Source organism: Syngnathus scovelli, unplaced genomic scaffold, assembly GCF_024217435.2.
Source record: "Syngnathus scovelli strain Florida unplaced genomic scaffold, RoL_Ssco_1.2 HiC_scaffold_28, whole genome shotgun sequence".
Lineage (NCBI taxonomy): Eukaryota > Metazoa > Chordata > Actinopteri > Syngnathiformes > Syngnathidae > Syngnathus > Syngnathus scovelli.
In genome coordinates this window covers 207,948-280,036 of record NW_026061370.1, presented here as the reverse complement: position 1 = coordinate 280,036, position 72,089 = coordinate 207,948, and the positions used below count along the sequence as shown (strand labels likewise).

Here is a 72,089-nt window from a genome sequence, read left to right as displayed (position 1 = left end):
AGCTAGATCTATGTTTACGATGTTGTAAGTTACGGTACCGATTGAAGTTGAGTCCGAAGCCAGTGGAAAACAGCACTGCGTTTGTGCTCTCCAGGTACAAATGTTGTGATCTCTGACTGACGACCGGGCGAGACTCGAGTAAGAGATGTCCAAACGAGCTCCGGCAGGGCGGGCCGAGGCGGAGTGAACGGGCACCCTTCAGGCCGCCAATGACGAGCTGAGAGCCAAACTGATGGACGTCCAGTTAGAACTTCAGCAGGAGAAGAACAAGGTGAAAACCTCAACAGACAGACACTGCCTGCCTCCAGTGGCAGAGTTTACTTGTTTGAGAAGGAGTGGCTTATTCAAAACTAAGATTTATTTAATCTGTGTGTTCCCAGGCAAAATTGGATGTGATGCAATTCCAAATTTCACCACATGATGGTGCCCAATTTTGACTTCATAGGACATATTAAACACTTAGCTTGTTATTATGTTCAAGGTAATCATATTTGTTTATTATTCTAATGGCCTTTTCAAAACTATTCTGGATTACTACTTTGGATCTATTCTACATTACTCGGCAACAACATACTCTGTAACAGATTAGGCAGTATAATCACATATGTTAACTTGAGAGTGCCCACACTCAATCTACTTATCGTGATGTGTTAAATCAATTACTGTTAGACATTATTTGTCTGATAATCTACCAAATCTTTGAATTGAAGAATTTGTGATTTAATTAACGGCTTGCTATTATGTTCAGGGTAATCAGACTTGTATATAATTCTAATGGCCTTCTTTTGAAAACTATTCTGAATTACAACTTTGGATCTTATATTACTTTGCAACAATATACTCGGTGACAGATTAGGCAGTATAATCACATATGTTAACTTCAGTGCCCACACTGTATTTATTTATGGTTATTTGTTAAATCAAGTACTGTTAGACATGAAATAGGAAGTGTTTAAGATAAATGTTATGGTTACTCACAATTGTAGATTGCTCCTGGTCAATGATACGAGCCTCTTCTTGCAGTGGAAAACTTGCAGCCAACAAACACCGTGGAACCTAAAGGAATGAAATTAAACATTAACACTTCGCCTCGACCAATATTCACACGTACAACGCAACGCGGCTACACTTCTGCTAGGGTTAGCGCCTCAGCTACACGTTGCTATTACCGTGAACGCTAGCTACATCGACAACTTTAGTCAAACTACACAAACGTAAATCTCCTTAAACACAATGAGTGTTACTTACCGTGTACGCTCTAGACGGTCCAGTTGCAAGCAGAAAATAAAGATATTTCTGTTGATAATCGTCGTTGCTCAGTGGCTCACGGCCATCGCGCCAACAGATTTGAATTTTGGCGGACGTTCCGCCAATTACGTCATATCCGCGGCACATGACTGCGACGTAATACCCGCTTATCTGAAACGGCAGTTAAAAGTAGAGTTACATCAAGTTTTCTTGGAACCTAAACGAATGAAAGAAAACTATCATTTGGCCACAACCAACATTCACAGATACAACACAATGTGACGTGCGGGGTTGAGGTTAAAGGTTGAGTGAAGGGCCCTCGTTTTAAACTACTTTTTTGAAAAGGAGTGGGAACAAGTAAGACATATTTAATTTATTTAATGGGAAGTAGTAAGACTTATTAAATTTATTTAATCTACTTTTCTTCCCAGGCAAAATTTTATGTGCTGCAATTCCAAATTTCCAAAGTGAATGAAGGAATGAAGTCCTTTAAATTATGATTTTGTATAAATACTAGGCATAAACACAAAATCTACGGCACAAAATGGGCAGACTTTACTTGTTTGAAAAGGACTGGTTACAAGACATACTTTTATAATTTATTTAATGGGAAGAAGACTTATTTAGTTTAATTGATCTATTTTTGTTCCCTGGCAAAATTCGATTTGCTGCAATTCCAAATTTCCAAAGTGAATGAAGGAAAGAAGTCGTTTAAATTATGATTTTTTATAAATACTAGGCATAGACACAAAATCTACGGCACAAAATGGGCAGACTTTACTTGTTTGAAGAGGACTGGTTACAAGACAAACTTTTCTGATGTATTTAATGGGAAGAAGACTTATTTAGTTTATTTAATCTATTTTTGTTCCCTGGCAAAATTGGATTTGCTGAAATTGTATTTTGCCAAATCTTGACTTGAGACCTGATAGGAAGTATTAAACGCTTAGTTAAATCAATACAAATTGGTAATAAGAGCGAGTAATGTTGGTTGAACCGATGAATGAAGGTTGAAAGCAATTTAAATTATGACTTTGTATAAATACTAGATATTAACAGAACATCTACTGCGCAAAATGGGCAGAGTTTACTTGTTTGAGAAGGAGTGGCTTATTCAAAACTAAGATTTATTTAATCTGTTTGTTCCCAGGCAAAATTGGATGTGATGCAATTCCAAATTTCACCACATGATGGTGCCCAATTTTGACTTCATAGGACATATTAAACACTTAGCTTGTTACTATGTTCAAGGTAATCAGATTTGTTTATTATTCTAATGGCCTTTTCAAAACTATTCTGGATTACTACTTTGGATCTATTCTACATTACTTGGCAACAACATACTCTGTAACAGATTAGGCAGTATAATCACATATGTTAACTTGAGAGTGCCCACACTCAATCTACTTATCGTGATGTGTTAAATCAATTACTGTTAGACATTATTTGTCTGATAATCTACCAAATCTTTGAGTTGAAGAATTTGTGATTTAATTAATAGCTTGTTATTATGTTCAGGGTAATCAGACTTGTATATAATTCTAATGGCCTTCTTTTGAAAACTATTCTGAATTACAACTTTGGATCTTTTATTACTTTGCAACAATATACTCGGTGACGGATTAGGCAGTATAATCACATATGTTAACTTCAGTGCCCACACTGTATTTATTTATGGTTATTTGTTAAATCAAGTACTGTTAGACATGAAATAGGAAGTGTTTAACATGAATGTTATGGCTACTCACCATTGTAGCTCGCTCCTGGTCAATGATACTTGTAGCTCGCTCCTGGTCAATGATACGAGCCTCTTCTTGCAGTGGAAAACTTACAGCCAACAAACACCGTGGAACCTAAAGGAAGGAAATTGAACATTAACATTTAGCCTCAACCAACATTCACAGATGTAACGCAACGCAAACTACACAAACGTAAATATTTTTAAACACAATGAGTTGTACTTACCGTAGAGTTGTAGACCAGGGGTGTCAAAGTCAAATGGACGGAGGGCCCAATAAAAAATTTAGCTACAAGCCGAGGGCCGGACTGATCGAATGTTCATTGAATTTTTTTTTTTAAATGACGCATGTAGTCTAGTGAACCTAATTGAACCTACTGAAAACCTAACAAATATATTCCAATATGATCAGATAAATAAAGCAATATTTTCTTATGGCTTTGTCAATAATCTTTAATTTTCAACAGACAGAAAAGACAAATTTCCTTTATATAAAAATCCCCATAACATGAACATTAAATGAAAGAAACCTGTATTATTCAAGGCACCACCAGTAACCTATATTTTCTATTTTAGCAAAAGTGAGCTAAATTTACTTCAAAGAAAAAAATAATAGCAATTTTCTATTATCCACTCAACTGAAATATTTTAAAAATATAATTGGATTGAAATACAATAAAATAAAGTGCAGAAATCTGTTAATCAAAAACAACACTTTCCTCAAGGATAAGTAACATGCAGTGAAAAAAATATTAAACTTTAACTTTTAAACTTGAACTGAGTAAAAACACAAACTTTAATCAGACAGTTTTTGATGAAATCCCCCTCCTTAAATGGCCGGGCTAATTTAGCGATCTCTTCTGCCAAAATAAAACTGGCCTTGACAGCAGCCTAGCCTTGTGTTTTGGCTTTTTAGAACAGAGCCTGTCGAGATTTGAGGCCTCGTTTTAATTCCTCGGCCTTCTGTAGCCTTTGTTCCATGTCTATATTCTTGTTTTTGTCCGCGTGTTCCGTTTCATAATGTCTCAGATAATACTCTTTCAGTACCGCCACACTTTCTCCACACAGAAGACACACAGATTTTCCAGCTACCTCCGCGAACATATACTCCGACTCCCACCTTGTTTGAAACCCCCGGTTCTCAGTGTCCACCTTCCTTTTTGCCATTTATGATGGGTATCTGAGGGTTAATTTTACAGTTATGCTGACGACTGCTTTGCTAATAAACACTGAAATCAAGCAGCCTACTGCTCGGTGCTTCAGCGTTGCATTGTGGGAAAATATAGTATTGGTGCGTGTGAAAGATCTGCGGGCTGCCGGCTTGCTGCGGTCTGCGGGCCGGTTCTAATAATAAATCAAGATCATCCCAGGGGCCGTACAAAACCTTCTCGCGGGCCGGATGTGGCCCGCGGGCCTTGACTCTGACATATGTGCTCTAGACGGTCCACTTGCAAGCAGAAAATAAAGATATTTCTGTTGATAGTCGTCGTGTTTGTATCCGTTGTCTCGCTCAAGGCCATTGCGCCCACAGATTTGAATTTTGGTGACAGTTCAGCCTATTGACGTCATTTCCGCGGTGTAATACCCGCATATCTGAAACGGCAAAGTTAAGAGTAGAGTTAAATAAAGTTTTTAATCAACGCAATCATTTACAACCGTTGACCAGTCGAAATAATCGTCGAAATTCGACGTTCCCCCCAAACGCCACACTCACTCGCTTTTCAGGGCAACAAAAGTACTTCTTTTTAAAAACGATGAGTTGTACTTACCGTGTACACTCTGGACGGTCCAGTTGCAAGCAGAAAATAAAAATATTTCTCTCGTTAGTCGTATGTTACCATCCGCTGTGTCTTTGTCAACATTTTCCTACTTCCTGTTGCGAGCCACGCCCACGGATTTAAATTCTGGCGGAAGAGCCCGCCCATTGGCGTCGTTTTCGCGTATAGCAAATCCGATTGGTTGGGAAGGGGGCGCGGTTATGCAGCCGAGGGGTCCTGTGATCGGTGGGATTTAAAGTAGGCGTCGACGTCACATCCGCGTCACGTGACCACGACGTGGCAGACGTCATATAGCAACCGCTGTTTTGTTTAGTAGACTTACAGTTGTTATGCATTGACATAATGGCGCACACTCCAAATGGATTTGAATAAATTAAATAATTCTTCTGCCCACTCCCTTTTAAACAAGTTAACTCTCCCCGCGGATTTGAATTCCGGCGGAAGTTTCGCCCATCGACGTCACGTCTGTCACGTGACCACAACGTGGCAGATGTCATATAGCAACCGCTGTTTTGTTTTCAAAGTCAAAGTCAAAGTCAGCTTTATTGTCAATTTCTCCACATGCCAAAGACACATAAAGAAACCGAAATTTCGTTCCCCCCTATCCCACGGTGACAAGACATGAAGAACAATGAACAGACAAACAAGTAAACAAGTATAACAAAAGCGTGCTGAATAAATAATGAATAAATAACACAACAATAAATAAATAAGTAAGAGGAGCAGAAAAAAAAGGAGCAAGTGCGCGTACAGCAGACATTCCATTTAGTAGATTTACAGTTGTTATGCATTGGCATAATGGTGTGCACTCAAAATAGATTTAAATAAATTAAATATTTCTTCTGCCCACTCCCTTTTAAACAAGTTAACTCTGCCCACGGATTCTAATTTCGGAGGAAGGTCCGTCCATTGATGTCTTGTCTGCGTCACTTGACCACGACGTAGCGACGTCATATAGTAACCGCTGTTTTGATCAGTAGACTTAGTTATTATGCGTTGACATAATGGCGCACTGGTTAGCATGTCCACCTCTTAAGCATGATGTTGCGGGTTCGACGCCTGATCAATGTTAGCCATGGAGTGAGCTGAAGTGCATGGCGCTGAAGATTTGAATCTTTGAAATGCGCTGAGGTCTGACATATCAGGCAGAATGGTTTGCCATCACGTTCAACAAAAAATAGAAACTTTCCCACTCTGATAAAAACGTCCTGTGTTCATCTACATATTTCCGTTTTGCTGTGCATCTTTTCCCTGCCATTTCGAGAGCCCAATTGACACTAATAGTTTACTGGAATGTGTTTGCCCATCCTACTTTGTGAAATTTCACCACATGCGCTTTTGACCAAAATACCAAATTGAACTCAAGTGAAGCCAACACGCACAACCCCCCCCCCACACACACACACACACACAAACAAAGCGGGAAAAAACGAAGACGTGCGTGTTAGGGTTTTCCAGGTTATCTTTATCGTAGGATTATGTTGGAATGTAGACTGTAATGATTAAATCAATCTTGTCTTGCCCTCACAATGTAATGATTAAATCAATCACGTCTTGCCCTCACAATGCAGAGTAAGATGAAGTGGTTGCTTCCTCTGCTTGATTGACCAGCTGCAGGGGAAGCAATCAAAGTTGTTCTGTTTCCCACAACAGTGTAAAACACCCCCTGCTCTGATCTTATCAGAGCCCGGGGGTTCACCAAACCTGTCCACTCACCCCCACTCTGTTCCTCCTAATAAATATGCCCTTGCAGGGAGGAGATTTTTAGACTTCATTCGATAATCGCTGTTCAGACAGCGACGAATGGACTCTCCACCTGCAGGTGTCTAAAAGAACTTGCTTGTCTTCTGTTTGGTTCTTGCAAAATAAGTTGGAGTGAGCAAATCTCTAACATTTTGGTGCCGTGACCCGGGATCCTCATACCCACCATCTGACCGGCGAAGGAGGACGTGCTGCATTGTCGACAAGCCAGCGTCCATTAGGAGGACCTGGAAAAGAAAGTCCTGGGAAGAGAATTCTTCGCTGGGCCAGCATCTTAGGTCTGCCTTCGTCTGACAGAGGTGGATTGACGGGATCCGGCGGTGCAATGAACCAGGGGACAAGTAAGTTAAAGCGCTAAAGATACGGCTTTGGTTTGTCCGAGCTATGAGATTCGGCTTTGGTTTGTCCGAGCTATGAGATTCGGCTTTGGTTTGTCCGAGCTATGAGATTCGGCTTTGGTTTGTCCGAGCTATGAGATTCGGCTTTGGTTTATCCGAGCTATGAGATACGGCTTTGGTTTGTCCGAGCCATGAGGCCTAAAAAAGCGCTGGAGTTAGTGTGATTGAGTGTGTGACTGGTAGGATAAATTGACTAAGAAGCAGTTCTAGCGTTGATCCATGGCAAAAAAACAGGCTAGTAATTTGTTGAAAGGTCAATTTAAACCTGCATTGAGGATCCTCAAAGCAATAGTTAAAGAAATAAATAAGTAATAATAGTAATAATAATAATAATAATATTTTTGAGACAAAGAGATTGTATAACCTAAAACTACTAGAATTAATATGGGAAATAAAAACGGTAAATCTCTTGCTCTGCTCTTCTTTAAAACGAGAAGTTCATTGCAAGTAGATTTCTTAATTGTATGCAATATATGCCGAAGTGGAAGAGAAAGTATGGAGTAGAAAGGAAGTTGAGAGTTCAAGTGGTAAAGAAATGCAACTTGCTTCTAGAAGATAAATAAATAAAATTAGAATGTGCTGTCCTCGTGTGCATGGGAGGGACCAGCTCATGATCGACCACAGGAAATGGCCAGCCTGTGACGAATCATTGGTGCTGGGAACTACCTTTTGCGTGCGAGAGCTGTGCATGTGTGTGCGTATGTTAAAATGATGAACATTGGCTAAAGTTTTAGTATAAAAAAAAAAAAAAAAAAAAAAAAAATTTTTGCTAGACTGTGGTCTATCCAATTTGCACCGCAGAACAGAAATGATTTTGAAAGATAAAAATGAGAGGAAAAAGAGAGAAATCTGTTTGCAAGCAGAAACTAATCCACATTAGTGCATGTTAAGTGTCGAGCCCACATGAGAAATTCGAAGAAAAAAAAAAAAAAAAAAAAAAAAAATGACAGAACATGCTTTCAGGAATTGGAAGAAGCTAAATTGTGAATTTAAGATTTTGCAACGCTACATTTAATAGGAATAATTGATTGGTTGTGTTATAAGATTATGCAAAATTCTAATTGCAAGCTAAATCTGAGAGATTGAGTTCTTCAAATTTAAAAACAAAGAAAAAATTCAGATTAATTTGCCAATTGTTTGTTTTAGTTAAGTTTTTTTGAATTGGTGGATTGTTCTACCAGGAAACCTGAGTTGAAAATGATATATGAATGTTGTGTGGTGAGCTTGGATGAATTGGGACCAATGTGATAGGAAGACTCCTTTTTGGAGACTGTGTGAGATACATATGATGAGCATTGATGAATGATTGCCTGAATGAAAGGTTGAATGGTTGAAGTCGTTGGCGACTACTATGGAAAATTAGTAGAGCGACTTTGATGAAAGAATGATTTTGAGCAGGTTGAATGTTAGAAAGAAACACGTAACTTTTGGATTGATAATTAACTAGAAAAAAAATGGAGAACCAGTAACACATGTAGAAGATGTGTGAACTGAGAAATTAAGAAGCGTTTTGGAAAGAAAGTCAAACTAAATGATGATGAAATCATATGTAGTACTACAAAACTTTACTACATATGGATTCTCTAAATCATACAATTGAGTAAAATAAAACATACGTTTTGATTTGTATTCAAATTTCTAAGATTCTTGTGATAAACAATGAGAAAACGATTGAAAAGTAACTAAAGAAACTACAACAAAGTGAAAATGTCTAATCATTTGCTAGCTGAGTCGCTCCCCATTCGGGGAGGCCATCCATTTACTTGCTAAGCTAGTTGTCAAAACAGGGGCAAGATTAGAGAAGGGCATCTATAAATGACCTACCCTACCAAAGAACCTATGCAAATGGGCTGCAATATTGAGCCATGGTGCGCGTCACATGGCTCAAGAGGAGGGATAGTGGGGCAGGTCAGTCAGCTTTATACAACATATGGATTTGATTCATATTCAAAATATTTTCAAAACAAAACAAACATTTTTTTTTGTAGAGCTTGTTTCAAAAAAAAAACAAAACAAAACAAAAAACAAACAAAAAAAAAAACAAAAAAAACAAAAAAAACTCCTGTTTGCCAGTTAAATGGGCACTACAATTGACTACGAGAGTTGCAAGCAACAGATGAAGAGCAGTCCTGGGCAGATTATCTAATCAGGACGCTCAAACTGAAAGATGTGTCCAATGCAAATTTACTGCCGCCTGATCTCTCCCCCTCACAGGTGGACAACCCTCAGGTTCACTGTGAGAGCTCACACACAGGAGGCGTGCTATGCGTGTTCGAAACTCCCCCCTTCCTCCACGCAAGTTCGCTTGGAGGCCAGAGCAATGAATGTCACTGAAGCGAAACGTATGGCATCCATGGGAGGAGTTGGATATCAACGCCGAGCAGTCACAATCAGTGATGCCGACCCATCCCACTCTGGACTTGCAGACGGTGCCTATGATGAACACTTCTGGGCAAATCTCAATGTGACTGTTAAAGGACGAACAATACCACAAGTGGCCTACACAGAGAGACCAGCTGGAGTGAATTACACATGTTACATCCAAGGTAACAAGACCCACGTCTGCATTAACGACGACTGCTCTCCAGGAGGAAACTGGATGGGAGCTCTGGACATCACCGATGAGTGTCAAGATAAGAGAGCCATTTCAGGTGGTCAGGGCTCTCCAACCAACATGGCTACACCATCAAACGGAACATACTTCATACAGAATGGCTGGTGGCTTTGTGGTCACAAGGTTTATCCGATGCTGCCCGCCAACTGGACAGGAGTGTGTGCACCAGTGTGGGTGACAGACCACACCTACAGGATATGGCATCATCAGCTGACAGGAGCACACAACTCTTCTGGACTCGACGCAGAGCAGTTGCAACCTTTGACCCTCATGACCCTGTCTGGGGTGCGAACGTTCCAGATGACCATAAAGTATGGTCCGTCGGAGACAAAGTTGTCCTTGCGCTCTTCCCTCAGATGTACTGTTTCTGTGTTTTTCTTTTTCTTTTTTATTGATAGCATTCTGGTCGCCTGTGGCAACGGGGCCGTGTAAGAATTTTCCTGCTAATGACATCTGGCCAGCAGGTTTTTCGCTTACACAATAAGTTTGATCTGGGGTATTGAGGTAATGCCTCATCTTCACTGGAAAGTGTTGCTATCATTGTTTGTTGTTTTTATTTTTACCATTCTACTTTCTTCATTATACGTGTATATATATATATATATATATATATATATATATATATATATATATATATATCGTTGTTGTTTGGGGTGGCATAATCATATGATAAAACAGGAGGGAGATGTTAGGGTTTTCCAGGTTATCTTTATCGTAGGATTATGTTGGAATGTAGACTGTAATGATTAAATCAATCTTGTCTTGCCCTCACAATGTAATGATTAAATCAATCACGTCTTGCCCTCACAATGCAGAGTAAGATGAAGTGGTTGCTTCCTCTGCTTGATTGACCAGCTGCAGGGGAAGCAATCAAAGTTGTTCTGTTTCCCACAACAGTGTAAAACACCCCCTGCTCTGATCTTATCAGAGCCCGGGGGTTCACCAAACCTGTCCACTCACCCCCACTCTGTTCCTCCTAATAAATATGCCCTTGCAGGGAGGAGATTTTTAGACTTCATTCGATAATCGCTGTTCAGACAGCGACGAATGGACTCTCCACCTGCAGGTGTCTAAAAGAACTTGCTTGTCTTCTGTTTGGTTCTTGCAAAATAAGTTGGAGTGAGCAAATCTCTAACAGTGCGTGTTCCGCCCACGCTGGATTTATTTGCACCTTTGAAAAGACACCGTATTGCCGCAGATGTGGCAAAGAGTACTTTTGGGCATCTGAGACGGAAGGATGTCCAAAGCATCACGTCACCTGCTCTGGTCGGCATGGTGGTGGGACGTTGAGGTCAACCGCTTTGGGGTTGGCTGAATCTTTGGTCGCAGGATGCCACACACTTGAAGACAGAAGCAGAAAAGCAGAGCTAAATGCAAAATGTACTCACCGGTGACTCCAATTTTTTTCCCCCCTGAAGAAATGGATGGACGGGTGGCCCCGGCTGGCCGGTGGGACTCTTGTTATTCTGACCCTTTTTAGTGCGCGTTTGGGGCAACAACCGTTTTTTGTGGCGCTCTCTTCTGGTTCAAGAGTGCCCTGCATGTGAATTTGCCTTTCCTGCCTTCTGATTGGATGAGCGCCGGTGTGACGCGGTGCCTCTGTCACTGTGGCGGGGGGTATACGTCGGCATCGGAGCGTCTGCCAACGTCTGAGACCGGCTGGCGGTGTATCGGAAGTGTCGAGTGCGGTGCCGCTGGAGCTCACTCACCAGCTGGTGTTAGGGCCACAGAATGAAGGCCAAGGAGAAGAATAGAAAGAGAAACAGAAACTTCTCCTCCAATTGTTTGATTTGTCTCTTCTGAGCTTCGATGAATTCTTTCAGCTCTTTGTTCCTCTAGGACGGAGAAATGGAAAGCGGCCTTCAAAAGCCAGTAAGCGTGCAAGTAAGTGCCGGGCTGGCTTTGGGCCCTTACCTGTTGCGCGCTGTGCAGCAGATCCATTCTCTCTTGGAGGATGCAAGCGTCGCGCTCCCTTAACTCGCACATCAGGGCTCGCTTCCATTGGTCCACGGCGCTCCTAAGCTCTTCTCTCTGATCCGGCGTCAGCACGTCATTCACGCCAGCGTGGCTGGCTTTTTCGCCGTCCGTGGCGGGCCAGTCCCGCTGCGGTAGCGCCTCGTACAATATGGCCTCCAGCTCCAGGATCCTCTGGGCCGCAATCCTCGTCCATCAGTGGTCCGGCGGGAGATTTGAGGGCGGCTTACCTTATGAGCCTGGTCCATGGAACGCTTCCTGAAGTCCAACTCTTCATCCAGGTAGCCCTTCTGCTTACAGAACATATCCTAGCACAGCTCAAGGTCAGAATTGTTGGGGCACATTGCCGGAGTTCCCCTTGGCTGATGTCGCGTGTCTGTCTACCTTCTCACTTTCAATGTCCAACATCTACTGTTGAAGTGCTGACTTGGTCACTTTGATGTATTCTAACCACTGAGGAAAGGCTGCTGTCACATAAGCAGAATGCGAGAGCGTGCGTGGACGTGCCCGTTACCTTCTCGGCTAGGGTGAGAAGGGTCCTGGCGTGAATCACGACCACCTGCTCCTCGTTGGTGAGATTCTGCAAGAGCCCAAAGGCACAGCGTCAACAAGCTTCTTTCAGCGCAAAGCCTTCCAAAAGTCACATTTGAGCCGCCGAGTCTCGTGGAGTGCGAACATAAGGAGTTCGACATACACTTACGGCGTTATCGCCCAGGATGTCCAGCTTCTTCATCAGATCACTGATGACGATGTCCGGGGGAAAGGCGCAAGGAGCAATGTAAGGTGTTCTGGGACCTCGGGTTAAGGTTAGGGTTGCGAGGGACGCCTTACGTACGCTCACGCCCTCGGCCTCGCAGTAGATCTGCAAAGGGCTGAGGCTGTCTGGGAAACGGACTTGCAGAAACTTCAAGACGGGGGAGCGCCATTCCCTCTCCTGAAAGGCAGAGGCATGCATCCGTCCGTCCGTCCGTCTGTCACATCTCTGGCCTCAACACGCTTGTGCGAGTCTTCCCACCTCCAGCTCCAGGATGCGGAACTCAAGCAGTTCGTTTTGGTCTCGGATATCCTGGATGTGCTCTTTCAGACGCGCTTCTTCCGCCTCCATCCGCCTGACCTGAAAAGACAGTCAGACCTCATCTGCGGGGCTTCCCGACGGGTGTGACGCCAAGCGACTCCGCCCAGCGCCTTTCTTTCCATCACCTTTTCGGCCAACTGCTGATTGCTCTGACGCAGCAGCTGCTTCTCCTCCACCCACTTGACATTCTAGAAGAGACAAACGCGTGGACAGCTTTGGAATGTTGTGTCATTTTCATCCACAAATTCTTTGTTTGACTGGAAAATGACATTTGCTTTTCTCCGCATTTTCCCAGCCACGTTCAGGGAGGGGTTGGTCCAGTAATGCCAGACGAATGAATGACTGAAGAATGTAGCTATTTTGTCTGAGAAAAAGGTGTGCTCATTGATGAGCTTACCTGTCCTTGTTGCTTCAGCGCTGACTCCAGATCTGCTACTCTGCTTTGATAGTGACCCATTTCTACCACCAGCTTTTCTCTGGTCTGAAAGGAGGAGGAGGGAGGCTCCTCCTCCTCCTTTCAGACCAGAGAACACCCGAGGCTGGGTGAGAACGGGGAGGCTGCGACCCGGCCGGGGGTTGCGGGAAGGGGCGCCACCTTGATCTCCTTCTCGGCGTCGTAGTCCCCTCCGCTGGTCTGGGCGAGAAGCGCGTAGGCTCGTTGCAGCGCTTGATATTCTTGCGTCAGCTGGCGGTAGCGAAGCTCCGCCTCCTCATGCACACACCAATGCAACACAGCACTAGTGTTAGGGTTTTCCAGGTTATCTTTATCGTAGGATTATGTTGGAACGCAACAGGTAATAAATACCTTACCTTGTCCTCCTTATCTCAAGGTCGTAAAACATCCCCTGACATGTTTAGACTAGAGGACAAGGGCTTTAGCCAGCCTACCCATACCCCCACTCTGTTTCTCTTAATAAATATCCACGTGCAGGAAGGAGGGCAGATTTCATTCCTGAAGCGAGTGATCTCTCCACCTGCAGGTGTCTAAAAGAACTTGCCTTGTCTCCTGTGTGGTTCTTGCAAAATAAGTTGGAGTGAGCAAATCTCTAACATTTTGGTGCCGAAACCCGGGATCCTCATACCCACCATCTGACCGGCGAAGGAGGACGTGCTGCATTGTCGACAAGCCAGCGTCCATTAGGAGGACCTGGAAGAGAAAGTCCTGGGAAGAGAATTCTTCGCTGGGCCAGCATCTTAGGTCTGCCTTCGTCTGACAGAGGTGGATTGACGGGACCCGGCAGTGCAACGAACCAGGGGACAAGTAAGTTAAAGGCCTGAAGTTGTGTGATTGTGTTGTTGCTTGTGAAACGCGTAAAAAGGAAGAAGTGCACAGGAATAAGTTTTGTGGAAGGAGGGGGTGTTGTAGAGTCCCCCTCTGGATGAGGTGTCTCTTTTGGAGCAGTGGTTCTCAAACTGTTTTAAAATCTCAGTACCTCCGTGAATCATTATTTGACGACCACTGTTCTAGGGAGTACAACCTCGCGTTGGCAGGGCTGGGGACAAGGACTTTTGTCTTTAGTTCCCAGGGAAGGTGGGGGGTGTTGTAGAGTCCCCTCACTGGATGAAGCAGCTCCTTTTTTTAAAAAAAAAGGAGGACTTCGCGTTGGCAGGGCTGGGGACAAGGACTTTTGTCTTTAGTTCCCAGGGAAGGTGGGGGGTGTTGTAGAGTCCCCTCACTGGATGAAGCAGCTCCTTTTTTTTTTAAAAGGAGGACTTCGCGTAGGCAGGGATAACTTGCGTGATTGAGTGTGTGACTGGTAGGATAAATTGACTAAGAAGCAGTTCTAGCGTTGATCCACGGCAATAAAACAGGCTAGTAATCTGTCGAAAGGTCAATTTAAACCTGCATTGAGGATCCTCAAAGAAAAAAAATTGGAAAAAAAATGTAAAACCTTAAACTACTGAAATTAAGATGGGAAAAAAGAACGGTAAATCTCTTGCTCTGCTCTTCTTTAAAACGAGAAGTTCATGGCAAGTAGATTTCTTAATTGTATGGAATACATGCTGAAGTGGTAGAAGTGCTAGAGTGTGGTTGAAATCTTCACAAAGAGATGAGAACGAATTCAAGAGACAAAAGCTAGAAAGATGAAAACTGATGCGGTCACAAGTGTTTGTCAGACCAGGAGACAATAAGGCCCCTGTGAGCAGGTGCAAGGCCGCAGCTCAAGCCGCGGCTCAAGCAAGGGGCAAGAGGAGTTTCCGGTCCTATGCAAATCATGTATCGAAATTTAAAAGATCTGAAACCTCTCCCATATGACAGCAAAACATGTCATTGTCAGGTTATCAAAAATCGTTTTAGATTGTTAGAGCCCCTGTCCACACAAGAAGTATGACAATGCTGTTTGTAGGCCCAATTACAAATGAATAGGGATCAAATTGTGTTACACTGAAGTTAAAATATGCAAATCAAGTGGTAAAGAAATGCAACTTGCTTCTAGAAGATAAATAAATAAAAGTAGAATGTGCTGTCCTCGTGTGCATGGGAGGGACCAGCTCATGATCGACCACAGGAAATGGCCAGCCTGTGACGAATCATTGGTGCTGGGAACTACCTTTTGCATGCGAGAGCTGTGCATGTGTGTGCGTATATGTTAAAATGATGAACATTGGCTAAAGTTTTAGTATAAAAAAATTTGCTAGACTGTGGTCTATTCAATTTACACCGCAGAACAGAAACAATTTTGACAGATAAAAATGAAAGAAAAAGAGAGAAATCTGTTTGCGAACAGAAACTAATCCACACTAGTGCATGTTAGTGTCAAGCCCTCATGAGAAATTCTGAGTTAACAAAACAACAGAACATGCTTTCAGGAATTGGGAGAAGCTAAATTGTGAATTTAAGATTTTGCAATGCTACATTTAATAGGAATAATTGATTGGTTGTGTTATAAGATTATGCAAACTTTTAAATGCAAGCTAAATCTGAGAGATTGAGTTCTTCAAATTTAAAAACAAAGAAAAGAAATTCAGATTAATTTGCCAATTGTTTGTTTTAGTTAAGTTTTTTTGAATTGGTGGATTGTTCTACCAGGAAACCTGAGTTGAAAATGATATATGAATGTTGTGTGGTGAGCTTGGATGAATTGGGACCAATGTGATAGAAAGACTCCTTTTTGGAGACTGCGTGTGAGATGCAAATGAACATTGATGAATGATAGCCTGAATGAAAAGAAATTACAGGTTGAATGGTTGAAGTCGTTGGCGACTACTATAGAAAATTAGTAAAGCGACTTCGATGAAAGAGTGATTTTGAGCAGGTTGAATGTTAGAAAGAAACACATAGCTTTTGGATTGATAATTAACTAGAAGAAAAAAAACTGGAGAACCAGTAACACATGCAGAAGATGTGTGAACTGAGAAATTGAGAAGCGTTTTGGAAAGAAAGTCAACTTAAATGATGATGGAATCGTATGTAGTAAAGAACGCATTCTCCCAAAAAGTTTGTCAAGGTGTGAGGCATGGGCGTTGCCAAGCCTCAAAAAGGGGGGAGTGAGTAGGACAGATAGTGGAAGATAGTAATAATACAACACGTTATGACAATGAATTTTCAAATACATGTTATATTGTGGTAATTTTTTTGTTCTGGTGTAGATAGGTTAGCAACACGAGAGATTTAGAGGTTCAAAAGAAAGACAGTTAAAAGAAAACATTTTTGATTTGGACAATTGCAGGCTAACAGGAACATGAGAACGATAAGAACTACGAGGTGGGATCCAATTTCATTGGGGAGATTGAGAATTCACAGCACCATACTCTAAGTCACATTTTTGAGCAAGCATGACAATAACATGTGAGAGGTCAAGACATACAGATCAGGGCTTGATGTGGAAAGCAGACCTCGATGAGTTGATTTTCAATAATGATACTGAAGACAACATACTGTCCGATTAAATTGGAACTATAGATAAAATGTAGCTCAAAAATAGGATGAGTTGCAGGATTTACGATATAAAACCGAGACCGCTGTTATTAGGAGAATTTGAAGTTTGGTAAATAAACGTTACCAGCAAATTGATGGAAGCAGCTACATTTGGAAATAGTCTTACAAGTTTGATGTCCCAGCCTGTCATTCTCAGTGTCAGAGTCCCTGAAACCCAATCCGAGACTTCGCCTGCAGCCGTGAACAACTACAAAATGGTGCCTGGCTCTGAAGCACCTTTGACCTTTGGCGAAGGACAAGAAAAGACTGCTGTTGTGCTTGGAGGAGGACAAGTACACTCCGGAGGACAGACAACATCCTCGGGGACGAGAAAAGACAGTGAAAAGCGGAGGAACTCACAATGATGAAAATTGACTCATTTGAACAATGGACTCATTCAAGAGTGATGGATGGGGTCGCTCTGAAGCAACAACAAAAGAACACCAACTTGAGAGGGTGAAGTGCGGCAAAAAGATATGGACTTGGAGTGTCCGACAACCAAATCGCACTCCTTGCTACGGCGTTCCCAAATTTGGTGAAGCTTGGTTCAAAGTGGAAGGGAGGTTCATTGTGCACTGAGTTTGACAGAACTGAGGAGATTTGATAAATAAATAAATAAAAATTTGAAAAATACGTAGGGCTACAGATTATAATCAGAGATTGAACAGATTTGGATAAAACAAATAGGCTAAAACGGTAGGAAACAAGAGCAAGATCTGATATTTTGGCTCATCAAGCTTAAAACGTAGAGGTCGAGTTATATAAATTCAATGACCCCCGCCTCCCCCGGGACGTGGGAAAAGCTCTGCCGGAGGTGGGAGTTGAAGCTCTTCCTGACAGGAGATTCTGCCAGACGTTCCCAGCAGACCCTCACAGAGTGTTTGGGTCTTCCAGGTCGGACCAGCATCTTCCCCCACCATCGGAGCCAACCCACCAACAGGTGGTGATCAGTTGACAGCTCCGCCCCTCTTTTCTCCCGAGTGTCCAAAACATGCGGCCGCAAATCTGATGACACAACTACAAAGTCCTGGTGCCATTGCCCACGTGAGCATTGAAGTCACCCAGTAGAACGATGGAGTCCCCAGAAGGAGCGCTCTCCAGCACTTCCTCCAGGGACTCCAAGAAGGGTGGGCATAGACACAAACAACAGTCAGGACCCGTCCCCCCACCTGAAGGCGGAGGGAAGCTACCCTCTCGTTCACCGGGGTGAACCCCAATGTGCAGACGCCCAGCCGGGGGGGCAATAAGTATACCCACCACATCTGCTCGACACATCTCACCGTGGGCAACTCCAGAGTGGAAGAGAGTCTAGCCCCTCTCGAGAGGGCTTCTACCGGAACCCAAACTGTGCGTGGAGGCTAGTCCGACTATATCTAGTCAGAATTTTTCTGCCTCGCACACCAGCTCGGGCTCCTTTCCAGCCAGAGAGGTGATATTCCATGTCCCAAGAGCTAGCTTCTGCAGCCGGGGATCAGACCGCCAAGGTCCCTGCCTTTGGCCACCGCCCAGCTCACACTGCACTCGACCCCTTTGGCCCCTCGCACAGGTGGTGAGCCCATGGGAAGGGGGACCAACGTTTCCTTTTCGGGTTGTGCCCGGCCGGGCCCCATGGGCGAAGGCCCGGCCACCAGACGCTCGCCTTCGAGCCCTGCCTCCAGGTGCAGCACAACCAACGTGTGGAAAAGATAATGCGCACGACATTTTTTCTCAAAAGCATGACTTGAAAGAAGGTCCAAACCAGACAAACAGCAGAGGATGGTTTTGATCTATCCACCTCTGGGTTATGGGCCCAGCACGCTCCCGCTGCGCCACTCTGCTGCTCAGTGCTAGCAATTCATCAAGTCCTCTAATCGGCTAACAAGCATTCGGTTCCAACTCGTAACTGGATTCTGACTGTCACTCATTACATTATGAACAAAGCTCAGTCGGGCAGCACTAACCTGGATGCTGGTGGAGAAACCAACTTTTTATCCACTTTCACATTTTATTAGAAATGTCAACAAAATTCAATGTTGAAACTGCAGTTGGTAGGTAGTGTCGCTGAAGCGCTGGATTTAGGCTCTCAGTCTCTACTAAGGCGTGCGTTCAAATCTTGTGTTAGTTCCGCTGTATTCTTCTGGCCTGACTCCTTTTGGCGCAGCCGTTGTACATATGATGACCCTGGAAAGTTCTTGGCAAATTCTCATTTGCCTTTCATGTTCATCGGGTCTACCATTTTAATAGGTATCTACACTGTGTATTTGGATAGAGACTGGTCAAAGGGGACACATATATGCCTCGTGAACTACTACATGCATTACTGCGGATGAAGAAGAGTGAACAAATAAGTCATCAGACAAGTTTGCCGATTTTTTAGTGCCCATTAGAGCAGCACTCTGTTCCGTACTGTAACCTGTTAGGTTTGTTCCCAGTTCTTTATCTTTAATGCTCGATATGCTAACAGTAATTACCAAGAGAAAGCCTTCACAGTTTAACTATTTAATGTATGCCAAAATGATTGATGCACAGCTGTGGAGCCCTTTCTGCGAGATGCAGAAGAAGGTTCCTCTCCCAGCGCCAAGGTTCCTGCTCTTATACTACTCTGGCCGCCTTCCTGCAAGGAGGCGACTGCCTAGCCTGTGTGATAATGTGTGACCTTGTCATCTTAACCGAGAGCGACTTCTACATATGTGCAAAGGGTTTCATAGAGTAGAGAAAGCTAATAAAGCAAGAGAAGTGTTACAGCGATATAATGGCATAGCTCAAGCTCCCTAGCTAATCACATGTGCCAAAGAGGCCTATTCTAACAAACCGTTGGTGAGAATGGGTAGACGGGGAAGCCTGTAAGCGAGTCCCTCACTCGCATACTCCATCGCTTCTCTGCCTTTTGGCTAAGATAAAGTGTAGTATCTGTTCTTGGGTTTGGGGGATTAAGAGAGCTGACCGTAGAAGAGAGAATTTTAACCATAAAAGTGGTGATTTTACCCTTGCTTTTACTAATCAGTTCTGTTTTCATCCCAGCAAGTAAGTTGCTTTTAGAATTGGACCGAGCCATTTTTTACTTCACCTGGAAATCCAAGTCAGAGGGACTGAAGAGGGACACCATGAAGAAAAAGAAAAAAAATAGAGGAGAAGGAGTCCCGAACTTAAAACTCTTCCTCGGAAGCAGATATGTTGCCCTGCACCTGCGAAGCGCGCTCGTTACACCAAATGCATCGAAAAGCCAAGCAATGACACAATTCTGGATGGGCTCATACTGTCACGGTTGGGTGGTGGAGCATGGAGCAGGACGACCAAGTGCAGCTCGGACCAGGGTTTATTGAAGCAACTCAAAATACAGACTCGGTAAACTGACATGACTTAAACAATAACTTGACTGACTGACCGGGACGTGGAACAAGAAGACAGCAGGACATGACGGCACCAAGACAGGACGACACACCGAACGACAGGAACCAAAACCAATGACCAAAACCAATGACCAAAACCAATGATCCGACAGGGAGAGAGGGGCAGACAGGACTTTTATACACGACAGGTAACGAGAGGCAGGTGGGAACAATCACACTGATCATGGGCACACAGGAGGGGAGGGGCGAGCACACAGACAGAAACCAAGACAGACACATAGTGGAGCAGGGCGAGACGTGACACATACCTCCGGAAACTAAAGCTAATACCCATCGACCAATGAATTCCTGTGTCTTTTAACGCGCCACCTTCTTATTTCTTCACCAAAAAGTTTTTGAAGAACTTTAAATTAGAGCAAGAAAATAGTGACATTTTAACAAGTCACAGATCTATGATCTCTGTCGTACAGCGGGAAGTGGTTTGTCCAGTGCTCGGACCCGCATTCGGCGAGCCCACAACAGTTTGGCACAACGTCAACCACCCCGCCCTCTCGAAACAAACTTGTTGGGACCTGTCGTGGATGGTGGCCCATGATGGCCTCCCAGTCAGGTCCGTTATGCACTCCCGGGGCATATCAGCGCTCTCAACGTGCCCCCGACCTGGCTGTGGCGCCCAGGAGTCAGTGTGGCACCTGCTCAGGTAGTTCATGGCTGCCGTATACCTGTGGGCGACCTGCAGTTCCCGGCAAGGGAAGTGTTGAATGCAGACATCAACATCTCAACAGACCCTTCGCACCCAGGTTGCAGCCTGTTTGAACTACTCCCCTCCGGACGCCGTTATAGAGCTCTGTACACTAAAACCAGCAGACACAGAGACAGCTTCTTCCCCCAGGCTGTCGCTCTGATGAACTCACACCACTCTTAGAGTCTCAGAGTCATTACTGTGCAATAACATCCCGCTTTCCACACCTTTTTTGTTTACACTGTTTGTACTATGTGTCCTCTCTGCATCCATTGCAGCCTGGTCATCCTCGAAGAGGGACCCTCCCATCTGTGGTCTCTTCTCAAGGTTTCTCATTTCCCCTAGCTGGAGTTATGAGTTTTTCCTTGCCCTCTTGGGAGTTTAAGATCAGTTTAAGATCAGGGGATGTTTGAGAATATCTTTCATTTTTCACATGTTGTTGTTAGTCACCTAAATGTTGAACAGAGGCTGTGATTTACCGAAGTCAAATTCCTTGTTTGGCACGCTCAAACATGGCGAATAAAAAACTCTTGAATCTTGAATCTTGAACCTTGTACTCTATGGGGTGAGCCCGTTGAAAATCAAGCAAGAAGACTTTACAAAGCAGTGGCTCACTTTTGCTGCCATCAAAGACGCCATGTGGACTTCCAGAAATTTGCTGGTAAGGAGGCACAGACAGACAAGGAAATGATGGAATTGGGCTAAAATGGTGCACGAAAACAGTGTGTATTCACCTTTATATTTTGCTTCATGTAGCCTTATCAAAATGAATAAAACTTCTCTCTGTATGTGCATTCACGTGTAACATTGAAGGAGGTAGATATTTTGTTTCAATATTTAAATAAATACCATCATTGTCTATTAAGACACTAAAAGTTGATGGAACATTTTTTGTAGGGCTGCTGTGTTTTAACAAGGAAAGACTCATGTGCTTATGGATGAAGACGACTTGTACTTGTGATTGTGCTTGTGAACAGTAAAGAGGAGTGCTTGTGCAATTGACAGGGTTGGTTATTGTTTTTTATTTAAAAACAATATTTTTTGCCAAATTACAATAGACTGGCATGTGCCAATTCAAATGGGTCCCACCAGAAGTTAAACTGCATTGATAAACGAAGCCCCTTCGTTAGTCATCACTTTACCGTGGAGGAGGGGTTTGCACGCCCCAATGATCCTAGCAGCCATCTTGTCTGGGGCTTCATGCCCCTGGTAGGGTCATCCATGGCAAACGGATCCTAGGTGAAGGGCCAGACAAAGCACGGCTCTCACAAGCCCCTTATGAAGAAAAACATAAATGGATTTTGTTTTCCCTCGCCCGGACGCGGGTCACCGGGCCCCACATCTGGAGCCAGGCGTGGAGGTGGGGCTCGAAGGCGAGCGTCTGGTGGCCAGGCCTTCGCCCACGGGGCCCGGCTGGGCACAGCCCGAAAAGGAAACATGGGTCCCCCTTCCCATGGGCTCACCACCTGCCGGAGGGGCCAAAGGGGTCGGGTGCAGTGCAAAATGGGCGGCGGAAAAAGGCAGGGACCTTGGCGGACCGATCCCTGGCTGCAGAAGCTGACTCTTGGGACATGGAATATCGCCTCTCTGACTGAAAAGGAGCCCGAGCTGGGCGTGGGAGGAGTTTGGCGAGGCCATGGAGAATGACTTCCGGATGGCTTCGAGGAAATTCTGGTCCACCATCCGGCGTCTCAGGAGGGGGAACCAGTGCACCGTCAACACTGTTTACACTGGAGATGACGTGCTGCTGACCTCGACACGGGACGTCGTGAGTCGGTGGGGAGAGTACTTTGAAGACCTCCTCAATTCCACCGACACGCCTTCCATTGTGGAAACAGGGCCTGGAGACTCTGAGGTGGACTCTCCAATCTCTGGGGTCGAACTCACTGAGGTAATCAAAAAAGTCCTCTGGGGCATGGCCCCGGGGGTGGATGAGATCCGCCCAGAGTTTTTAAAGGCTCTGGATGTTGTGGGACTATCATGGCTGACACGCCTCTACAGCATTGCGTGGACATCGGGGACGGTGCCTCTGGATTGGCAGACTGGGGTGGTGGTTCCCCTCTTTAAGACGGGAGACCGGAGGTTGTGTTCCAACTATAGGGGAATCACACTCCTCAGCCTCCCTGGTAAGGTCTATTCAGGGGTGCTGGAGATGATGGTCTGTCGGGAGGTCGAACCTCGGATTAAGGAGGAGCAGTGTGGCTTTTGTCCTGGCCATGGAACAGTGGACCAGCTCTACACCCTGGGCAGGATCCTCGAGGGGGCATGGGAGTTCGCCCAACCTGTCCACATGTGTTTTGTGGACTTGGAGAAGGGGTTCAATCGTGTCCTTCGGGAAGTTTTGTGGAGGGTGCTTCGGGAGTACGGGGTGCTGAGCCAACTGATAAGGGCGGTTTGGTCCCTGTATCACCAATACCAGAGTTTGGTCCGCATTTCTGGCAGTAAGTCAGATTCTTTCCCAGTGAGGGCTGGACTCTGCCAAGGCTGCCCTTTGTCACCGATTCTGTTCATAATGGTTATGGACAGAATTTCTACACGCAGCCAAGGCGTTGAGGGGGTCCAGTTCTGGGACCTCAGCATTGCGTCTCTGCTTTTTGCAGATGACGTGGTGCTGTTGGCTTCTTCAAGCCGTGATCTCCAGCTCTCACTGGGGTGGTTCGCAGCCGAGTGTGAAGTGGTCGGGATGAGGGTCAGCACCTCCAAATCCGAGGCCATGGTCCTCGGTCGGAAAAGGGTGGGATGCCCTCTCCGGATCGGGGATGAGATCCTGCCCCAAGTGGAGGAGTTCAAGTATCTTTGGGTCTTGTTCACGAGTGAGAGCAGGATGGAGCGCGAGATCGACAGGCGGTTTGGTGCAGCGTCGGCAGTAATGCGAACTCTGTACTAATCCGTCGTGGTGAAGAGAGAGCTGAGACAAAAGGCAAAGCTCTCAATTTACCGGTCGATCTACGCTCCTACCCTCAACTATGGTCACGAGCTTTGGGTCGTGACCGAAAGAACGAGATCCAGAATACAAGCGGCCGAAATGAGTTTCCTCTGCAGGGTGTCCGGGCTCTCCCTTGAGAAGCTTGGTCATCCGGGAGGGACTCGGAGTAGAGCCGCTGCTCTTCTACGGTGAGAGGAGCCAGATGAGGTGGCTCAGGCATCTCATCAGGATGCCTCCTGGACGCCTCCCTTTGGAAGTGTTCCGGACATGTCCCACCGGTAGGAGACCTCGCGGGCGATCCAGGACGTGCTGGAAAGACTATGTCTCTCGGCTGGCCTGGGAACGCCTTGGGATTCCCCGGGTTGAGTTGGATGAAGTGGCTGGGGAGAGGGAAGCCTGGGAGTCCCTCCTAAAGCTGTCTCCCCCTCGACCCAACCCGGATAAGCGGAATAGGATGGATAAATGGATGGATGATAAACGAGGTTTTAAACGTGATTGTCTGTCTGCACTCGGCATAATTTCTCTGTTTATGTGAACATGTTCACACGTGCCGGTATAAATTATGTGAACGTATGATTGTTGCACGGAGTATGATATAGGCGGCTATCCGTTGCAATATTGATATTCTTTCGCAGAGCATCAACAAATTGAGATATACTCTTATTGTTCCTCTCCACGGAAATGGTATACTCTTTATTGTTCCTCTCCACAGAAATCTTTAGTAAAAGGCGAAAGATTTATTCGATCTGAAGAGAAACGAGTGATCTGAAAATCTGAGTCAAAACGGGCCACCCCACTGCTGGTCTCACTAAATTCACAGGCGGTCTCACACTCAAATTGCAGCAACCATTCCTTCTAATACAAACAATAGAAGTTGATGGATTTACTATACTTACAAGGACTCAAGCAAAATAGAATGTTTAAACGAGTATTTTGTGTTCATTAATGTCTCACTTACTTTAAACATTGTTGGCGCACAGGATTGTAGGTATCTGATCGAACACTGATGGCGCTCGTTCTTTCAATTATATTGGGCGTCTATTTTGATTATTGATGGTAAAAACAGTTGTATGTCTTGGTACGTGTACTTTTGGTCTGAGAGAACGGGAAATGATCCCATCCCTGTGTTTTATTTGAAAATTTGTAATTTCATAACTTTATTCAACACAAATCGGGAAACAAAATACGATCGTAATTTCTCAAATGATTTTTCAAACTTCGGAAATGCTCTATGTCTCCCTTGTGTCGCAAATAATTGAGGCTTTTGACGTTGCTGGCATGGTTTGGAGTGTAATTCACCTCCACTGCGTTGGTGGCGTTTGATATTTGACATTAGAAAATATTTCTGTCATTTTACTTTAGAAAGTAAAAGTTGTTTTCTAGAAATCCATACTTGTGATGTATGAGGAACAACAATCGGGCGCATTCTTAAAAAGACAGACCTACAGCCGACAAAAAGGTTTTGATACGTTCATATCATATGACGAGTCAGGAACGTGGTAATTACATATTATTTTGCATTTGCTAATTTGGTGAATACAGTTTAACGAGCAAATGCACAGTGTTAGAGATTCGCTCAGTCCAACTTATTTTGCAAGAACCACACGGGAGACGAGTAAGTCCCTTTAGACACCTGCAGGTGGAGAGTCCATTCGTCGCTGTGCGTACAGCGATGTTCGAATGGAGGTCTGACTCTCGCCTCCTGCAAGAGCATTTTTATTAAGAGAAACAGGGTGGGGGTAAGAGTGGACTGAATAGAGAAAGCCCTTGACCTCTAGTCAAAACATAGCAAGGGGTGTTTTACGACTTTGTGTAGGATGGGACACGCTAGGTGATTTATCACAGGTTGCATTCCAACATAAGCATAAAACTAATCTAGCTAGGTTATTTATTACAGGCTGCATTCCAACATAATCATACGATAAGAATAATCTGGAGAACCCTGACACACAGTTCCAGAGTACAGTTAATTACATAATCAAAAGCGTTCAGTGTGTCACAGCATCGCAGACTTAAACTCCATGTGCATACTACTGCGCTTAATTTTTGTTTTCATCAGAAAGACCAGAGGAGAGCGCGAACACAGTCCCCCACTACCAGAAATAATGCAGTCAAGATTCACACAGTAGGGGAATTTGCAGAGGTCAGCACAACCGTAGTGCAATGGCTGAGCCTCACATGGGGTGAACCACCTTCTTGATCATGGGCCGACGTCTTTACCGCACACGCCATTTTCAGTCACGGGCTTAATTGCTAAAAACGTGTGGTACACATACACACTCAGTGGATGAAACAGGATTCGTAGAACTGTTTAAGTCAAAGTCAAAGTCAGCTTTATTGTCAATTTGTCCACATGCCGAAGACATACAAAGAAACCGAAATTTCGTTCCCCCCTATCCCATGGTGACAAGACATGGCCCACAACAGACAAACAAGTAAACAAGTATAACAAAAGCGTGCTGAATAAATAATGAATAAATAACACAACAAATAAATAAATAAATAAGAGGAGCAAAAAAAGGAGCAAGTGTGCGTACAGCAGACATTCCAGAAAATAGCGCAACAGTGCCACACGCTACGCAGAAGGGGGTAGCGAGTTCAGGGCCCTAACAGCCTGGAGAAAGAAGCTGTTGGCGAGTCTGGTGGTGCGGGAGCGCAGGCTCCTATACCTCTTCCCAGAGGGCAGAAGGTCAAACAAAGAGTGAGCCGGGTGACTCACATCTCTGGCAATCGAGGTTGCCTTGCGGGCGAGATGGGAGGTGTAAATGTCCTTCAGGGAGGGGAGCGAAGCACCAATAATCTTACCAGCCGTATTCACTATGCGCTGCAGGGCCTTCAAGTTCTGTTCAGTGCAGTTACCACCCCAGACAGCGATGCAACTGGTGAGGACGCTCTCAATGGTGCCACGGTAGAATGTAGACAGGACTGCCTGAGGAGCACATGCACGCCTGAGCTTCCGCAGGAAGTACAGGCGGCGCTGAGCTTTCTTTGCCAGTGACGAGGTGTTTGCGGACCAGGAGAGGTCCTCACTGATGTGCACCCCCAGGAACTTGGTGCAGCTCACCCACTCCACCACAGCACCGTCGATGATCAGCGGCAGGTGTGTTGTGTGACCCTTCCGGAAGTCAACAACGATTTCCTTGGTCTTATTGACGTTCAGCAGGAGGTTGTTGTCCCTGCACCACATGGTCAGAAGGTCAACTTCCGACCTGTACCGAGTCTCGTCGCCCTTCGTGATGAGACCCACCAGAGTCGTGTCGTCAGCAAACTTCACTATGCGGTTGTCGCTGTAGGTCGCAGTGCAGTCATGCGTCAGCAGGGTGAAGAGCAATGGACTAAGCACGCAGCCCTGGGGGCCCCCGTGCATGCATTGCCTTTTTTAACCTGAGAACCCTAAAACTGTATGAATTTGTATTTATTGAAAACGTCCAACATTACCACTGAATAATATTTTTTTTCCTGAACAAGTTTTGAAAATGACAAATATATCAAATAACAATAACATAAACAGTTCACCGCCACACAGCCCCAAGCACCGGCATCGACTTCCAGGCGTGTGGCAGCGTGGACTTCCATCCCTGGAGGTGGCACTTCCAGCCACAGAGGTCGAAGAGAGCTCCATAGAATAGGACCGGGTGTGCGTGAAACATATAATAGTTTTTCAAACCTTCTGTGTCACTCCAAATCATTAAATCCTTCAAACTAGTGGTAGAGTGTCCGCCCTGAGACTGGAAGGTTGTGGGTTCAAACCCCGGCCGGGTCATACCTATAAAAATGGGACCCATTGCCTCCCTGCTTGGCACTCAACATTAAGGGGTGGAATTGGGTGTTAGATCACCAAATGATTCCCGAGCGCGGCACCGCTGCTGCTCACTGCTCCCCTCTCCCCCAGGGGATGGATCAAAATCACACGGGGATGGGTTGAATGCAGAGGACAAATCTCACCACACCCAGATGTGTGTGTGATGATCATTGGGAAAAAAAAACTCTCTGTCCTCTGTGTCACTTACAAGCAAAGCCACTAAAGATGCCGGTAGTACATGGGGCCCTTCGTCATCTTCGTCATCCCGTGATCGAATCCTTTGTCCTTTAAGTAAACAACCGCCGCGCCGCTGATGTCACTTGCAGTTCAAACTACAGTAATCCCTTGCTACATCACGGTTCATTTATCCATTTTTCGTTTTTTTTTTATTTTGAAAATTTGTGACAAAAAATCACGTATAAGTTGCTCCTCAGTATAAGTCGCCCCCCCACCCAAACTATGAAAAGAAACGTGACTTATAGTCCAGAAAATACGGTAATGACAACACACAATACAACAAAACACAACACAACAATACTTACCTTTCCTTTAAAATCTTTTTCTCTACCTAACACAGACAGATAATGGGAGAATGTGTCACAATGTGAAGGAGATGTATTGGGTAATGCAGAAACAAAATAAAAACTATTATTTAATGTTAGACACATTATCCACTAGGCTACTTTCCTCTTGACATTCATTAAATTGACAACGAAGGGACTTGAACCCCTTAATCTTCTGATCCAGTCAGTTAACTCCACTTGAATCTAGGCTGTAGATTTACTGTATATGCTCAAAAATCATTGCACTGCTATCACTTGTCAGAATTTCCTGTATGGCTATCTGGCCTAATGGATAAGATTTCAAATCTAAACAGGTATTCATGTCTAGTGTATCATCAAATTGAAAGAGGAAAATATGTCACGGTCGGGTGTGGAGCATGGAGCAGGACGACCAAGTGCAGCCCGGACCAGGGTCCACCGAAGCAACTCAAAATACAGACTCGGTAAACTGACATGACCTAAACAATAACTTGACTGACCAGGACGTGAAACAAGAAGACAGCAGGACACGACGGCACCAAGACAGCACGCCAACACCGAACGACAGCAACCAAAACCAAAACCAATGATCCGACAGGGAGAGAGGGGCAGACAGGACTTTTATACACGACAGGTAACGAGAGGCAGGTGGGAACAATCACACTGATCATGGGCACACAGGAGGGGAGGGGCGAGCACACAGACAGAAACCAAGACAGACACATAGTGGAGCAGTTGGGGGCGAGACGTGACAGAACCCCCCCCACAAGGGACGTCTCCCGACGTCCCAAAAAAAAAAAAAACTAGGGGAACCGAACCGCGCCGCACTCGGGCGGCGACTTGGGGAACCGAACCGCGCCGCACTCGGGCGGCGACTTGGGGAACCGAACCGCGCCGCACTCGGGCGGCGACTTGGGGAACCGAACCGCGCCGCACTCGGGCGGCGACTTGGGGAACCGAACCGCACCGCACTCGGGCGGCGACTTGGGGAACCGAACCGCACCGCACTCGGGCGGCGACTTGGGGAACCGAACCGCACCGCACTCGGGCGGCGACTTGGGGAACCGAACCGCACTCGAGCGGTGACTTGGGGGAACCGAACCGCACTCTGGCGGCGACTTCGGGGAACAGATCCGCACTCTGGCGGCGACTGCGGGGACAGATCCGCACTCTGGCGGCGACTGCGGGGACAGATCCGCACTCTGGCGGTGACTGCGGGGACAGATCCGCACTCTGGCGGCGACTGCGGGGACAGATCCGCACTCTGGCGGCGACTGCGGGGACAGATCCGCACTCTGGCGGCGACTGCGGGGACAGATCCGCACTCTGGCGGCGACTGCGGGGACAGATCCGCACTCTGGCGGCGACTGCGGGGACAGAACCGCACTCGGGCGGTGACTGCGGGGACAGATCCGCACTCGGGCGGTGACTGCGGGGACAGATCCGCACTCTGGCGGTGACCTAGGGGACAGAGCCGCACTCTGGCGGTGACCTAGGGGACAGAGCCGCACTCTGGCGGTGACTTCGGGAACAGAACCGCGCTCGGGCGGCGACTTGGGGAACACAACAGCACACGGGCGGCGACTTGGGGAAACAGAACCGCACTCCGCGGAAACTCGGGGAAACACAACCGCACTGGGGCGGCGCCTTGGGAAGTCTGTACCGCGATCGGCGGCCACTCACAAAGTCCGTACAGTGATCGGCGACATTCGGAAGGCGGGGCTGTGCGCGGCGGCAAGAGCCATCACGCGCCGCAGCAGAGGGAGCGGAGCCAGGGACGATCGCGGGTCCGACGCAGCTGGCTTGGATGTCTGGCGACGTTCGCGGGTCCTGCGACGCTGGGGTGGAGCCCGATGGCGGCCGTGAGTCTGATGACGCCGGGGGGGCACTCCGATAGCGGCCGCGGGTCCGGTGTCGCGGCAGCGAAGTCCGACGACGGTCGCAGAGCTGATGGCGCCGGGGGGGAATTCCGATGGCGGCCGTGAGCCCGGCGTCGCTGGAGCAAGATCCGATGGCGGCTGCAAGCCCATGGCGCTGGAACATGCTCGGATGTGGATCGGGCGTCGCAGCGGGAGCTGGTGGTGAAGGGTGGTCCAAGCGCTGGCCGCTGTGATGGTCGGATCATTCTGTCACGGTCGGGTGTGGAGCATGGAGCAGGACGACCAAGTGCAGCCCGGACCAGGGTCCACCGAAGCAACTCAAAATACAGACTCGGTAAACTGACATGACCTAAACAATAACTTGACTGACCGGGACGTGAAACAAGAAGACAGCAGGACACGACGGCACCAAGACAGCACGCCAACACCGAACGACAGCAACCAAAACCAAAACCAATGATCCGACAGGGAGAGAGGGGCAGACAGGACTTTTATACACGACAGGTAACGAGAGGCAGGTGGGAACAATCACACTGATCATGGGCACACAGGAGGGGAGGGGCGAGCACACAGACAGAAACCAAGACAGACACATAGTGGAGCAGTTGGGGGCGAGACGTGACAAAATATAGGTAAACTGTTTTTGTGCTGTTTTGATCTTTGTTGTGGTGACCCCAAATGTCAGTGACAAAAGCCAAAAGAAAGAGGCACATTTTTCATCTGATGTACAATTTTTAATTTGTTTCTCTTGACTCCAGTTGAGCAACCTGTGCTTGCTGATATTCACAATCCCTGCTTACTTTGCTGCCCTACCCCTTAAAAGAAGAAAAAGTTATTTTAGTCTGAGCAACCTGCTCCCTACTGAAAATAGGGTTTTCAACTAAGGTTTCCAACTAGGACTAGGGTTTCCAACTAGGGCTAGAGTTAGGGTTAGGGCTAGTTTGGACTAGGTATATAAAAAGTCTGCCCCACCTGAGGACCGAACTCTTGACCTTTAGATTGTGAGACTGGCATGCTAGCACCTGCATTAATGAGGCTGTGCATTTACAGTTTTACAATTCTTTTTTACTGTAAAATTGATCCAACCACCGGCCATTTCAATCAAACTGAACTTCACAGAAAGATAAAGTGACTTTTAGTCTGAGCATTCTGAAACTAGGGTTTCCAACTCGGGTTAGGGAAGCCAACTAAGGTTTCAAATTGTGGCCAGGGTTTCCAACTGGGGCTTCCAACGAGGATGAGGGTTTCCAATTCGGGCTAGAGTTAGGACTATATAAAAGTGTGCCCTGTGTGAGGGTTGAATTTACGACCTCCAGATTATGAGACTGACACACTACCACTTCCGCGAACGAGGCTATGCATTTGCAATTTGTGCAATTGTTTTTTACTGTAAAATTGATTCAACCACCGCCCATTTTGATCAAACTTAACTAGGCTAGGGCTAGGATTTCCAACTAGGACTAGGGTTTACAGGTAGGGCTAGATTTAGGGTTGGAATATATATAAATCATGCACCGTGTGAGGATCAAACTCTCGACTTTCAGATTACGACACTGACGCGCTACCGCCTGCGCCAACGAGAATTTGTGGCACCTGTCTTAAAATTCTATTTTACTGTAAAATTGATTCAACCACCGGCCATTTCCATCAAACTGAACTTCATCAAAAGAAAAAGGTACTTCTGTCTGACCATTCTCAAAGTTGGGTTTCCAACTGGGGCTAGGGTTTCCAACAAGGGCTCGAGTTAGGGTTAGGACTAAATAAGACATAGCCCCATGTGAGGGTTGAACTCACGACTTTCAGTTTACTAGACTGACGCGCTACCGCCTGCGCTACCGAGGCCATGAATAGTTGGTTTTACAGAGCTATTTTACTGTAAAATTGATTCAACCACTGGCCATTTCAATTAAACTCAACTTCACAGACAGTAAACCTTATTCTATGTATTATTTATTATTCTTTTCTATACTGTCAGAAAGGTTTTGGTTTCTGATTTCTTTTTTGTTGTGCTGACTCCCCCCCAATCTCCATTTTCAGTGCAACAAAGTGACAAAAACCAAAAGAAAAAATGCTTTCTCTATTGCACACTAGAGCCAGCATTTCCAACTAGGGCTAGGGTTTCCAACTAGGGTTCCAACTCCGGGTAGGGTTTCAAACTAGGAATTCCAACTGGGGCAAGGGTTTCCAATTAGGGTTTCCAACTCGGGCTGGGGTTTCCAACTAGAGACAACATTGGACAGCTGCCACTTGTTGGGAACCTTTAAATGTTTAGTCTTATCAACGAATGTGTTTCAGAGGCCAGATTTAAAACGTGGCTTCTGGTTTTCGTGAACCAAACCCATTAAAAAAAGTGAAAGAATGAAACAGTTCTTAATAGGAGAAGCCTGGTTAGCTCAGGTGGTAGAGCATGCAAGTCTTAATCTCAGGGTTGTGGGTTCTATCCCCATATTGGGCAGCCCACACTTGTCGGGAACCTTTGATTCTTTAGTCTTATCAATAGATGTGTTTCAGAGGCCACACTTAAAACATTTCTCTATTTCCCCTAACCCATTCAAAAAAAATGAAAAAATGAAACAATTCCAAGGTCGAAAAGCCTGGTTAGCTCAGTGGGGAGAACATGCGACTCTTAAACTCAGGGCCGTGGGTTCGGTTCCCACATTGGGCATCCTTGCTTGTTGGGAACCGTTAAACAGTCTTATCAAGGCCACACTGAAAACATGGAGTATTTCACATGGCGATGTGGCCTAATGGATAAGGCACCTGACTTCGGATCAGACGATCCCTTTCATAGTCAATTTAACGTGTCATGCTTTGAAATCAAAAACTTGACTTCAGTCTGAACCAACTCTTGACTGATTGATTGAACTTTATTCATCCCACAGCAGGGAAATTCACTTGTCACAGCAGCGCATATCAGTGCAATAATAATACGAGTGCAAGAATAAAACAAGTGCCAGAATTACAAAAAAGGGTAAATAACAGACAAGGATAAACACAAGTGCTGCTAGTAGAGACGAAACACATTCATTTTATCAGGCGGCATGCATGTTGTAAAGTCTGACAGCAGAGGGAATGAAGGACCTGAGGAACCGTTCCTTCCTACACCGAGGGTGCAAAAGTCTGCCGCTAAAGGAGCTGCTCAGGAACCGCACACTCTCATGGAGGTGGTGAGAGGTGTTGTCCATGATGGATTTAAGCTTAATCAACGTCCTCCTCTCACCCACAACCTCAATGGAGTCCAGGGGACAGCCCAGAACAGAGCTCGCTCTTCTGAGCATCTTATTCAGTCCCCCCCTGTCCCGGTCACTACTGCCCCCACCCCAGCAGACCACAGCGTAGATGATGGCCGAGGCCACCATAGAGTCATAGAAGGTCCGGAGGAGAGCCCTGCACACACCGAAGGACCTCAGTCTCCTCAGCAGATGGAGGCGACTCTGGCCCTTTTTGTACAGGATATGGGTGTGATCAGTCCAGTCCAGTCCAGTTTGTTGTTAAGGCGAACACCCAGGAATTTGTAGTTCTCCACTACCTCACTGTCCGATCCCTGGATGTTCATTGGAGTGAAGATGGGTGCTGTCCTCCCGAAGCTCACAATCAACCCCTTCGTCTTGCTGGTGTTGTTCACCTGATGCTGGTTGAGCTCACACCAGCTGACAAAGTCCTTGATGACCAACCTATATTCCAGATCGTTCCCCTCTGCGACATTTCAAACAATGGCCATGTCGTCGGAGAACTTCTGGATTTGGCAGTGTGCGGTGTCGTGGGTAAAGTCTGACGTGAACAGGGTGAAAAGGAAAGGAGCACCCTACCCTGGGGGACACCAGTGCTGCAGTGCACCACGTCGGACTCACTGCGATGTAACCTCACAAACTGCGGCCGGTCGGTGAGGAAGTCCGTTGTCCATGCAGTCAGGCACTGGTCCACACCCGCCTTCTCCATCTTCACCCTAAGCAGTGACGGCTGGATGGTGTTAAAAGCGCTGAAGAAAACAAAGAACATGATCTTCCCAGTGCTCCTGTTGTCCTCCAGGTGAAGCAGTGTTCTGTGCAGTAAATAAATCAATGCATTGTCCACCCCAACACCAGGCAGGTAAGCAAACTGCAGGGGGTCCAGCTGCGCTCCCACGAGTGAACGCAGGTGACCCAGGATGATCCTCTTCATAGTCTTCATCAGGTGGGAAGTCAAGGCAATAGGCCTGAAGTGGTTAGGCTCCTTGGGGCATGGCACCTTTGGTACAGGGACCACGCAGGAGGTCTTCCACAGTACTGGGACCTTGTTCAGGCTCAGGCTTAGGTTGAACAGGTACCTGACCACACCACTCAGCTGGTCCGCACAATCCCTGAGCAGTCTCGGCCAGATGCCGTCTGGGCCCGGGGTCTTCCCTGCTTTGATCTTTCTGAAGTGAACCTGAAGATCTGTAAAGAAGAGGGGGATGTCGGAAGACCGGGGTGATGGAGTGGAGACAGGAGACAGAAGAGTGACTCCGGGGGAGGGGGTTGGTGAGCTGGCGGGGGGGCTGGAGTGTCGAAGGTGGTAGAAAAAGATGCGGAGCGAGGTGAAGGGGTGGGGGGGAGGCGGAATCAAATCTGTTGAAGAACAGATTGAGTTCATGCACCTGTTGGATTTTGTCCACAATTTAGGGAGTGCACTATCTGCGCCTCACGGCAAAAGTCATTGCCAATCACCAGTTATCCAATTTACTCACTGTGTGCTCGTTTGATTTCTTCAGATTTAGGAAAATGCTAAGACACTGAAGCAGAAATTAGACTTACACAGGTTGGTTGAGTTCAATCACAATTCTTGTTCAGAAAGCTCTGTCTTCAGGAAAGTACAATACAGCGCTGGGCCTTTCAAGAGCGCAAAGTCTCCATTCAGAAAAGGCCACCTTCAAGGTTCTTTGGTCAGCTTATATTCAGTCGGCCAGTGTGGGCCGAGTTTGATGGGTGATGAGTCTTTGGGGTGGGGCAAGTTCACAGGAGAGTTTGATTCCATGGGAGTGGGTGCTGGTTCGGTGAGAGCTGGTTCCGTGGGGTTGGGTGCTGATTATGGGAGATTCGATTTGTGGGGGCTGTTGTTGTCCTTTCCGTCTTTCAGCCTTGACGATCGTCTTTGGCTTGGCTGTCTCCCTCTGGCACCTGCTGGTTTTATCTCCAAGTGACCTTCCTGTAAACATTCTTGCACATATACTGTTCCACCTCATCCATTCATCATTCTTTCAATTTTGTCATTTTGTACGGAATTATGTGAGCTTTTGGCTGTGACATCATCTACCTATTTATTAATGTTCCCTGACCATGCAAAGTTTGTACTCACCACTTACCATGTTTTTGTTTGTTTGTTCTTTTGATCTCCATGTACTTGCTTACGTCATCATATTCTTAGTTTAATCATGCTTTCAACCATATCTTTTCTTTGTTAGGCAAAATATTTCCCTCTGTCCAGAACGTTCAGTAGTAATCGAAAACTGGTGTCTAGAATTAGTCAAAACATAAGATACAATCAAGTACTGAACATTTTTAGACGACTTTGGCAGTGTCCGTGATTTAGAAAATCATCAGGCATGCATTGAACAGTTCCTTAAGGGTCATTAAGCTATTCAGGCAATATATCAAAAAACATTTGTTATTTCAAAGTGCTCAGAAATATATATATCAGATCATAAAGTTATAAAAACCTTTCTCATTACCACTTATCAAAAATGTCTAGTTATGTCTGTAAGGGAACGGACAGTACAGCCAAGTGCGTAGCGACGGACTTTATTGGAGAAGGGGATGATGGGAACAGCGGGCGCTGGAGCGGCGATCGGGCTGGAGAGGACAAACGATTCTGCGGGGGTTCCAAGTAGTCAAGCGGGTCCGTAGCTTCGGGACTGATGAGCAAGGCAGCATCAAGGGACAGACTGACACTCAGGTCTGCGCTGGCGGCGCTGATATAGTGCTGTCCATGAGCCCGTGGCAGGTGACGGCGATTCCATTGACAGGGGGGCGTGGTCCTGTCGCCGGTGGCACCAGCACGTGACAGAACCCCCCCCACAAGGGACGGCTCCCGACGTCCCCAGGAACCAAAAACAAAACAAAAAAAACAAAAAAGGAAGGCAATTCCCCGGGCGACCAGGTGGGGGGGTCAGCACACCGCCGAAACGGGAGCAGAAGACCCCGGTACCGGCGGGCAAGACCTCCCCTCGTCCCTCCTCGGGCGCCCGCGCCGAGGACCCGGTTGGTCCGGATGGCAGCGATGGAACTCCGTGATGAGCGAACGGTCGAGTATCCAGCGGCTCGGAACCCAGGAGCGGTGCGCGTCGTCATAACCCTCCCAGTCCACGAGGTATTGGAGACCACGACCGCGCCGCCGCGATCGGAGCAGGGAGCGGACAGCGTAAGCCGGGCCCCCCTCAACGAGCTGGGGCGGCGGCGGCGGAACGGGCGCCGGCGCCAACGCGCTCTCATGGATGGGCCGCACACGGGACACGTGGAACGTGGGGTGAACCTTCAGGGACTCTGGAAGGAGAAGACGGACTGCGGCCGGGCCAATCACCTTCTGAATAGGGAACGGTCCAACAAAGCGGGGCGCCAGTTTGCGGGATCCTGCTCGCAGCGGCAAATCCCGCGTCGAGAGCCACACACGCTGCCCCACTCTGTACTCCGGAGCCGGTGTCCGGTGCTTGTTCGCCTGGCGGGCGTAGCCTGAAACAGAGCGGAGAAGAGTGACCCGGGCCCTCGCCCAGGCGCGATGACAACGGCGGACACAAGCCTGGGCCGACGGGCACGCCGCACCACGCTCCTGGTGGGCGAACAAGGGTGGCTGGTACCCGAAGACGCAGTGGAAAGGCGAAAGTCCAGTAGCCGAGCTGGGGAGGGAATTGTGAGCGTACTCTACCCAGGGAAGCTGTTGGACCCACCCGCGCTGGTCCCCGGCGGCCATGCATCGGAGAGACCTGCCCAGTTCCTGGTTCAGGCGCTCCGCTTGACCGTTGGACTGAGGGTGAAACCCCGAGGAGAGGCTGGCCGTGGCGCCGAGGAGTCGGCAGAACTCCGTCCAGAAGGTGGAAGCGAATTGAGGTCCTCGGTCTGACACGATGTCCTGTGGGAGACCGTGGTGGCGAAACACCTCCCGCACCATGATGGACGCCGTCTGCTTCGCAGATGGGAGCTTAGGCAGAGGGATGAAATGCGTCATTTTGCTAAAACGGTCCACCACCGTGAGGACCACCGTGTTTCCCTCAGAGGGGGGGAGGCCCGTGACAAAGTCGATCGACAGGTGAGACCAGGGACGCTGGGGGACCGGCAAGGGTTGAAGCAGCCCGGCCGGAGGACGAGTAGACGTCTTGTAGCGGTTACAAATTGAGCAGGCTCTGACGTAATCGCTGGTGTCCACTTGCCAGGTGGGCCACCAGAAACGCTGTGCCACCACGTACCTCGTGCGTGCCGCGCCGGGATGACAGGCCAGGCGTGAGTCGTGCGCCCATTGCAGCACGGACGACCGCAGACCTTCAGGGACGAACAGGCGACCCTCCGGGCAGTTGCTGGGGCCGGGTTGATCGCGTGATGCGGCTTCCACTTGGCGTTCGATCTCCCATGTAAGAGCCGCCACCCGAACTGAGCTCGGGAGGATAGTGGGAGGCGGACCCTGTCCCTCCTCCCCCCCAGGAAACAAACGCGACAGGGCGTCCGCCTTCGCGTTACGGGAACCCGGTCTATAGGAAAGAGAGAACTCAAACCGGTCAAAGAACAGAGCCCACCGTGCTTGTCTTGCGTTCAGCCTCTTGGCCGATCGCAGATACTCCAAGTTGCGGTGGTCGGTCCAGACGATGAACGGAGTGGTGGCGCCCTCCAGCCAATGCCGCCACTCCTCCAAGGCCAACTTGACGGCGAGGAGCTCCCGATTCCCGATGTCATAGTTTCGTTCCGAGGCCGACAGACGGCGAGAAAAGAAGGCGCACGGGTGGAGGCGATCGTCTTGGTGGCTACGTTGAGACAGCACCGCCCCGACACCCACGTTCGAGGCGTCCACCTCTACCACGAACTGTCTGTCGGGATCGGGAACCCTGAGGATGGGAGCGGATGTGAACCTCCTCTTAAGCTCCTGAAATGCCCGTTCTGCCCGTTCCGTCCATTTGTACGGGGAGGCGGGGCTGGTAAGGGAGGTGAGGGGCGCGGCCACTGTGCTGTATCCACGGATAAAACGGCGATAAAAGTTCGCGAACCCTAAGAACTATTGCAGTCGCTTGCGTGTTTCGGGAACAGGCCATGACGTGACCGCTTGCACCTTCCCAGGGTCCATCTCGATGGATCCCTCACGCACCACATAGCCGAGGAATCTGACAGAGGAGGCGTGGAACTCGCACTTCTCCGCCTTCACGTAGAGCGAATTCTCAAGGAGACGGCGCAGCACCGCCCGTACATGCTTGATGTGCTCAGGGAGCGAGCGTGAGAAAATGAGGATGTCGTCTAAATAAACGAACACAAATTTGTCCAGCATGTCTCGTAGCACGTCATTAATCAGTGACTGGAAAACCGCTGGGGCGTTGGTGAGCCCAAACGGAACCACCAAGTACTCGTAGTGTCCGCTCGGGGTGTTGAAAGCCGTCTTCCACTCGTCTCCCTCCCGGATGCGGATTAGGTGGTAGGCGTTGCGAAGATCCAGCTTGGTGAAAATGGTGGCTCCCTGAAGGCTCTCGAAGGCGGAAGACAGAAGAGGCAGAGGGTATCGGTTCTTCACAGTGATCTCGTTTAGTCCCCGGTAGTCGATACACGGGCGTAGCGTGCCCTCCTTCTTCTTCACGAAGAAGAACCCCGCTCCCGCAGGTGAAGAGGACGGTCGTATGATACCGGCTGCCAGGGACTCCCGGATGTATTCCTCCATAGCCCGGCGCTCAGGAGCGGACAGGGAGTAGACGCGTCCTTTGGGAGGGAAGGTGCCGGGTAACAGCTCGATAGCGCAGTCGTAGGACCGGTGTGGAGGAAGAGAAGTGGCCCTGGCTTTACTAAAAACCTCCTTGAGCTCGTGATAAAACGCTGGGACATTGGGGATGTCGGGACTGTACCTCGGCGGGGCTCTGCTGAGTGGGCTGGTGGCCGCCTTCAGGCACGCCTGATGGCAGCGTTCGCTCCACTGCCGAACAACCCCCACCTCCCAGTCCAGCACCGGGTTGTGCTGCCGCAACCAAGGGTGCCCCAGTATGAGCTGCTGTCCTGGGAGGGAGAGAAGAAAAAACGGGATGGTCTCGTGGTGATTGCCCGAGAGCAATAACTTAATTGGTTCCGTCACGAAAGCCACCTCGCCGATCAGACGGCCATCAATGGCACGTGCGGGAATAGACGGGCTCAGAGGGAGGAAGCCGACACCCCACTTGCGTGCCAGGCTAATGTCCATGATGTTCCCCTCCGCGCCGGAATCCACCAAGGCCGCCACGTTCTGGTCGCCCGCCGCGAGCTGGACGCGTGCCTGTAGCGTGAGCGTGCTGGGGCTGGGAGAGCCGGTGCTGGTCGAGCTCACGCGGATCCCCCGACGCCGCGTGAGCTCCGGCCTCTTTAACGGGCACCCCGCCACCCGATGGCCCCCCTCCCCACAGTAAAAACACAAGCCCAGTGAGGGGCGTCGACGGTGCTCCTCCGAGGGAACCCGAGCCCCTCCCAGATCCATGGGCTCGGCGGGTGGTGTGGTTGGCGGGTCCCCAGCAGACGGAGGAATGTGACCACACGGGTTTCGCGGGGACCTCCTCTCCCGATCGCGCCGCCGCGTCTGGATCCGCCGGTCTACTCGGGCCGCCAAGTCCATCGCGCCCCTCAGGGTTCGCGGGCGATCGTACGCAACCAGTCCATCTTTCATGTACTCAGCGAGTCCGTTTAGGAAGGTGCTAACGAGCGCCGGCGTGTTCCATCCGCTGCTGCCGGCCAACGTCTGGAACTTAAGGGCGTACTCTGCGACCGATCGGCTACCTTGACGCAGCGTCGCCAGTTCCTCGGCGGCGTCCTCGGCGGCGGATCCCAGGTCGAACAGGCGGAGCAATTCCTCCGCGAAGGCGTCGAAGGAATCGCAAGCCGGGGCCATCCTTTCATATTCGGCCAGGCCCCACAGCCGCGCCTCGCCCGTGAGGTGGGTTAGGACGAACCCGACCTTGGCTGATTCCGACGAAAACGTGATTGGCTGGAGGCTGAACATTATGCGGCAGTTCGTCACGAATGCCCTCACGTGCTTGGGATCGCCGTTAAACTTCTCGATGTTGCCAAGGCGGGGCTCCGGGACGTCCACGAGCGTCCTGGCCTCGGCAGACGAGCGGTGCGGGGGTACCGTGACAGCCGGGGACGCAGCCACCGACAGTCTCTGGAGGGCTTGGGCCATCTCCTGCTGCTGTAGCTGTTGCTGCTGACCAACCTTGATCAGGTGCCGGATGTCGGCAGACGGGCTGCTGACGGCGGTCTCGGCTCGCTCCAGTCGACTCAATGCCGTCTCGTCGTTCGCTGGCTGCATAGCGTTGGTCAGTCTGTACTGTAAGGGAACGGACAGTACAGCCAAGTGCGTAGCGACGGACTTTATTGGAGAAGGGGATGATGGGAACAGCGGGCGCTGGAGCGGCGATCGGGCTGGAGAGGACAAACGATTCTGCGGGGGTTCCAAGTAGTCAAGCGGGTCCGTAGCTTCGGGACTGATGAGCAAGGCAGCATCAAGGGACAGACTGACACTCAGGTCTGCGCTGGCGGCGCTGATATAGTGCTGTCCATGAGCCCGTGGCAGGTGACGGCGATTCCATTGACAGGGGGGCGTGGTCCTGTCGCCGGTGGCACCAGCACGTGACAATGTCTTCTTTATTGATTTGGTGTGTAGGTATAATTATATGTTTAAAATGTTTCTTTTATTTATTTAATATGTGAATATACTTGTCTGCTTATGTACTTTATTCAATGAGGTTTGAGCCAGGGCTGTGGACTCGGTCGGATTTTTGCACCGAGTCCGGCCTCTTGACCACCGAGTCCGAGTCCGGGTCCCAGTCCGGCTGTCAATTTTTTCCGTTAATTCATGTGACTGCTTCGTCTTTAGTCAAGGCTAATTTAGATCAAAATCTATCAGAACGAACGCAACTGCTTTCACACTGGCTGGTTCGGCTTATATAGGATCCCTTGCTGAGAGGGCGGACGTAAAAGTGAGGCGACGTTCCAATCGGACGTCGGATCGATAACATTTTCCCTGCCCCACCGGAGTTGTGCTAGTTCATAACGTAGATCACTCGAGGCATAGTCATAAATGTACGGTTGACAATTTAACCGATAGAAGTGGATACATTGGAACATAACCTACACTCTAATATATTATTTGACATGGTATTAAATGCGTGGCTTTACAAAAATGGTCATTGAAGCCCACCCTTAGCCCTGAGTGCCATTGGCATGAGGCAAAACGCTTGAAAACACTCTTGCCCAATTAAATAACCATTCTGAAACACGGGACATGTAAGATAATATTTTTTAATCATTAATTACACCATTATAGCTCAGACATTTATCTAAACACAAATAATTAGTGACGACCCCACAACTATCGAAACACATCAATGATATAAGCTGGGTGACATAATCGTCCTTGACATTGGTACATAATGTAAACATTAGCCTAAGTGCAACTCAACGTGGCCGCATTGATCGTAAGCAGGGCTGTGGACAGTATTCCTACTCGCATTCTGAGCAGCATGATGAAAATAAAATTGAACGTGATTTTTTTATTGTCGGACTCGGTGGACTCGGTCAAAATCAGCACCGAGTCTGAGTCCGAGTCCGGCAAAAATGACAGAGTCCGACCGAGTCCAAGTCCAGGAATATAGGTACGTTTTGTGTGCCAAATCTTCATTACAGCCAATAGCAGATTTCTGATTAAAGGTACAAAAAGAAAAGCAATGACTATGTGTGTCCGCTGGTTCTTCTCTGCAACACAGGAAGTTTGCATTCACTACAGTTGTGCCCATCGGCAAAAGGCAGCCCCCAACTACCACATGAGTAGCCGACAGGCCTGTTCTAAAACAACTCACTGATGAGGACGTATTATTTTCAAGGAATGTTCTAGAAGTAATCGTTGTTAAAAAAAAAAAACACATGATGGTGGTTCTTGGAGATCACTGTTTATATATACACACACAAATATATATATTGAGTCTAGGGAGACAAATACACCGCAAACTGTGGGTAGGTGTCAGGTGATGAGCCACAGAAAAAAATCACAGTTGCCACAGAAAGATGACAAGCCTCATTTTGAAGCAGAGCTAAACATCAGGGATGAGAACGGCAAATGAAAAAAAACACTGATATATTGATCAAAACCAGAGCACATTTCTTGGCTTGCTTATCCGAGTCGACAGCATAGACATGGAGACTTTCAAGGCAAGTTACCCCAAGTTGCGCAGCGGTCTGGGTTAGCTACAACAAACATACACCATAAAGGTCAAGCCAGGTGCCGTGCCATATTCAGTAAAAAAAACCAGGAGGATTCCACTACCACTGGTGGGTGAAGTCAAGAGAGAGCTCCAGCGCATGGAAGCTCTGGGCGTCATTAGTCGGGTGAAGGAGCCAACTGATTGGTGTGCCGGCATGGTGGTCGTGCCCCAAAAGGACAAAAGCAGCATTTGAAGACCTAAAGAAAGCTCTGTCCTCTCCTCCGGTGCTGGCTATGTATGACCCGGGCAGAGACACCAAAGTATCTGCTGATGCATCATCATATGGGTTGGGGGGCGTAATTCTTCAGAAATGAGGGGAAGGATGGAAGCCTGTGTCTTACGCATCACGGTCACTCACTCCAACTGAGCAACGATACACACAGGTGGAGAAGGAAGCTCTGGGCCTCACATGGGCCTCACATGGGCCTGTGAACGGTTTCGGGATTTCCTCATTGGAAAGGAGTTTTGCCTGGAGACCGACCATAAACCCCTTCTCATCCTGCTTGGAGCCCAAGCACTGGATCTTTTGCCACAGAGAATCCAGGGTTTCAGGATGAGGGTGATGCGCTACTCATACTCCATCGTGCACGTACCAGGAAAGTCGCTTTGGACAGCAGACACACTTTCACGTGCAACCTGTAAAATGACGCATGTCCACTGATGACCAGGAGCTGATGGAGAGCACAAACATATTTGTGGACTGTGTCACTGAGAGTCTACCTGTCAGCTCATCATATACAGAAAACCTGAAAGAGCAGTTGAAAGCCGACAGTGTCTGCTCGCGTGTCATGACCATGTGCATGGAAGGATGGCCAGCACATGCAAAACAGGAACCAGCGCTAAAAAATGACTGGCCGGAGCGAGCCACATTAACAGTGAAAGATGCTAAAGGACACACGACTGGTAATACCTTCCGCAATGAGGAACGACGTGCTGTTCAAATTACACGAAGGACACTTAGGTGTCCTGGAATGTAAATCACGTGCACGTCAATCTGTGTGGTGGCCGGGACTCAGCCAGCAAGTGAACAAAATGGTACTGAACTGCAGGACATGCATACAAGAGCGACACAACCCAAAAGAGGCACTCGTGCCATCAGGGTGCCCTGAAAGACCTTGGCAAAAGTTAGGAACAGACCTTTCTACACAAGAGGCAGAATAATCCTCTAAGGCAGTGGTTCTTAACCTTTTTGGAGGTACCGAACCCCATCAGGTCCATATGTGCATTCAACAAACCCCTCTTTGGGGGGCGAGTTAAACGAACCCCATCAGTTTCATGTGCACATTCACCGAACCCCTCTATATAGGGGGGGATGACATACCAGCAAATCAGTGTGACTTCTGCTGTTGCCTTTGCAAGAACAGTTCAGATATGCGTTATCACGAATTTACACGATATTCAGGTGTGTTCAGCCATCCGTGGGCGGGGGGGCGGGGGGGGGGGGGGGTAGCGGGGCGGGGGCGGGGCAATGACATACCAGCTCTGCCGAACCCCTGAAGCCGACTCACCTAACCCCTAGGGTTCGATCGAACCCAGGTTAAGAACCACTGCTCTAAGGTCTGACGAGACAAAGGCAGTCTACCCTATGATCCCTGGAAAAAGGGAGATGTGGTATTATCGTATGTTGAAACTATAATATTCTATAGTTTGTTATTGGAGGTCTCAAATAATGTTGACAGTTGGGGGCTCTGTGGTGCGCCAGGGGCATTGTACTGCTATGTAAGACATGAGTGGGGAGAAAATAAAAAGTTGCTGAATAAAGAAGTTGCATTCGTGTTCATCTCTACTCCGTATAAACACAACAGTCGTGGACTGCGTTCGCGCTCTCCCCTGGTCTTTCTGATTAAAACAAAAATCACACGCAGTCGTACGTACATGGAGTTTAGGTCTGCGGTGCTGTGACACACTGAATGCTTTTGAGCATGTTATTAACTGTACTATGGAACTGTGCATTTGCTTGCTAAACTGTATTAACCAAATTAGTCAATGCAAAATAATATGGAATTACCACGTTCCTGACTCGTCATATGATATGAACGTATCAAAACCTTTTTGTCGGCTGTAGGTCTGTCTTTTTAAGAATACGCCCGATTGTTGTTCCTCATACATCTCAGTATAGATTTCTAGAAAACAACATTTACTTTCTAAAGTAAATTGACAGATTTATATTCAAATGTCAAATATCGAACGCCACCATCACAGTGGAGGTAAATTACACTCCAAACCATGCCAGCAACGAGAAAAGCCTCAATTATTTGCGACACGAGAGATATAGAGCACTTCTGAAATTTGAGAAATCATTTGAGAAATTACGATCGTATTTTGTTTCCCGATTTGAATAAAGTTATGAAATCACACGTTTTCAAATAAAACACAGAGATGGGATCATTTCCCATTCTCTCATACCAAAAGTACACGTACCAAGACATACAACTGTTTTTACCTTCAATACTCATAATAGACGCCCAATCGATAGGTGACGCTGTTTGAAAGAAGGTTTGATCAGGTACCTACAATCCTGTGCGCCAAAGATGTTTAAAGTAAAAAAGACATTAATGAAAACAAAATACTTGTTTAAACCTTCTATTTAGGTTGAGTCCTTGTAAGTATAGTAAATCTATCAACGTCTATTGTTTGTATTAGAAGGACTGGTTGCTACAATTTGAGTGTGAGACCGCCTGTGAATTTGGTGAGACCAGCAGTGACGTGGCCCGTTTTGACCCAGATTATCAGATCTCTCTTTCTTTTCAGATGGAATAAATCTTTCGCCTTTTACTAAAGATTTCCGTGGGGAGGAACAATAAGAGTCTATCTCTACCCATTCTCACCAACGGTTTGTTAGAATAGGCCTCTTTGGCACCACTTTTATGGTTAAAATTCTCTCTTCTATGATCAGCTCTCTTAATCCCTCAAACCCAAGAACCGAGACTACACTTGATTTTAGCCAAAAGGCCGAGAAGCGATGGAGTATGCGAGTGACGGACTCACTTACAGGCTTCCCCGTCTACCCATTCTCAGCAACGGTTTGTTAGAATAGGCCTCTTTGGCACATGTGATTAGCTGGGTAGCTTGAGCTATGCCGTTATATCGCTGCAACCCTTCTCTTGCTTTATTAGCTTTCTCTTCTCTATGACACCCTTTGCACATATGTAGAAGTCGCTCTCAGTTAAGACTACAAGGTCACACGTCATCACACAGGCTAGGCAGAGTCGCCTCCTTGCAGAAAGGCGGCCCAGAGTAGTATAAGAGCAGGAACCTTGGCGCTGGGAGAGGGACCTTCTTTCGCATCTCGCAGAAAGGGCTCCACAGCTGTGCATCGATCATTCTGGCATACATCAAATAGTTAAACTGTGAAGGCTGCCTCTTGGTAATTGCTGTTAGCATATCGAGCATTAAAGATAAAGAACTGGGATCAAACCTAACAGGTTACAGTACGGAACAGAGTGCTGCTCTTCTGGGCACTAATAAATCGGCAAACTTGTCTGATGACTTATTTGTTCACTCTTCTTCACCCGCAGTAATAAATATAGTTCACGAGGCATATATGCTTCCCCTTTCAGCAGTCTCTATCCAAATACACAGTGTAGATACCTATTAAAATGGTAGACCCGATGAACATGAAAGGCAAAGATGGATAATTCGCCAAGAACTTTCCAGGGTCATCATATGTACAACGGCTGCACCGAAAGAGTTGGGCCAGAATAGAGCGGAACTCATGCAGAAGTGCATGAACACCACCTTGCTGAAAGAATAAAACCAACACAATGCATGAATTCACGACAAATGACATACCACCAAATCGGTGTGACTTCTGCTATTGCCTTTGCGAGACCAGTTCAGATATGCTTTATCACGAATTTATAAATCTGGTGTGTTCGGACCTCCGCAGTGGAGGCTCTGCTGAACCCCTGAGACCGACTCACCGAACCCCTAGAGTTTGACCAAATCCAGGTTAAGAACCACTGGTTTAGAGGCAGTTATTTCTGCAAAAGGAGGATCTACTAAATATTGCTGTCATTTTTCTGTTGGAGTTTCCAAATGTATGCACCTGCCTACTTTTGTTTAAATAATGATTGCACCCTGTCTGCAAATCCTATAAACTTCATTTCACTTCTCAAATATCTGTGTCACTGCCATCATCCGCCATGCATGGATTCGGGCCATCTGATTGGTTCCTTTGCCCCCCCATACACACAGGAATTGGTTAGGACTTGATTAGTAAATGCTAGGAATCGTTTTGCCTGTCTGTTCAGAGCAAGAAACAAGCCACTAGCCCCACGGGAAGTTGTCATTTTCTGTAAGCTTGTGTGTATGTAAATTTGTCATGGTCCAACGTAAGACTGTTTAGGGTGAATAAAAAATAACTGCAACAAGTTTATTCTGCTATTAACCAGATTCAAACTGGGGTTGCAGCCGCCTCATTGCTATATTATGGCCAATATGCAGTTGCATGTTTAGGGTCTTTTCTCTAGGAACTTCAGCCACGACACCCAGGCAGACCATGAAAGAATGTCGATGTTAAAATGTTGGTTGAACTATCCAATAACTACGCAGATCCGATGATTCCTAAGACTTGAGATCAGACAAAATTGGAAAGACTATTTTTTGATGGTGTCTGTGAGTTACTTCAACCCAAAAGTTCACATAAATTACACATAGCTAATGTTGACCACAAAATGGTATGTGAGCTGGCCAGGAGTCCTGGAATCTTTTGATTTGTAGACAGATGCGTTATCCATTGCTCCACGAGCCCCACGGGAATATGTGGCTTATAAACTTGTGTGTAACACTTTTGCAAAAATGAAAAACAAAAAAAAAATGGGTGACATTATTTGAATATGCCATGATGCTTTATCCATTGCGCCATTCGCCCTACAAGTTAAGGCTATCGACCGCAAACGTGAGGAAAATCGTCATTGTCCTAAAGATGGCTGTTCAGCAATAGTGAGCAAGGGACAAATTCCACATAGTTATTTGAGTATGCCATGACCCTGATTCGAACCAGGGTTGCTGCAGCCACAACACCGAGTACTAACCACTATATGATCATGGCCAATATGCGCAACTTATTTAACGCTACTGCATACAGGCCATGATCGTGTAGTGGTTAATGGTTGTGTTCCATTCGAATCCGGGTTATGGTATAATCAAATTACTTTGATGAATTTGTCTGCTGGTCACTGTTGCTAAGCAGCCTTCCTTTGGACAATGACAGTTTTCCACACAAGTTTACAGTCGATACAGTCTTGTAGGGTGAGTGGCGCAATGGATGACACATGACGGCAGATTCAAGTGATGAGAATCGAAACAACAGATTCAAGAGACCCAAGGTAAATGAACACAACCCGTTTCGTTTCAATTGACAGCCCATGTGACATGCACCTCAGATGAAATGGGGCTAGTTGATCAACAGCAATGTTTTAACGAAGGGATCATCTGGGAGTTAAACCCCAGACCTCTCACACCCAAAGCAAGATTCATACCCCTAGACCACTGGTGTCAAACTCGAGGCCCGGGGGCCAGTTATGGCTCACCGTATCATTTTCTGTGGCCCGCAACGACAAATTGTGCATTAAATCTATGTCATACTAACATTGCAAATTGTCGGAACTTTTAAGAATCTTCTTAAAATTATTTTTGAAATATGTGAAAAGTTTCCACGAGTCTGATTTGAAAAAGCAATTATTTGTCAGTTTGTTTTGTAGCTTATACTGTATATAATATGAGGCGTTTATTTATTTGGGTTGACAGTCATAATGGCCCATCGAGGGAAACTTTGACTACAATGTGGCCCGCGACAAAAATGAGTTTGACACCCCTGCCCTAGACCAACGAGCCTCAAAGAAAGCTTGCAGACCATGGTACATTCTGTGTAACATTGGCCTGTCATATGAGAAAGGACTCATATGTGAGGTTGCTGTTTGTGGACTTCAGCTCTGCCTTCAACACCATTGTGCCGCAGCGACTCATCTGCAAACTCTATGAGCTGGGCCTCAGTACCTCCCTCTGCAACTGGATACTGGACTTCCTCTGTCAGAGGCCTCAGGTGGTGCGTGTTGGCGACAAAATCTCCGCCAGCATCACGCTGAGCACGGGGGCCCCCCAGGGCTGCGTGCTCAGTCCATTGCTCTTCACCCTGCTGACGCATGACTGCACTGCGACCTACAGCGACAACCACATAGTGAAGTTTGCTGACGACACGACTCTGGTGGGTCTCATCACGAAAGGCGACGAGACTCGGTACAGGTCGGAAGTTGACCTTCTGACCACGTGGTGCAGGGACAACAACCTCCTGCTGAACGTCAATAAGACCAAGGAAATCATTGTTGACTTCCGGAAGGGTCACACAACACACCTGCCGCTGATCATCAACGGTGCTGTGGTGGAGAGGGTGAGCTGCACCAAGTTCCTGGGGGTGCACATCAGTGAGGACCTCTCCTGGTCCGCAAACACCTCGTCACTGGCAAAGAAAGCTCAGCGCCGCCTGTACTTCCTGCGGAAGCTCAGGCGTGCATGTGCTCCTCAGGCAGTCCTGTCTACATTCTACCATGGCACCATTGAGAGCGTCCTCACCAGTTGCATCGCTGTCTGGGGTGGTAACTGCACTGAACAGAACTTGAAGGCCCTGCAGCGCATAGTGAATACGGCTGGTAAGACTCTTGGTGCTTCGCTCCCCTCCCTGAAGGACATTTACACCTCCCATCTCGCCCGCAAGGCAACCTCGATTGCCAGAGATGTGAGTCACCCGGCTCACTCTTTGTTTGACCTTCTGCCCTCTGGGAAGAGGTACAGGAGCCTGCGCTCCCGCACCACCAGACTCGCCAACAGCTTCTTTCTCCAGGCTGTTAGGGCCCTGAACTCGCGACCCCCTTCTGCGTAGCGTGCGGCACTGTTGCGCTATTTTCGGGAATGTCTGCTGTACGCGCACTTGCTCCTTTTTTTTCTGCTCCTCTTATTTATTTATTTATTTATTTATTTATTTATTTATTTATTTATTTATTTATTTATTTACCGTATTTGCCGGTGTATTGGTCGACCTTTTTCGATCCAAAATCAACCGAAAAAAATCGACCTCGACTTATACACCGAGTCATAAAATTTAACTTCGTATTCATCGCTTCAAATGTGATGGTAACCAAGGCCGTTTCTCATGCATCTCATTGTGCGTTGCACTTAGAAAATTTGAACCGGGCGGCGTGCGCGAGTGCGCGGCCCACTGGAAGTCCAATGAGGCGCCGCGATCTCCTGCGCGGTGCTTATAAAATGCCGATCCGCTCGGCTTGGAGCTATTTCCGACCTCCTGTTGGTGCCGGGCGGCGTGCGCGAGCTCGCCGGCCGCGATCTCCTGCGCGGTGCTTATAAAGTGCCGATCCGCTCGGCTTGGAGCTATTTCCGACCTCCCGTTGGTGCCGGGCGGCGTGCGCGAGCTCGCCGGCCGCGATCTCCTGCGCGGTGCTTATAAAGTGCCGATCCGCTCGGCTTGGAGCTATTTCCGACCTCCCGTTGGTGCCGGGCGGCGTGCGCGAGCTCGCCGGCCGCGATCTCCTGCGCGGTGCTTATAAAGTGCCGATCCGCTCGGCTTGGAGCTATTTCCGACCTCCCGTTGGTGCCGGGCGGCGTGCGCGAGCTCGCCGGCCGCGATCTCCTGCGCGGTGCTTATAAAGTGCCGATCCGCTCGGCTTGGAGCTATTTCCGACCTCCCGTTGGTGCCGGGCGGCGTGCGCGAGCTCGCCGGCCGCGATCTCCTGCGCGGTGCTTATAAAGTGCCGATCCGCTCGGCTTGGAGCTATTTCCGACCTCCCGTTGGTGCCGGGCGGCGTGCGCGAGCTCGCCGGCCGCGATCTCCTGCGCGGTGCTTATAAAGTGCCGATCCGCTCGGCTTGGAGCTATTTCCGACCTCCCGTTGGTGCCGGGCGGCGTGCGCGAGCTCGCCGGCCGCGATCTCCTGCGCGGTGCTTATAAAGTGCCGATCCGCTCGGCTTGGAGCTATTTCCGACCTCCCGTTGGTGCCGGGCGGCGTGCGCGAGCTCGCCGGCCGCGATCTCCTGCGCGGTGCTTATAAAGTGCCGATCCGCTCGGCTTGGAGCTATTTCCGACCTCCCGTTGGTGCCGGGCGGCGTGCGCGAGCTCGCCGGCCGCGATCTCCTGCGCGGTGCTTATAAAGTGCCGATCCGCTCGGCTTGGAGCTATTTCCGACCTCCCGTTGGTGCCGGGCGGCGTGCGCGAGCTCGCCGGCCGCGATCTCCTGCGCGGTGCTTATAAAGTGCCGATCCGCTCGGCTTGGAGCTATTTCCGGCCTCCCGTTGGTGCCGGGCGGCGTGCGCGAGCTCGCCGGCCGCGATCTCCTGCGCGGTGCTTATAAAGTGCCGATCCGCTCGGCTTGGAGCTATTTCCGACCTCCTGTTGGTGCCGGGCGGCGTGCGCGAGCTCGCCGGCCGCGATCTCCTGCGCGGTGCTTATAAAGTGCCGATCCGCTCGGCTTGGAGCTATTTCCGGCCTCCCGTTGGTGCCGGGCGGCGTGCGCGAGCTCGCCGGCCGCGATCTCCTCCGCGGTGCTTATAAACAGCCGCATGCGCACGGCCTCCCGGAATTTGAACACATTTCGTCAATAAATTTCGCATATTGAATTTTGAAGTTTAATATAATGCAACAATTGAGCTCGACTTATACAAAGGATATATCATAAAATCGTAAATTTCCGTTGAATTTTAGGGGGTCGACTTATACACCGAGTCGACCTGTACACCGGCAAATACGGTATTTATTTATTTATTTATTTATTTATTGTTGTGTTATTTATTCATTATTTATTCAGCACGCTTTTGTTATACTTGTTTACTTGTTTGTCTGTTGTGAGCCATGTCTTGTCACCGTGGGATAGGGGGGAACGAAATTTCGGTTTCTTTGTGTGTCTTTGGCATGTGGAGAAATTGACAATAAAGCTGACTTTGACTTTGACTTTGACTCCACACAACGATAGACAACAGTGTTTCAAAGAAGAGCTCGTCCGGGAGTTTAACCCGGGCAATCAAAGAACCCTAGGCGAGAATCATTCCCCTGCACCAATGAGCCCCATAGTAGACCAGCTGACCCCATTACATTCCAGCAGAATTTCAAAGATTCTCCCAGAAGGTAAACTTAAAAACACATGGAAGAACACACACAGGTGAAAAAAATGTTTCCTGCTCAGCTTGTGGCCAAAGATTCTCAGAGAAAGGAAGCTTGAAAAGACACACAACAACCCACACTGGTAAGAACCCTTTTTCCTGCTCAGTTTGTGGCCAAAGATTCTCTCAGAAGGTAAATTTAGAAACACATGCAAGAACACACACAGGTGAAAAGCCTTTTTCTTACTCAGTTTGTGGCCAAAGATTCTCAGAGATGGGAAACTTCAAAAGACACACAAGAACCCACACTGGTGAGAAAAACCTTTTGCCTGCTCAGTTTGTGGTCAAAGATTCTCAGAGAAGCGACAGTTCAAAACACATACACAGGTAAGAACCCTCTTTCCTGTTTAGTTTGTGGCAAATATTCTCTCAAAGCAAGCCTTCGACGAGGATGGGATTTGAACCCATGCGTGCAGAGCACAACGGATTAGCAATCCATCGCCTTAACCTCTCGGCCACCTCGTCTTGTGTTGATAAGTCATGTTATGTATGTTGTGCCAAGATACTTTGGATGTGAATGTGAAACCGACGAGGATGTGATATGAAATGATGAGTGGAGAGCACAATGGAGTAGCAACCCATCGCCTAAATATTTCAGCCATCGCATCTCATGCATGAGTTGAATAGGCGACGTGATATGGTATGTACGGTGTAGTATAAGCCGCAAGGTAAAATGATACGATACTTTAGATGTGTAACGAAGAAAAGGTAAGCCACAAAATAAGTGACACTGTAAACAAAGCAAAACGTTTTTTCAATGTTGTCTCACCCCAAATCTTTGGGATCATCGGATCTGCACAGTTGGATAGTTCCACCGACATTTTAACATCAACATTCTTTCATGGGTGTCTTGGCTGAAGATCCTAAAGAAAAGACCCTAAACTTATTGTATGCGATTGCATATTGGTCATGATCGTATAGTGTTGTGGCCGTAGCATCACCGGAACGAATCTGGGTCATGGCGTCAGTAAATTACCTTGCTGAATTTGTCCGTTGTTCACTGTTGCCAAACAGCCTTCTGTTGAACGCAGGCTTCCAGACATTACGTCCACCTATGTTTTAACATCAACTTTATTTCATAAAGTTCTTCCAAATTCATCTTGGTGAAACTCCCTCCCTCAGGTGTTCCCATCTTTTTTTAGGCCTGGCTGCCACGAGGCAGCGGTAGAAACAAAATATGACCCTGAAAGGGCACGCCCAAACCGGCTATGATATTAATCAGAATTCGTTCATCACTAAAATGCAGTCCTCAGGTCCATGTCATATTCGCTACCAATCGGAATGTAACGGACAGATTTATATTCAAATGTCAAATCTCGAACGCCACCGTCGCAGTGGAGGTGAATTACACTCCAAATTCACCTCCACTGCAACGACAAAAGCCTCAATTATTTGCGACACGAGAGATATAGAGCACTTCTGAAATTTGAGAAATCATTTGAGAAATTACGATCGTATTTTCTTTCCCGATTTGTGTCGTTATGAAATCACATGTTTTCAAATAAAACACAGAGATGGGATCGTTTCCCATTCTCTGATATCAAAAGTACACGTACCAAGACATACAACTGTTTTTACCTTCAATACTCAAAATAGACGCCCAATCGCTGTTTGAAAGAATGTGTTCGATCAGGTACCTACAATCCTGTGCGCCAACAATGTTTTAAGTAAAAAAGACATTAATGAACACAAAATACTCGTTCGTTTAAACCTTCTATTTAGGTTGAGGCCTTCTAAGTATAGTAAATCTATGAACGTCTATTGTTTGTATTAGAAGGAATGGTTGCTGCAATTTGAGTGTGAGACCCTCTGTGAATTTGGTGAGACCAGCAGTGGGGTGGCCCGTTTTCACCCAGATTATCAGCTCATTCTTTTTTCTCTTCAGATCGAATAAATCGTTCGCCTTTTACTAAAGATTTCCGTGGGGAGGAACAATAAGAGTCTATCTCTAGCCATTCTCACCAACGGTTTGTTAGAATAGGCCTCTTTGGCACATGTGTTTAGCTGGGCAGCTTGAGCTATGCCGTTATATTGCTGCAACCCTTCTCTTGCTTTATTAGCTTTCTCTTCTCTATGACACCCTTTGCACATATGTAGAATTCGCTCTCAGTTAAGACGACAAGGTCACACGTTATCATACAGATTAGGCAGAGTCGCCTCCTTGCAGGAAGGCGGCCCAGAGTAGTATAAGAGCAGGAACCTTGGCGCTGAGAGAGGGACCTTCTTTCGCATCTGGCAGAAAGGGCTCCACAGCTGTGCATCGATCATTCTGGCATACATTAAAGAGTTAAACTGTGAAGGCTGCCTCTTGGTAATTGCTGTTAGCATATCGAGCATTAAAGATAAAGAACCGGGAACAAACCTAGCAGGTTACAGTACGGAACAGAGTGCTGCTCTTCTGGGCACTAATAAATCGGCAAGCTTGTCTGCTGACTTATTTGTTCACTCTTCTTCACCCGCAGTAATGCATGTAGTTCACGAGGCATATATGTGTCCCCTTTCAGCAGTCTCTATCCAAATACACAGTGTAGGTACCTATTAAAAGGGTAGTCCCGATGAACATGAAAGGCAAAGATTGATCATTCGCAAAGAACTTTCCATGGTCATCATATGTACGAAAGAGTTGGGCCAGAAGACTAGAGCGGAACTTATGCAGAAGTGCATGGACACCACCTTGTTGAAAGAATAAAACCAACACAATGCATGAATTCACGACAAATGATATACCAGCAAATCAGTAGTACTTCTGCTGTTGCCTTTGCGAGACCAGTTCAGATATGCGTTATCACGAATTTATAAATCAGGTGTGTTCGGACCTCCGCAGTGGAGGGAGGCTCTGCTAAACCCCTGAGACCGACTCACCGAACCCCTAGAGTTTGACCGAATCCAGGTTAAGAACCACTGGTTCAGAGGCTGTTATTTCTGCAAAAGGAGGAACTACTAAATATTGATGTCATTTTTCTGTTGGGGTTTCCAAATGTATGCGCCTGCCTACTTTTGTTTAAATAATGATTGTACACTGTCTGCAAATCCTATAAACTTCATTTCAATTCTCAAATATCACTGTGTTGATCACTGCCGTCATCGGCCATGCATGGATTCGGGCCATCTGATTGGTTCCTTTGCCCCCCCCCCCCCCCCCCTCCCCCATACACACACAGGAATTGGTTAGGACTTAATTAGTAAGTGTTAGGAATCGTTTTGGCTGTCCGTTCAGAGCAAGGAACGAGCCACTAGCCCCACGGGAAGTTGTCATTTTCTGTAAGCTTGCGTGTATGTAAATTTGTCATGGTCCAACGTAAGACTGTTGAGGGTGAATAAAAAATAACTGCAACAAGTTCATTCGGCTATTAACCAGATTCAAACTGGGGTTGCAGCCGCCTCAATGCTATATTATGGCCAACATGCAGTTGCATGTTTAGGGTCTTTTCTCTAGGATCTTCAGCCACGACACTCAAGCAGACCATGAAAGATTGTTGATGTTAAAATGTTGGTGGAACTATCCAATAACTACGCAGATCCGAAGATCCCTAAGTCTCGAGATGAGACAAAATTGGAAAGACTATTGGTTGACAGTGTCTGTGAGTTACTTCAACCCAATAGTTCACAGAAATTACACATAGCTAATGTTGACCACAAAATGGCATGTGAGCTGGCCAGGAGTCCTGGAATCTTCTGATCTGTAGACAGATGCGTTCGTTATCCATTGCTCCACGAGCCCCACGGGAATATGTGGCTTGTAAGCTTTTGCAAAAAATGAAAATAAAAATAAAAAATGGGTGACATTATTTGAATACGCCATGATGCTTTATCCATTGCGCCACTCGCCCTACAAGTTAAGGCTATCGACCGCAAACGTGTGGAAAATCGTCATTGTCCAAAAGATGGCTGTTTAGCAATAGTAAGAAAGGGACAAATTCCACACAGTAATTGGAGTGTGCCATGACTCGGATTCGAACCGGGGTTGCTGCGGCCACAACGCAGAGTACTAACCACTATACGATCATGGCCAACATGTGCATCTTATTAACGCTACTGCGTACAGGCCATGATCGTGTAGTGGTTAATGTTCGATTCGAATCCGGGTTATGGTATAATCAAATGACCTTGTTGAATTTGTCTGCTGGTCACTGTTGCTAAACAGCCTTCCTTTGGACAATGACAGTTTTCCACACAAGTTTACAGTCGATACAGTCTTGTAGGGTGAGTGGCGCAATGGATGACACATGACGGCAGATGTTAGAGATTTGCTTACTCCAACTTATTTTGCAAGAACCACAAGGAGACAGGCAAGTTCTTTTAGACACCTGCAGGTGGAGAGTTCACTCGCTACAGGAATGAAGTCTAAAAGTCTCCTCCCTGCAAGGGCATATTTATTAGGAGGAACAGAGTGGGGGTGGGAGTGGACAGGTTTGGTGAACCCCCGGCCTCTGATAAGATCAGAGCAGGGGGTGTTTTACACTATTGTGGGAAACAGACTCTGCATTGTGAGGGCCAGACGTGATTGATTTAATTATTACATTGTGAGGGCCAGACAGGATTGATTTAATCATTACAGTCTACATTCCAACATAATCCTATGATAAAGATAACCTGGAAAACCCTAACATCTCCCTCCTGTTTTATCATATGATTATGCTACCCCAAACAACAAAGACAAGTAAGAAAAAAACACATATATATGTATAATGAAGAAAGAAGAATAGGAAAAATAAAAACAACAAACAATGATAGCAACACTTTCCAGTGAAGATGAGGCATTACCTTAATACCCCAGATCAAACTTATTGTGTAAGCGAAAAACCTGCTGGCCAGATGTTATTAGCAGGAAAATTCTTACACGGTCCCTTTGCCTAAGACGACCAGAATGCTATCAATAAAAAACAAAAACACAGAAACAGTACATCATTGTATCCATCACTTGCGAAGCATTTTCGATGGTCAAATCATCAAGTTTCTGTAAAACATGCTCAACAGAACAGCATCTACGCAATCCACGTCTCATTATCATTATCACGTCTGTCACGTCTAAGAAGTTGTATATGTGCTCGTGTTTTCGTCAGCTGATGATGTTCTAGTCTGTAGGTGAGGTCTGTCACACACACTGGCGCACACACTCTTGTCCAGTTGGCAGGCAGCATCGGACAACTCCTGTGACCACAAAACCATGATCCGTACTGAACAGGCACGTGCACTCATAGGATGCAGGTGGGGCAGTGCCTCTGAACTTCTGGCTGAAGTAGGTCCCGTCCGATGGTGCAGCCATGTTGGTAGTAGAGCCCTTACACCTTGAAAACAGCTCTCTCATCCTGGCACACAGCGGTGATGTCCAAAGCTCCCATCCAGTTTCCTCCTGGAGAGCAGTCGTCGTTAATGCATTTGTGGGTCCTGCAACCTTGGGTGCAACATGTGTAGTCAGCAAGACTTGGAATGGTCCCTCCCGTCGTGGCTGGCCCAGTTCCTTCCTTTGATGACCTCGATGTAGACCCAGTCTACTGGATTTATGGGGTTGTCGACCTGTGAGGAGGAAAGATCAAGCGGCAGTAAATTTGTCTTTGACACAGTTTGAGCGTCCTGATCATATAATCTGCCAAGGACTGCTCTTCATCTGTTGTTTGCAACTCTCGTAGTCAATTGTAGTGCCCATTTAACTGGCAAATAGGAATGTTTGCGGGAAGAGTTTGAACACTTCCTAATGATTCCCTTTAACCAAAAACTATTTATGACAGGGGCGTTCCCATTTATTGCCTCCTGGTTTAAAAGAGATTGTCTTATCCATGCCTTCTTTGTCCTCACACGCTCGCACCCACACAGGGTGTGAACACACACACACACACACACACACACACACACACACACACACACACACACACACACACACACACACACACACACACACGCACCCACGCAGACAAAGAGATTCTAATCCATCTCTCATGTAGCTTCTCTTGATAGAATCTCCTGTTGGTAACTGTATAGCAGACGTTTTAGCATATAATCCCATACTCTGCTCTCTCACTTCTACTTTTTCATGTCGGTGCAGTCGTAGGTGGCCCCTATTGCAGTCATTGTCTTGTTAACTGTCGCCTTGTGACTCCTATGCATGACTGTGTGAATGTCAAAAATTGAACGTACCTAACTTTCTGACCATCCAACCTCCACTGTGGTATAAAAACCCTTACTATTGTATTGAGTAGGTACATTGAGCAACCTAGCTTCCTCCTGACTGCCAAATGTCCTGTTCTAAAATTTATATAACTCGACCTCTACGTCTTAAGCTTGATGAGCCAAAATATAAGATCTTGCTCTTGTTTCCTACCGTTTTAGCCTATTTGTTTTATCCAAATCCGTTCAATCTCTGATTATAATCTGTAGCCCTACGTATTTTTCAAATTTCTATTTATTTATTTATTTATCAAATCTCCTCAGTTCTGTCAAACTCAGTGCACAATGAACCTCCCTTCCACTTTGAACCAAGCTCCACCAAATTTGGGAACGCCGTAGCAAGGAGTGCGATTTGGTTGTCGGACACTCCAAGTCCATATCTTTTTGCCGCACTTCACCCTATCAAGTTGGTGTTCTTTTGTTGTTGCTTCAGAGCGACCCCATCCATCACTCTTGAATGAGTCCATTGTTCAAATGAGTCAATTTTCATCATTGTGAGTTCCTCCGCTTTTCACTGTCTTTTCTCGTCCCCGAGGATGTTGTATTTCCTCCAGAGTGTACTTGTCCTCCTCCAAGCACAACAGCAGTCTTTTCTTGTCCTTCGCCAAAGGTCAAAGGTGCTTCAGAGCCAGGCACCATTTTGTAGTTGTTCACGGCTGCAGGCGAAGACTCGGATTGGGTTTCAGGGGCCCTGACACTGAGAATGACAGGCTGGTTTGAACACTTGTAAGACTATCTCCAAATGTAGCTGCTTCCATCAATTTGCTGGTAATGTTTGTTTACCAAACTTCAAATTCTTCTAATAACAGAGGTCTCGTTTTTATATCGTAAATCCTGCAACTCATCCTATTTTTTTGAGCTACATTTTATCTATAGTTCCAATTTAATCAGACAGTATGTTGTCTTCTGTATCATTATTGAAAATCAACTCATCGAGGTCTGCTTTCCACATCAAGCCCTGATCTGTATGTCTTGACCTCTCACATGTTATTGTCATGCTTGCTCAAAAATGTGACTTAGAGTATGGTGCTGTGAATTCTCAATCTCCCCAATGAAATTGGATCCCACCTCGTAGTTCTTATCTTTCTCATGTTCCTGTTAGCCTGCAATTGTCCAAATCAAAAATGTTTTCTTTTAACTGTCTTTCTTTTGAACCTCTAAATCTCTCGTGTTGCTAAACTATCTACACCAGAACAAAAAAATTACCACAATATAACACCAAATGTATTCGAAAATTCATCATAAAGTGTTGTCTTATTACTATCTTCCACTATCTGTCCTACTCGCTCCCCCCCCTTTTGAGGCTTGGCAACGCCCATGCCTCACACCTTGACAAACTTTTTGGGAGAATGCGTTCTTTACTACATACGATTCCATCATCATTTAATTTGACTTTCTTTCCAAAACGCTTCTCAATTTCTCAGTTCACACATCTTCTACATGTGTTACTGGTTCTCCAGTTTTTTTCTAGTTAATTATCAATCCAAAAGCTACGTGTTTCTTTCTAACATTCAACCTGTAATTTCTTTTCATTCAGGCTATCATTCATCAATGTTCATTTGCATCTCACACGCAGTCTCCAAAAAGGAGTCTTTCTATTACATTGGTCCCAATTCATCCAAGCTCACCACACAACATTCATATATCATTTTCAACTCAGGTTTCCTGGTAGAACAATCCACCAATTCAAAAAAACTTAACTATAACAACCAACTGGCAAATTAATCTGAATTTTTTCTTTGTTTTTAAATTTGAAGAACCCAATCTCTCAGATTTAGCTTGCATTTAGAATTTTGTATAATCTTATAACACAACCAATCAATTATTCCTATTAAATGTAGCATTGCAAAATCTTAAATTCACAATTTAGCTTCTTCCAATTCCTGAAAGCATGTTCTGTCATTTTTTTTTTTTTTCGAATTTCTCATGTGGGCTCGACTAGTGTGGATTAGTTTCTGCTTGCAAACAGATTTCTTTTTCCTCTCATTTTTATCTTTCAAAATCATTTCTGTTCTGCGGTGCAAATTGGATAGACCACAGTCTAGCAATTTTTTTTTTATACTAAAACTTTAGCCAATGTTCATCATTTTAACATATACGCACACACATGCACAGCTCTCGCATGCAAAAGGTAGTTCCCAGCAACAATGATTCGTCACAGGCTGGCCATTTCCTGTGGTCGATCATGAGCTGGTCCCTCCCATGCACACGAGGACAGCACATTCTAATTTTATTTATTTATCTTCTAGAAGCAAGTTGCATTTCTTTACCACTTGATTTGCATATTTTAACTTCAGTGTAACACAATTTGAGCTCTAGTCATTTGTAATTTGGGCATACAAACAGCATTGTCATACTTCTTGGATGGACAGGACTTCTAAAAATCTAAAAAAAATTCTAATAATCTGACAATGACATGTTTTGCTGTCATATGGGCATCTATTCTTTCTTTCTCTGTATGAGCATAAGCGGTCAAAGAGGAGGAAGCTTGTCATGCTAAAAATTTGGCTTCTCCTCTGCTATTTCCTCTACCCTTTGATTGATATTGTTTTGCAAAACGACACTCTCGTGCGAAGTGTCCTCGTCTCCCACAGTTCCAACAGTTGTCAGAATCTCGTGGGGGTTTTGAATTATATGGCGGCCTGCGACCTTGTTGGCCTCTACCTCTCCCTCTAACCTCCTGGGACCCTTGGAAGAAGACTGTTGTATCTTCATCTAGTTCATCATCATCATTATCTAGATGAAATACATCAGAACTTTTGCCTTTTTTGATCACTTTTTCAGCATGTCTGGCCCATTGCATAGTTGTTGTCACACTTGCAACATCCACTTCCACCAAATGTTTCCTCACCCAGTTGCCTATTTCAGGGCGGAAATTAGTGAGGAGCGCATTTTTAAGCTGTTGTTGATAAGCACTCTCAGCTGTATCATTGAATGGGATGCCACTATGCACCCTGAATTCTTTTTCAAATCTCAAACGAAAATCATCAGTATCTTCGCCAAGCTTCTGTTTTATTCCTGCCAAATGACCATAATTCGCTCGTCTTTGAAATATAGTTCGCACTCTTTGCACAAGACCATTCCATTGTGCTGCATACTCCCCTCCCAATTGATTTCCCTCAACGGGATAGGGAAAAGGCCCTTGATTATTTCTACCTGTATAATTTCCCCTAACCTTTGCCCAGTCTTTTCCCAAGGAGGACATTGCAGCTTCTCCTGCCTCATGTCCATTCAGTCTATAGGAATGTATAATTTCAGCCATGTCCTCTGCCCATATAGCTGGGTCTTCAGCAACAGGGGTAACCCCTTCAACAGCTTTTCTTGCCTCTTCCAAAGTCCATGGCCGGAAAACATATGTATGTGGGAGTTGGCCTTCCCCTACATTAGGGTTTGGCACCTGTATCATTGGGCACACATCAACCTTGTCCAAATTTTGAGAAAATCTAGCAGCAGTGGTCAAACTTCTTGTTTGTACAGGACTTCTAGTAATGTGACCCTGACTTCTTTTGTTGTTATATGGGGGGGGCTGCAGGTTTGTTAAGCTTGGATACAAGTTTTGTGTACGAGCGGAAGGCCCCTCTTGCTCCTCTGCTCGAGCTGCGCCTTCAGCGTCGGCGGGAGCCGTGGCCGCGGCAGTGCGCCTGCGCACTCCGGCCTCATTGTCTTCCGGCCTGACAAACATAGTCTCAGCCTCATCACCTTTCATCTTTCTATCTTTTGTCTTTTGGATTTGTTCTTTTCTCTCTTGTGAAGCTTTCAACCACACTTTAGCACAATCCAATTCTCTTTCTTTTGTTTTCTTTTTCAGTCCATTTTTCTTTTTATCCACACTCTCTTCTAAAACATCAACTACTATCTTCCACACTTCAACTCTCAACTTCCCTTCTACTCCATACTTTTTCTTCCACTTCGGCATATATTGCATGCAATTAAGAAATCTACTCGCCATGTACTTCTCATCTCCGTCAAGAGGTAGAGATTTACCGTTTTTATTTCCCATCTTAATTTTAGTAGCTTAAGGTTTTACAATTTTTTTTTTTTTCAATTTTTTTTTCTTTGAGGATCCTCAATGCAGGTTTAAATTGACCTTTCAACAAATTACTAGCCTGTTTTATTGCCATGGATCAACGCTAGAACTGCTTCTTAGTCAATTTATCCTACCAGTCACACACTCAATCACACAAACTCCAGCGCTTTTTTAGGCCTATCCAGGGATGGGTGTAAAACCCTCCCAAACAGCTTTGGAAAAACGGACAAAAGAAAAAATCTACGCCCTTCTTCAATTAAGAAAAAGAAGCTCTGTTTTTCTTAGCCCGTTTCTTCCACTGGGACTTGAACCCAAGCTATTCTTTGGCTTGGAAAAACATACAAAGAAAAATCTACGCCCTTCTTTGATTAACAAAAAAGAAGCTCCGTGTTTCTTAGCACGTTCCTTCCACTGGGACTTTAACCCAAGCCAGATCCCTCAGCTCGGAAAAACAGACAAAGAAGAGTCTACACACTTCTTCGATGAACGAAAAAGAAGCTCTGCCTTTCTTAGCCTGTTTCTTCCACTGGGACTTGAACCCAAGCTATCTCCCGTGCACCTCTATGTGTTACGCGTTTAACAACACAACACAATTTCAAGCCTTTAACTTACTTGTCCCCTGGTTCGTTGCACTGCCGGGTCCCGTCAATCCACCTCTGTCAGACGAAGGCAGACCTAAGATGCTGGCCCAGCGAAAAATTTCCTTCCCAGGTCTTTCTTTACCAGGTCCGGCTAGTGGACGCTGGCCCGTCGACGGTGTACAGCGCGTCGTCCTCCGTCAGCCAGATGATGGGTATGAGGGTCCCGGGTTTCGGCACCAAAATGTTAGAGATTTGCTTACTCCAACTTATTTTGCAAGAACCACAAGGAGACAGGCAAGTTCTTTTAGACACCTGCAGGTGGAGACTTCACTCGCTACAGGAATGAAGTCTAAAAGTCTCCTCCCTGCAAGGGCATATTTATTAGGAGGAACAGAGTGGGGGTGGGAGTGGACAGGTTTGGTGAACCCCTGAAGATCAGAGCAGGGGGTGTTTTACACTATTGTGGGAAACAGACTCTGCATTGTGAGGGCCAGACGTGATTGATTTAATTATTACATTGTGAGGGCCAGACAGGATTGATTTAATCATTACAGTCTACATTCCAACATAATCCTATGATAAAGATAACCTGGAAAACCCTAACAGCAGATTCAAGTGATGAGAATCGAAACAACAGATTCAAGAGACCCAAGGTAAATGAACACAACCCGTTTCGTTTCAATTGACAGCCCATGTGACATGCACCTCAGATGAAATGGGGCTAGTTGATCAACAGCAATGTTTTAACGAAGGGATCATCTGGGAGTTAAACCCCAGACCTCTCACACCCAAAGCAAGATTCATACCCCTAGACCACTGGTGTCAAACTCGAGGCCCGGGGGCCAGTTATGGCCCACCGTATCATTTTCTGTGGCCCGCAACGACAAATTGTGCATTAAATCTATGTCATACTAACATTGCAAATTGTCGGAACTTTTAAGAATCTTCTTAAAATTATTTTTGAAATATGTGAAAAGTTTCCACGAGTCTGATTTGAAAAAGCAATTATTTGTCAGTTTGTTTTGTAGCTTATACTGTATATAATATGAGGCGTTTATTTATTTGGGTTGACAGTCATAATGGCCCGTCGAGGGAAACTTTGACTACAATGTGGCCCGCGACAAAAATGAGTTTGACACCCATGCCCTAGACCAACGAGCCTCAAAGAAAGCTTGCAGACCATGTTACATTCTGTGTAACATTGGCCTGTCAAACACTCCATACAACGATAGACAACAGTGTTTCAAAGAAGAGTCCGTCCGGGAGTTTTACCCGGGTAATCAAAGAACCCTAGGCAAGAATCATTCCCCTGCACCAATGAGCCCCATACTAGACCAGCTGACCCCATTATATTCCGATTGGTAGCCCATGTGACATGGACCTGAAGACTGAATGTCAGTGATTTAAGTCAAGTCAACAAGTCCGATGTCAGCGGCGCGTTGCAGTTCAAATTTTGCTACAGGCCCATATAACAATATATAAACTATGTATGAAATAACAAAAATATAAACAACTATTTTATCGAACCATGCATGTCACTCCAAATCAATAAATCCATCAGAATCTTCGTCTTCCGTGTCACTTGAGAAAAAAAAAAAGAAAAAAAATTGACGCCGGAAAGAATACGTGTGCCACGGACGTCAGACTAGATATATCAAATAAATGTAATATAAACATCAATTTTAACAAACCATCCGTGTCACTCCAAATCATTAAATCCACCGGAATATTCATCCTATGTGTAAAAAAACCCCCAAAATAAACAGCTGTCGATTCCGGACCTACGTGCGGCGCTGATGTCAGCCTCATTTTCAGTTGGCGGCTCCAATTATTCCACAGATCTACATATATAACTATATCGTAGCGTTACAGAAGTACCAGGCAAGACGTGGGTTTGGTAACAGGCCGGCTCTTTATTTCACAAATCAAGAGCGCAACATGTGAGCCAACACACGCAAGCGCCCAGGATCGCTCTTTCCGCCCCCCCCACGCCCTGCTGCCTTCACGGCCTCCCTAAAAAATCGGAAACTACTGAAGTCTAACAACATACACGTTGCTACTCTAAATAAACTACATATCAAATAACTATAAAATAAATAACAAGTTTATCGAATAATCTGTATAACTCCAAATCACTAAATCTCCCGACTTCGGAAGTCAGTAAATGGAACTCATTGTCAGTGAGGCTCCAATTATTCCACAGCCATAGTGCCCCCTCATGCGGTTAAAAAGTGAAAATAACATGTGAAGTGATCAACTATACTAGTAAATAAGTAAAGTGTTAATGATAAAGTAAAAATTTGTGAAAAAATTCACATATAAGTCGCTCCTGAGTAAAAGTCGCCCCCCCACCCAAAGTATGAAAAAAAACCTCGACTTATAGTCCGAAACATACGGTGTATAAATGTGTTATTTATTTATATAAAGGCCAGTCCACGAAAATATTTCTGACACGTAACCGGTCCGTGGCACAAAAGAGGTTGGGGACCACTGATTTAGTAGAAGGTGGCTACAGATGAACGTTTCAGTTCAATTTGAAAAACTTAAAGGTCACTCAAGTTCAGACGCACGCACAACCAATGCAGCTATATAATAACTCTGCTGCAAACATAGGTTAACGCACTTGGGTTGAAAAGCGAACCCCGGTCTTTCACGCAACAAGCAGAGATACTATTCACGATACTAACGAGGAACATGCCCTGTGTTGGGGCAAGATGCACTGCTTGGCGGAAGAAAGGAAAGGGAGGGGACAGAAAGGAGAACGCTCACGGAACACATGCGCATATACCTATTATGTGGATTTTAACCATCTGTAAAGGTTTCTAAAACAGTACTGAAATGGGACAATCTGCTGGTCTGGTTCATATATGCCTGCCTTCAAGTTTAGAGGGCACTACCTTTAGGGGGAGCATTGAAGGTTAGGGTTAAATGTGAGGGGGTTACCGTTAGCGAGTTAGCAGGTTAGGGGTTAATTATTAGGGTTTGGTTATTATTAGGGTTTTAGAGTTAGCGTTAGGGCTTGAAGTTAGGGAATTAGGAGCATTAGGCCAACCAGATTCCATTTATTCCATTAATCACTGACATTCAGTCTTCAGGTCCATGTCACATGGGCTACCAATCGGAATGTAACGGGGTCAGCTGGTCGACTATGGGGCTCATTGGTACAGGGGAATGATTCTTGCATGATTCTTGCTTTGGGTGCATGATTGCCTGGGTTTAGCTCCCGGACAAGCTCCTCTTGCAAACACTGTTGTCTATCATTATGTGGAGCGTTTGACAGGCCAACGTTACACGGAATGTAACATGGTCCGCAAGCCCTCATTCTTGTTCGTTGGTCTAAGGGTATGATTCTCGCTTTGGGTGTGGGAGGTCCTGGGTTCAACTCCCAGACGAACCCTTCTTTAAAACATTGCTGTTGATCAACTAGCCCAATTTAATCTTGGGGGCTAGCCCGAATCCATACACGGTGGATGGCGACAGTGATATTTGAGAAGTGAAAAGAAGTTTATTGGATTTGCAGACAGTGTGCAATCATTATTTCAACAAAGGTAGGCAGGTACATAAATTTAGTAGATCCTCCTTTTGCAGAAATAACAGCCTCTAGACCAGTGGTTCTTAACCTGGGTTCGGTCAAACCCTGGGGGTTCGGTGAGTGGTTTTCAGGGGTTCGACAGAGCCTCCACTGCAGAGGTCCGAACACACTTGATTTATATATCCACATATCTGAACTGGTCTCGCAAAGGCAAAAGCAGAAGTCACACTGATTTGCTGGTATGTCATTTGTTGTGAATTCATGCATTGTGTTTGTTTTATTCTTTGAACAAGGTGATGTTTATGCACGGCTCATTTTGTGCACCAGTAAAAACATCTCTGTCTTGAAAAAAAAAAAAAAAAATCACTAAAGAGGGGTTTGGTGAATGCGCATATGAAACTGCTGGGGTTTGGTACCGCCAACAAGGTTAAGAACCACTGCTCTAGATACTTCCTAAAGCTTCTATAGCTGCTTCTAATGTGAGTGTGGATTCTGGTTGAAGGTATATTGGACCATTCTTCTTGACAAATCTGTAACTCCCATGAACTTCATTTCACTTTTCAAATATCTTTGTCTCTGTCCGTTATATGATATATTTAACTGATATTGCTGATCTGAACAGCCAATGATTTATAAAGGAAAATCTTGAAATTGATTTTGCATACGAATGAAACTTTTGCATATGACCGTATATGACCAAAGGGTTGAGGTCCAACCGAGACTTGAGCTGGGATCACTGGTTTCAGAGTTGAGTGTTCAAGGAACCCTCAGGTGTATAGAAGCATAGGCTTTCATGGGGCAGCACACAAGCAACCATTTCACAATTTCTACCCAGCTATATGACAATATATTTGAGGTCCCACCAAGACTTGAACTCAGAATGCTGGATTCAGTGTCCAGAGTACTTACCATTACACTATGGAACCCTGGCAGTGACAGAAGGAGGGGCATCATTTTTCTAAGCACAATGCACTCTCTAAGGCGCTCATTTTACTAAACTGACAAAATTAGTGGAAGCAGTGATTACACACTCATAGTGCTGTACACAATGTACTGGATTGGAATTTCCAAATTTTTGTTCCAGACAAATGACTACAAATTGTAAGTTCCACCAAGACCTGAGCTTGTATTGCTAGATTCAGAGTGCTCACAATCACACCATGCCAACATTATACGGTAATCTAGAAGAGCATTAGCTTTCGAACCATCCAAGATCTAAAGTAAGTTCCACCAGTTGACATTGTAACTCGGAGAACATGTGATTACTTTATCAAATACTATTTGACCAATTATTTGAGGTACCACTGAAACTTAAAACTCGGATCACTGGATTCAGAGTCCAGAGTGCTAACCATTACACCATGGAATAGACACACACACACGTACTCACACTTACACACACGCGTGCACGCACGCGCGCGCACGCACGCACGCACGCACGCACGCACGCACGCGCGCGCACACACACACACACACGCACGCACGCACGCACACACACACACACACACACACACACACACACACACACAGGACAGTGACTCTCATAAACATAGATACAAAATAGTCAGGTGACGCTTTCCCGCCTTTTCCGGACAGTATAATAGCTTGACCTGGAGATGGGGGATGTTGTTACATCTGCTGAAGTGCCGTGTGCATTGACCGCCATTAAACAATCCCAAGATCTTGCCAATAAAGAACAAACCGTTACTCCACATCTTAGTTTTCCTGACCCAGCAACAGACATCATCAACAACATGCAACAGCTGTTGGTGGAATCGAACCCGCACTTTCCTAACTGTGAAGTGGACGTGCTAACCAGTGTACCACCAAGCCGCCAAAGAGCATATAAATATTATTATGTAGAGTCAAATACAAGCCAGATTCCAGATTCAAAACCACCCTTCGACGAGGATGGGAATCCATGCGTGCAGAGCACAGCGGATTATCAATCCATCACCTTAAACTCTCGGCCGCCTCTTCTTGGACAATTTGTGTTGACACATCACATTATGTACGTTGTGCCAAGATACTTTCGATGTGAAGATATTGAAAATCCGGCGAGGATGTGATATGAAATGATGAGTGGAGACCACAATCGGGTAGCAACACATCGCCTGAATATCTCAGCCACTGCATCTCATGCATGAGTTGTATGGGCGACATGATATGGTATGTACGGTGTGGTATAACCCGCAAGGTAATATGATACGATACTTTAGATGCGAAATGATGAAGAGGTAAGCCACAAAAGAAGTGACACTGTCAACAAAGAAAAACGTTTTTTCAATGTTGTCTCACCCCAAATCTTTGGGATTATCGGATCTGCGCAGTTGGATAATTCCACCAACATTTTGACATCAACATTCTTTCATGGTCTGCCTAGGTGTCCTGGTTGAAGATCCTAAAGGTTTTGAACTCATTTTATGCTTCCGCATATAAGCCATGATCGTATAGTGATAAGTACTCTGCGTTGCGGCCCCAGCAACTCCGGTTGAATCATGTTTGCAAAAGTATTACACACAAGCTTGGAAGGTACAACCTATTCCTGGGCAATGGACACAATGGATAATGCATCTGACTACGGAACAGAAGATTCTAGTTTCAATTCCTCGCTACCTTATATGGCACATTTTGGTCAACATTAGCTATGTGCACTTGAAACTTATGCATTGAAGTGACTTAAGGACACTGTCAAGTTTTTCCAATGTTGTCTCATCTCAAGTCTTTGGAAGTCTGATAGTTCCACCAACATTTTAACATCAACATTCTTTCATTTTATGCCTGGGTGTCCTGGCTGCAGATCCTAAAAAAAGACCCTAAACTCATTGTATGCTATTGCATGATCGTGTAGCGTTGTGGCCGCAGCATCCCCGGAACAAATCTGGGTCACGGCCTAATTAAATTACCTTGCTGAATTTGTCCATTGTTCATTGTTGCCAAACAGTCTTCTGTTAAACACAAGCTTCCAGACATTACGTCCACCTATGTTTTAATATCCACTTTATTTCATCTTTTTTTAGGCCTGGCTGCCACGAGGCAGCGGTAGACATACAATTATGACCCTGAAAGAATACGCGCAAACTGGCCATGATCCATCCATCCATTTTCTGAACCGCTTAGTCCCCACGGGGGTCGCGGGCGTGCTGGAGCCTATCCCAGCCGTCATCAGGCAGTAGGCGGGGGACACCCTGAACTGGTTGCCAGCCAATCGCAGGGCACACAGAGACAGACAACCAATCGCACTCACACTCACACCTAGGGACAATTTGGAGTCTTCAATCGGCCTACCAAGCATGTTTTTGGAATGTGGGAGGAAACCGGAGTGCCCGGAGAAAACCCACGCCATGATATTTATCAAAATTCGTTAATCACCGAAATGCAGTCCTCAGGTCAATGTCATATTCGCTACCAATCGGAATGTAACGGCGTCAGCTAATTTGATACAGGGCTCGTTGGTCGAGGGGCATGATTCTCGCTTAGGGTAGGAGAGGTCTCGGATTCAACTATCGAATGAGGCCTACTTTGAAACACAGCTGTCTCACGTTCTCTGCCATTTTCGACAGGCCAATGTCACATGCGCATCATTTACAGGCTGCATTTGTGTGACACGTGATGTTTCGGGTGGTAGCTACACTGAATACAACATGAAGGCCGTGCAGCACATAGTGAACACGGCTGGTAAGATTAATGGTGCTTCATTCCCCTCCCTGAAGGACATTTACACCTCCCATCTCACCCGCAAGGCAACCACGATTGTGAGTGGTGTGAGTCACCCCGTTCACTCATTGTTTGATCTTCTGCCCTCTGGGAAGAGGTACAGGAGCCTGCGCTCCCGCACCACCAGACTCACCAACAGCTTCATACTTCAGGCCGTTAGGATCCTGAACTCTCTCCCCCCTTCTGCGTAGCGTCCTGTATTTTTGCGCTATATTCTGACTGTCTGCTGTATGCACACTTGCTCCATTTTTGCTCCTCGTATTTATTATATTATTTGCTTATTTATCATTTATTTATCTGTCAGGCGCGGAGCAGGGAGAGGACTCGAATGCAGAGTTTCCAAAGTCCAAAGATGTGTTTATTTTCTCCAATGGCAGTAGTAACAAAAAGCGCCTCAATATGAGGGAAAAAAGGGGGAAACTAAGGCGCCTCGAACCGAGAGAGAAAAAGGGGAAATCAAAGCGCCTCGAACCGAGGGAAAGACTATAACGAAGATAACTATGTAACCAAGTTAACATAGGTGATCAAAGTCGTTCAAAGAAGGCTTCTACGTGGAACTCGAGGGTTTCGTGATCGCTAGTGTTCTGAGCAAGGCAAGACGCACTGGCACTGGACACAGGGAAAGGCGCGGGTTATATGGACACAGGAGGGGAACACAAGTGAAGACAGTTGGTCATTGGCGCAGGTGCACACACTTGGAATCAGGGAGTCACGTGACCGGACGCACAGGGGAAGGACACACCGACTGGAACGAGAGGAAAATTACACAATAAAACAGGAAGTGACCAGGACGACACATGACAGCATGACATCATCACTCTTATTTATTCATTGTTTACTTGTATGTATATTGTGTACTATGTCTTGTCACCGTGGGATAGTGGGAACGTAATTTCGATCTCTTTGTGTGTCTTGACATATGAAGAAATTGACAATAAAGCAGACTTTGACTTTTGACTTTGAATTTAGACATGGCTAAGAACTACCAAATGGAATGTATCAGACTCAGCATGATTCCATCTGAATTAGTGAAAGAAGCCAATTTTCACCCAGTCTCAAATCAGGTACCACAACATAATTGCAGCACAAAATCGTTTTAATGTGTCATGGACTTTGCATAGGAACCAACAATGACAAGAAATAGTAGAAGAAGCTTTTTCCACCCAGTCTCAAACTGGGGATCGTTCACGTGTTAGGCCAGTGGTCGGCAACCCAAAATGTTCAAAAAGCCATGTTGACCCACCCCCCCCCCAAAAAAACATACCTGTCTAGAGCGGCAAAAATCTAAAAACTTTTTATAAGGCAATATAGACTGTCAATACATGACCTGTATGCCTACTATTAAAATAATTAAGTAGGCTACAAATACAAAGCAACAAAGCGACGCAAGACGTTGCCTCTGGATACCCAGCAGACTTTGTTGAGCAGCAGGAGATCGGCATATTCGCTCTCAACTTCATCTAGCAATTCACGGAACTGGTGGTGGTTTAATGCTTTTGCGATTGTTTTCTTCACAATTTGGATGACAAGGTTCATTACCTCCATACAATCTGGTGGGAATGTTTACGCACACAGCGCCTCTTGGTGCCCTATGCAATGGAATGCAAACAAATTTCGATCCAATGCTTTCTGTCGTAAGGTCACAAACTTTTGCGACCCTCTCAAACTTGGTGTGCCGTCTGTAGGGTCTGAAATCAGATGGCCAGTGTGTATCGCTGTCATTTAAACACTGCAGCACAGCCTCGCAGATGTCCTCCCCCCGTGTTTGGCCTTTTAGTGGTATCAATTTCTTCTTCAAGATTCAAGATTCAAGAGTTTTTTATTCGCCATGTTTGAGCGTGCCAAACAAGGAATTTGACTTCGGTAAATCACAGCCTCTGTTCAACATTTAGGTGACTAACAACAACACTCAGGACATGTGAAAAATGAAAGATATTCTCAAACATCCCCTGATCCTAAACTGATCTTAAACTCCCAAGAGGGCAAGGAAAAACTCAAAACTCCAGCTAGGGGAAATGAGAAACCTTGAGAAGAGACCACAGATGGGAGGGTCCCTCTTCTAGGATGACCAGGCTGCAATGGATGCAGAGAGGACACATAGTACAAACAGTGTAGACAAAAAGGTGTGGAAAGCGGGATGTTATTGCACAGTAATGACTCTGAGACTCTAAGAGTGGTGTGAGTTCATCAGAGCGACAGCCTGGGGGAAGAAGCTGTCTCTGTGTCTGCTGGTTTTAGTGTACAGAGCTCTATAACGGCATCCGGAGGGGAGTAGTTCAAACAGGCTGCAACCTGGGTGCGAAGGGTCTGTTGAGATGTTACTTGCACGTTTCCTGGTCCTGGACAGGTACAAGTCTCGGATAGATGGGAGGTTGATTCCAATTATCTTTTCTGCAGTCCTTATTGTCCGTTGCAGTCTGTGCTTGTCTTGTTTGTAGGCCGATCCAAACCAGACAGTGATGGAGGTGCAGAGGACAGACTGGATGATGGCAGTGTAGGCGTCGCACTCGGGCGAGACAAAAAGAGCTAGGGAGAACAAGGCACTAACAAAAAGCGTCGCTCTGTGGCGAGACAGAAAAGAGGAATCTTACTAGGACTTAGGACGGCAAGGAATCGCTGGTGGTCGGGACGAGGCAAGACACACTGGCACAAGACAAGGGGAAGACACGGACTAAATACACACAAAAGGGCTGGGAAACAGGTGCTGACAATTAGCGTCAACCACACAGGTGCACACAATTGGGATCAGGGAA

At 46.5% G+C, this 72,089-nt stretch overlaps 4 non-coding genes and 2 pseudogenes across 4 annotated transcripts; 3 read left to right on the top strand and 3 right to left on the bottom strand.

Annotated features, from left to right (window-relative positions):
• Nucleotides 1–19,355: 19,355 nt before the first annotated feature.
• Nucleotides 19,356–19,563, top strand: LOC125993360 (U2 spliceosomal RNA; annotated as a pseudogene).
• Nucleotides 19,564–24,181: 4,618 nt separating this feature from the next.
• LOC125993368 (U5 spliceosomal RNA) lies at nt 24,182–24,266 on the bottom strand (annotated as a pseudogene).
• Nucleotides 24,267–25,567: 1,301 nt separating this feature from the next.
• LOC125993378 (U1 spliceosomal RNA) lies at nt 25,568–25,733 on the bottom strand. The gene has a single exon (XR_007490172.1). It is a non-coding gene; the product is annotated as a U1 spliceosomal RNA (small nuclear RNA).
• A 19,147-nt stretch (nt 25,734–44,880) lies between these two features.
• On the top strand, nt 44,881–44,990 carry LOC125993374 (U5 spliceosomal RNA). Its single transcript, XR_007490169.1, has one exon. It is a non-coding gene; the product is annotated as a U5 spliceosomal RNA (small nuclear RNA).
• Nucleotides 44,991–51,697: 6,707 nt separating this feature from the next.
• On the bottom strand, nt 51,698–51,779 carry trnas-gcu (transfer RNA serine (anticodon GCU)). Its single transcript has one exon. It is a non-coding gene; the product is annotated as a tRNA-Ser (tRNA).
• A 1,400-nt stretch (nt 51,780–53,179) lies between these two features.
• LOC125993382 (U5 spliceosomal RNA) lies at nt 53,180–53,291 on the top strand. The gene has a single exon (XR_007490177.1). It is a non-coding gene; the product is annotated as a U5 spliceosomal RNA (small nuclear RNA).
• The last annotated feature ends 18,798 nt before the right edge of the window (nt 53,292–72,089 follow it).